At 39.8% G+C, this 72,089-nt stretch overlaps 1 long non-coding RNA gene across 1 annotated transcript; it reads left to right on the top strand.

Annotated features, from left to right (window-relative positions):
• Positions 1–63,509: 63,509 nt before the first annotated feature.
• LOC122824837 lies at positions 63,510–71,178 on the top strand. Its single transcript, XR_006369550.1, has 5 exons — positions 63,510–63,699; positions 64,007–64,125; positions 67,920–68,018; positions 69,271–69,428; positions 69,634–71,178. It is a non-coding gene; the product is annotated as an uncharacterized LOC122824837 (long non-coding RNA).
• Positions 71,179–72,089: the final 911 nt, after the last annotated feature.

The following is a 72,089-nucleotide window of genomic DNA, read 5'->3' as shown; positions in this document are numbered from 1 at the left end:
AGAGAAGTTTCCTTATTTCATGCAGATATGAGCAAATAATTATTTCTTATAATCACAATAATTATGAGCAATTCATAAATGTTCATTTAGGCGAACAGTTGCATTGCTTTGGTGTGGCATTGTATGAATGCAGGCAGCTGCTTATTACGTATTAATACAGGTCTACATGTTTTCAGTGTGACAGACTCAGCCTATTTAGCCTTTTCATATGACAAAAATGATAAGCATATGCAGACATTTAGTAGAAAAATTAGGCAGTGTGACCATTTTTTTCCCTCCTTTCTTCTGTAACGTTGACACCAAAACTGTACTGGAAAACATCTATTAAATCTCATGCAGTTATACCTGAGTTAGAATTAAGATTTGATCATTTTTGAAGTTGCTCATAATGTTCTGGTCATCACATGTTTAACAAAAACATGTGAGCAGCCTTTTCTATAAGACAGTGACTATCACTGCTAGCATAGTTTCTATCTGATTCCATGCAGCAGACTGGGACATCTGTACCGTGACCGTATCCCCCGCCCACTCCCCTCTTCGTCTCCACTGCACCTCTAAGCCTTTAATAAGTCCTGAATAACCAATTATAGCCCAGCTGTTGCATGTAAGCTCCATAATCGTCCACTGATGTGTAATCTGATATGAGCACAAGGCTAGGTGTCAAATAAACACACAGAAATCCCCAGGCTCTCTAAGACCTAGGTCTCTAACTCAACATTAAGCTGCTTGTGTGACAGTTGTGAGCGGTGTTGACCCGTCTGGTGCAGTTACCAAGGTAACGCTGTTTGTGCCCTGGAAATGTTGGAATCTTTCATCCTGTACTCTTTTTCCAATGGTGGGAGTCTCGGTTGACGTGACTCCCAGTAGCAGCCCTCCACTGCCAGATTCTCTTTGAAACGATCTTTTGAGTAACTTCAGGGCCCAGAGCTCTAAATTATCTAAAATGTCGCCTGAAGATTTGCTTAACCTCTTAATAACACTTTGCCATCTTTGCCAAGATATACGTTCCAAGAGGAACTCACTGTGTGGGTTGGGGTAAGATGACCTCTTCTCACATTTTTCAAACGATCTGGACCTAGTCAGAGATTGTTGCCTTGGATCTGAGCCCAGGAACATAAAAGTTTTTATTAAATTATTGAGCAGAGATATGTCTAGAGCAATTTGTAAGTTATTTCTGAAACTGCCCAATTTATTTCTTGTTACTATCTCAGAAAAAGTACTTTCTCACTGGCTAAACCCTAAACTCTCTCTTTGTCCATCCAACTACCTCACAGCCTCTGTGGAGAGAAATTTGAGAGGACGCTGAATGGATCTTGAATCACTTCAAGAACTTGCAGCCTTGATGTTTCTACCATTGTGTAGTTTTGGCTCAGACCCTCAGGTCCGTCAGTACGGCATGTGGCAGATGGCAACCTGTTTGTCACAACAGCAAAGGTCTTGGGGGATTTTCTGCCCCTGTTCTCCATTTGTATTTGTATGATCCCAGCCTTTTAATCAAAGTATCTGAACTGATATCTTTTCATCCATTCTGTGATCCAGGAACTGAATTTTTGTTGTAGGACTTTTCTGTTGAGAATTTGTAACAGAATATGGCTGAACTACAGTTACTGATTGTCACTCTGTAAAAAGCCTTAGAGTAAATGTATCTTTTTAATGGTGTTTGTGCCGCCATTGGTGTATCTAACCGCCAGCCCTCAGACATCTCCTACTACATTTTATCCCAAACCTTCCTGTTTGTGATGGTAGGACAGAAAAGGCTGTGACTGGAACTCTTCCCAAACAAGCAACTCACAGTTTAGATTGTTATTATGAAGGCTTGGTATCTCTAAGATGGCCTTTTCTTCCTGGATTTACATTAGCACTCTTCTTACATATTAATAACAAGTAATTATAACTAATCCTTTCAGTAATTATAATGAATATATTATAATTATTATTAAGGTAAATGAAACAATTCTTTTAAGATTTTAGTCAAAGTTCTTCATATTTAGGAATAATTTAATTCAAGGTAGATAAAAGTTCTTAAGTGTTTACTCACTCTGATATACGTGCATCAATACAGTATATGAAGTTTAAATAAGACAACTGAAAAGGAGAATTTTAAACCATCCGATCATTAAAAACCCAGAAGTCGTGGGCGACAGAAGCAGACTAGTTTCAGGCTTTACTTTCACTTCTTCTTGTTCTAGTATTGCTTTGCTCAGCAAGCTGCTGAGTTTAACTTCTGCTATTTGTTGCCCTTCTTCAGTCTTTAAAGTGAAGATGAAAGTCTGTCTGCCTCAGTCATGCAGGACTGCCTGCAAATGAAGCTGATTGTGTTTTTTGCTGATCTACCTGAAGTCAGTCAGCCGAGCCGTGAGGAGAGGCTGGATCTGTAATCAGTTGTCTGAACCATTTTATAAACCGCCAACACCATTTTGGGCAATCCATTAGACTCATCTCATTGCTGTCAGACAGAAACCTTACATATTCAAAAAGGAAACTTTCCAGGAAATGGAAGAAAAAAACCCCAACAACTTCTTTGTGGTCAAAAAGTTAGAATGTCATGTAAAACCTGCTACTGTGTAAGGCAACAACATACTAGTTTATAAATGTTCTGCTGGAACAGCATGACGCAGAAGTTCTAAAGAAACCAGAGGTGAGAAATAAAGTGTTTCAGTGAAAAGTATTTTAATTTTACAGATGTTTCAAAATGTGCTTTTTTTCTCTCACTTAACATGTCTAATTTTAGCATCAGAGAAAGATCTTGTGTAAAGAAAGCATATCTAAATCAAGTTGTAATTAACTAAATAATTTGGTTAAATCACAAGTGAACATCCTGTGGCTCAGCTCCACTGATCAGGCCTGATCAACATTCGACCTGAAGAATCAAGACATGGCTTGAACTACACTACAGCTAGTTCACCACAGCCCAGCCTGCAGGGAATGCTAAGGCTAGTTAGCATAGCCACCCATGACAGCAAGTGGAATTATAAGTTGTTTCTCCGCCATTAGCACAATGAGCAGCTTGTACATGAATTAATTGACATTGCTAAGCTCCTCCTCCTGGCTCTGATTGGTTGGTTGTGACCAAGCGATGCATTTCTGCACATGGCTGTGGCACAACAGGGAAGAGGCAGAGGAGTTCGATTTTTTCACAGATTGTCACCGTGTTGTACTTTCACAACAGTTTTAACAAATATGTGAAAGACTTTTTTATAAAAGTCTAATGAATGAAAGTGTTATTTGAAAACTACTGTCTATATTTACTCAGGTAATCTTTGACAATGAAACTGGTTTGATGAACTGCAGTAACTGTTAATTTAAAATGTCAAAACAATAGAAATCTATACAAGGAGAAGAAGTTTGAATGCTGCATGCAGACCGAGATATAATCACTGGATAAAGTTGATATATTTCAGTTTGCTTTCGACTCCCACATAGGGCTGACATATTTTTTTTTATCCAAACAAACTTCACTTTATTTATACCGAGCAACAAAAACAGAAGTGAAAGAAGAAGTGAATTTAAAGATCCTAATTCCTCAGCATAGAATGTATGCTTCTAAACTCAGCTGCATCATTTCACTTCTCAAAATAAACAAGTCTAAGATGGCCTATTGCAAGCAACTGTTAGTCGGTGACTTGATGGGATTTGCTGGTTATCCCTCGACAGAAAACTTTCATCAATTTGGACAATAGATCAAAACTGACTGAATTGACTTATTTTGTAAAGTCCCTTTAGTTTATATTTGTGAATAAAGTGAACTGAATTGAAACTGAACCTGACCAATGGCACAGTGCATTCATTTACTCATGGTGACGGAGCAGGAGTTTCTGGTTAGTGAAGTTCTCTTACTCTCCCATAGCTGAGGGTGAGTAATTAATTTCTTGATATCTGCTTTTTTTTCTTTACTATAGTTTCAAAGGTTTAACCCATGTTGTAAGGATCTGGGCTTTTGTGTGTTATTTCTAATTGATCTAGTTCCTGTGTTGTCTTGTCTACCCCACTATTGGTTCCAGCTGTTTTGTGTTTCCTTGATTATTTGCCCCTGTGTATTTATACTCACTTGTGTCTTCATTTCCCTGCTGGTTCCATGTCATAGTCGGTAGTTATTTGTGTCTGGCACTGGTACTTGTTGCTTATCTGAGCTTCCTGGCTTTTTTACTTGTCAGACATCATTAAACTCACTTATTTCCACTTCATCCTGGCTCTGATCGCTGCCTAAATCCTCATATAAAAACCACCTCATGACACATGTGACCTAATGACAAACACAGCACAAATAAAAAAAAAAACAGGCACAAACATGATGAATGCAAATCTAAGTTTAGATAATGCATTTCAAAAGTTGAATTTAAAAAAATTGAATTTAAAAATGCCCTGCTTCTGCCCAAACCGTCTTGTTTATGAATATGCCAGAATTTGCCTTTGCCCTGTTGGTGTCTGCTGTCGGCTCCAGCTCTGACTCACCTTGAAAGCAGCAAAGCTGGATTTTTACCTGCAACTTTATCTTACTTCAGTTTTCATCTGGAATTTGTTGTGTGTTTGAGGTTAAATGTATATGAGTTCTGAATCTGTCACAGACCAGATCAATCTCATTGTGTCCTCTTACATAAAACCTGAAACAGGAAGTACTTTCCATTTTCCATGACTGGTTTATTTAAAAAAACGTTCTGAAGGCAGTGGTGCTCCCAGACTTTTGGAGGGTTTTTCCAGACCAGTCTCAAAGAACCAAATATTTGATCTTTTACTAAGTCTAGATTCACACTTTAGCCTGAAGTGACATAAATCAGATTATTTTTTTTTTGGCTTTATGTGACCTGTGTATGATTATTTCATTACAGTCTGGACAACACAGACCGGACTTGGACATGTGTCCCTAAATCTGAAATGCATCTGATCTTTTCAAACGTGACCTGAGTCTGCACAGCCAGGTCGCATTCATCTGACCGGAACCTGACAAACGTCACTGTGTGTTCTGTGTGTTCTGTGTGTTCTGTGTCCCGATGTATGGAAATGGGAACCACAACAACAACGGTGATGATAATGTAACTTTAAAATCCCAAGATTCGCTGCACCACTAGAGTCCATGTTTACTTCCTCAAACACTGAGCTGCACTACGTGAGATGTTACTGCGTCCTGTGCTGTACATGTGGGACACTTTTAGGACATTTGCAGTTCATACAGAAGATCACATACAAGCTGGATATGAAAACGTGAATGACCACACACAAAAAAATGAGATTTCACAAATTCTTAATAGAGCCTTAAGGCCTGCTGTGTGACTGTAGACTAATGTAGTTACAGAGTTGCTGATACAACATCAGTGGCTGTGACTGACAACTGGCTTTCTCAAGGAGAAATGCCACAATGAAGCATTAGTAAAGTATTAATAGGAGCTGAATGAAACTTGCCACAGAAAACTTAAGAGTCTTTACACTGAACACCCTGGATCATCCTAGATGCAATCCTTTGTGCTAAAAACCAGCTCAGTGTAATCTAACAACTGGCGAGTAAGAACAAGAAAAACTCAAATCTACCAGGAGGATTTCCAGAGAGCATTTGGCCACGTTGTTCATGTTTTGAACTGTGCAGCTATATAAAGCCTAAAGGAAGGCCAATTACCAGATGACTAGTTGTTGCTGGCTGCTGCTGCTTTGAAGCATTTAAAACATGCAGCACAAAAAGGAAGTTCAAATGAGGGAAAGGACTTTCTAAATATTTTCCTTGTTTTGTTTCAGATTTTATTGCAATTAAAATAAGTTCAGTTTAGCTCCAGAACTGAATGTAAGCTGCTCCATTATGAAACGTCTTGTATATAATAGTTGCTTCTTAACATTATAAGTTTAAAAAAAAAAAAATCAATTTCTTGAACATTTGCGATCTTGTGTTTGACCTTCGGTTGTCTGGACTGAACAATGAAAATGGATAACACAATTGTTTCACAAAAATTAACATTTCAGAAAAGTTTTTAAAAAATATAAAATGTATGGAATGTCTCTCTGTCCTTCATTTGGCCACACAAAGAATATGTGAAGAATAATGTCATATTCTCTCTAGCATATTTTCAAATGTTAGAGACTTAAAGCAGAAATAAACATGTTGAGGATTTGAATTATTTTAAAACAAAATTGTGAGGAAATCACACATTTCTCAATATCTTATGATAATTCTAATCCGTCTACTCAGTTTGCTATCTCTCCCTAATGCTGTATGTGTTTTGACAAATCTACACGTTACAGGACATTGGCGCACTGTGGGGCAAAAAGTTAGAAAGGAAACAGAGTGATAAGGACTCAAGAGAATACAAGAAAACCCCCCAGAAGTCTGCAGTCTGCTTCTAGTCCTGCAAAAAGAGAGAAGCAAAAACAGAGAACTGAGAAAACCACAGCGACAGACAACATACATTACAATAACAACATCGCTAAAAAACAGACAGAACTTATTAATTCAAGAGGCATTTAGAGGCAACTGCAGCCCAAGATATAGTGGATCTGAGTCCAAACACGAGTGGCTAATTTTAATAAGTATTTGAATTTATTTTTTATTAGTATTTGATATAGTATTAGTACATTAAGTTTAATTAGTTTCTGCATTTATGAAGAAAACTTTTTGAATCAATGTTGAAAGTTAAATGTTGATTTTAAGATTCTACTTGTGACTTCTAGAATCTGACTCTTTTTTTCTTCACAGTGTTTTCAAGAACTGCCCTAGTTGCCTCACATTTTCTCAGTGGTAATGTGAAGTTGCAGAAAGACAGAGTGTGTAGGTGGTGAACATTATCCACAGATAGAGGCCTCCGGGTCGTGACTGTGAACTGTTGCGCTCCGTGTTGGGTCCACAGGCCCAGCTCCCCGTTCTCCCCAGTTTTGAAACAATTTAGAAGTAAGCTCCAATAAAGTCAAAGTGGAAAGTGTTTTATATTGTAATACCTTCAACTGGCAATTCTTGTTTTTCTGAGCTGGCACAAGAAGCTTGGCAGCAGTGAAAAGAAACAGCTGTGTCTCTGGTGCCTGGCATCTGTAATTACATCCCACAGTCTGATCTGAGGCACATCTGCACAAGGAGCCTTTAACAAGCTGTGCAAAACCGAGCAGCAACCACTGTTCACTGGATGTGCTTAGTTTGCAGGAAATGTCCTCCACAGCTCCTGGGTCGGTAACAAGGTTGAGCCTGGCTCTCTCTTTATGCACCACAACTTCACAACAGACGTATTCTGAAGGCACTACAGGACATCCACAATTCAAACCATCTCTTTCCAGTTGAATGGATTTGTTTCAATTCAACCTCGTGATGACATAAATGCAAATCGGTAGATTGCAGATGATCATTGAAAAAAAAACAAGGAAGCCACAAAATGGAGGAAACGTTTCGTTTGTAGCAGTAGAGAGAAGCTCTGCCGTGTTAAAAGTGGAATGTGTCAAGCCGTCCATACCGAGGCCGTCCATCAGCTCATGTTTACTGCCATCTTCACTGAATGGAGCACGTTTTTGTGTTCCCGTTTACCACTTTTAAACTTTTCATACACTTGGTGTTGAAAAGGAATGCTGGGAAGTCAGCGTTTCCACAGAGGAACCAACTCAGCCATCTGCGGTGGCACAGTAAGACTGGCTGCGTTGACTCCTTACTAAACCACAGCTATGCAGACATAGCTTTCATTTTCCCAGGCAGGCAGTGTGTCACTGACAGGCTGCAGAGAATCAACCAGAGAAGCTTTAACTCAAACGGGAAAAGAGCAGCTTTTACACAAAAAACACCCACAACACACATTGACACATAGTCAAATAAGAAATTGTGTAAATGATGGTATAAAGCACTTTCTGACCCTGACAGTCTAAATGTCTGGCTCTTCCCAGACATGTTGAACTCCTAACAGAAATCCAAAGTCACAAATCAACAGGATTACCTTTGAAAATCAGATTCCTTATGCATGTTTGATGTTTTGTTTGTCAGATAAAAAAAATGAAAAAACTTTAGATAATAACTACCTTTAATTGAACATACTTTTCATTAAACCCACATTCCTCTTATTTTAAAAACCCTTTATGTTATTGGTCTGAAGTAATACCTTTGTGCATACACCATCACCCACTGCATGAGGAAAAGTGTGTAACAAGGCAGGTGTTTCATGTAGGCCGTGAAACTTTCCCTCACCCCCCTCTGCCCCTCCAGAATGTGGAAAACTGGGACTTCTTCCACTGATAATCCCATGCCCAGCATGCCCTCAGCTGAACTGGTGAGAGGACTCCTTCCTCTCTGGCTCAGCATGGTGTCATGTTTCCCTCTGCTCAGCCTCCAAGGCGTTCTGCATGGAGACTGTGGTGGCACATTGGAATTCCATTTACGCTTACAAAAATGTTAACTTAAGGAGATGTTGGTGAAGAATCTCAGCTGTTTATCAACATTTTCCAAGAAGTACAACAAATCAAATTCACTGACATAAACGGTTGAACATCGTTAAGTGACATAAAGGTATTTAAAGTGACACCAACACGATAAATCCACTTACATGATTTAAAAAGATGAACACAAAAGCTTTTGATAATAAATATTTCTCACAGAATTCTGTAACTAGAGAGGCTCGCTGTTTTCATAGCGACTGGGTCAAATGTCAGCGCTATCCTGTGACCTAACCAGGGAAGTGAAACCGTGGACAACCATGGGCACACAACTACATAGCAGTGGGGGAAGTTGTGGGAAATTTCAGTGAAGATTTGAGCAATTTTATCTAGAGTTTTGAAGGAAGAAGCCTGATGGATAGATGAAGAGGAGGAAGCTGGTTCTGCTGAAAGACTGATATTTTTAGCCATGTAGTTTAGGAAGCGACGATGACTCCAACGTTTCTGGGGAGGAAGGGTCTGACGGTGAAGAGCTGGAGCTGGACGTCTGTCTCCTCCTGATCACTGAGTGGTTTTAAACAGATTTCTGAATATGATAGTTAATTCTTGTTTAATTCAAATAATTCTGCTTCAAGTTCTGTGTGTGCTCCGACACATGGATGTTCTGATCATGGCGTTCATTATTCAGCTTTTCCAATCTTCCTGTTTTCACATCCTGAGTTTGATTTTCTACCTCTGATTACTGCATAATATTTCTGTTGTCTTGTTCAGTATAGAGGGATTATCAGTCTCACAGCGGCTGCACACAGAGTGTACTGCTGCCTGCAGAAAGAAAGCAAGTGAATATTATTCTAACTGTTTTCAATTAGGCTACTAAAATCATTTACTGGCAGCCAGCACAGGTCTTCTGTCTTTCCCTTGTGCTAACTTTGTGTTAGCCAAATACCAAACCCCTGACAGAATGGAGTTCTGACTTATTTACAGATTCTCAGTCGTTTCAGCCTCCGAGCGATTCCTTTATGGTGAAAGGTCAAGCAGCCAAGCCTGACGGTTTTACTCTAATCAGGTAGTGAGTGTCTCCTTCACAGGCAGAGTCAGAGCCTGAGTCTGAGTCAGAGTCAGAGTCAGAGAGAAGGCAGCCCTTGAAGCACTCATCTGCCAAGTTCATTAGCTTAACGCCTCCGGACACGAGTGGTTGCTACGTTCTACCTAAGCAGAGCGCTCCTCTGGGAGCCAGAGATCATGCCCTGCTGTCTCCCAGCAGGTCACCTCATCTTTACTGGACTTAGAATCACACATAACAGAGCCACAGCTGACAGCTTTCTTTTTATTTTATTTTGTGAGTGGGTGGAAGACGGGACGTCAGTAACAGCTTTACTAATGTGATTTCTTCTTTGGCCAAAAGCTTGAAGATGTTTCTGGTTTTATACAAGCTACTTTAGGAGCTTTTTATTTATTTTAATTTTTTTTTACTTCACCTTCCTTTCTCACTTGGTTGCAATCTTTCTATGTTTTGTACAAATTTTTTTATGCATACACACACACACATATATATATATGAAGTGACTATGACTCACTGGGAAGAGATGTGGTCTTGAAATCGGAGGTTGTGAGATTTGACTGAAGTACACCACTTTTAATAATTGCACAGTATTTGCATAGTTTCTATTGGAGAGTTAAAGTGAACAGTCAGAAGCATCAAGCCATTGTTTAACCTGCAAAATACTGCAACATGTGTCATTTTAATGCAGTGTAATTATAAAACAGGGGCGCTGCCAGGAATTTTGGGCCCCCTGACAAAAAATCCAAATGGGCCCCCCTACTCGCCTGTGCAGCTGCTGTAACCACATCTCTAGAATCTGACCCTTTAAAAAGCTTCAAATAACCAACTTAAAGGTTTGCAGCCGTATCATTTCCATTGGCCTAACATTGGTTCTAGCACATAGTGAATACAGGCGATAAATGCAGACAAAAATTTTGCAACTTCAGGGCTTGTCTGTGAAGCATTCACACCTACCAAATTTAAGGTGTGGGAGGCACAGGGTGAAAATGTAGCAAGATGATTTCTTTTTAATATCTGGGCTTGTACTCCCTTAACCCGACCTGACATGTTTGCTCCATTGTCATAGCCTTGTCCTCTGCAGTCTCCAATGTCTATCCTTTTGTCCAGAAGCACTTTTTCAATCATGTCTGCTATCTCACTCCCTGTTTCTTTGTAAAAGTCCTTAAATTCTAACATCCGTTCCATGATCTCCCAGTCATCTGTTTCTTTGTTATACCTGACATATATGATGAGCACCACATTTTGCTCAGAGTGGAAAATGTCTGGTGTGGCATCACAGATGACTGAAAAACAAATAGCATCTTCCCTTTCCTTCAAAATTGTTCTGGAAACTCTTCTGCCACATATATCAATAAATTCATCCTGAATGTCAGAGCTCAGGTAATGTGTCAACCTGGGTCCTTGCTGTTTATCCCTAATTTTTTGCAAATGCTCATGAAGAAGTGGATGATAACAAGACAAAAGCTCAATTGTGTCTAAGAAATTTCCATTTTGAACATGATCTAGATTTTGGGTTTTACCCCAGAAAGGTAAATTCCTTGTTACCAAGTGAAGTGTTACATCCAGGATTCTCTTCAAGAGAGCTCTGTTTTTTTCTGTTTCTGTTTAGATCTGCTTTTGCAACTGAGAGTCAATGCCACTAACAGTTATTACTGATTGTTGTAAGTTCTTCCACTTACAGTAGCTGTCTTTGTGTGTTTATTGTACATTCAACGCCACTTTACATCAGACATTTTATATCCATTTTGACTGGTCAGTGCACTAAGAGAAGATCTTTTTTGCAAATGAGGAAAAAAAGCACACATGGGAAGCAGTACAGAGCATTAGTAGTTTTGCTATAAGTTACCCAATCTCTCTTCTCCTTTTCCCTCCCACTGGATGCCTCACTGTACAATAAATACTCTGGAAATGGTTTTCCCTCAGAATCCTGTGGCAGTACAGCATCATTATCTGTGGTGGCAAGTGACCTCACAATAGCCTCTCTGTCCTTATCTGTCAAATCTGCTGGCCACAAACCTGGGTTAACATCCTTTACATGACTTTTTCTCTCTTCTTTCACCTTGCACTTCTCATCCCCAACATCACTGCTCATTTCTTTCCCTTCCTCCACTTCCACACTTGTACATCCTCCTACCTGAGTGGGCCCAGGTTTTGTAAGATGTATACAATTCACATGATTTACACAATATGTTAAAATTTGTCATACCAATAAATTGCACTAATACTGTGGAACAGCAAATTGATCCAAATTACCTACAATTTTGTATCAAAACAAATTAATTCCATACTTGTTTGAATTTTTTGTGTGTGTCTGAATACTTCTCAAATTCATTGAAGTTGTTGATAGGAATAACAAAATCTGTATGTCAATTTATAGTCACAATTCAACGTAAAAAAATTATTTTACGTTGAATTGTCCAGTCCAGACAGGAGGCTTTTGAGATATACTTTTTCTAATGGCTGTTTTAATTTCTATCATTAATACATATTTCAGTTTTGTTGTGTAATGGTAAAAACAGCAAGAGAGAAAGAAATATCTCTGGTGTTCTTATTCTGTTAGGCTTTGGGGCCCAATTTTTCTAGTCCAAAGTGAACGGGGGCGGGGTCCATATTAATCATCTATTTGTTTACCAAAATGACCTCACTTTTATTCAAAATCAAATCTATATATATGTTGATGCTTTTGCTTACCAAGCAAAAGCATCAAATCAAAGTGGAATTGTGCTGGAAGCCCAACTCTAGGTTGCTGCACAATGATCAAAAATGACTGCATTGATTCTGTCATGTAAGATAAAAAAAACCCAACTGGAACGTGAATGAACAATTGCTCACTGTTTTCACAAGGGCAGGGAGGAGTTAGGAAAGGATGAGGGGTTGCTGCCGATGCTGACTCATGAGTTTTCAGGTGTGATAAAAGGAACAGACAATCCATTTGCTGATTAAATGCTAATAATGATACTACTCAACTCCACCTCCTTCAGTAATGTGTGTTCCTGGACCCAGTTCGACCTCCTGACTGGGAGATGAGTGGGGTGAGTTTTTGTGACGCAAGTTACTTCAGATAGAACGATGTTAAAATGTCTCAAATTATCGGATGCCCGAGGAAAAAAGAAGAGGTTAAACATGACAGAATCAGAGGTGCAGTAGAAGTAAAGCGATTTCTGATTGATTCTGATCCTGTGTTGCAGAGAACAGAACCGTTCTATGAATCTGGACTCTGAGCTGCTGCAGTACAACATTCACACAAGACACCTGTTGGAAAAAAAACAAACAGCTTTATTGGAGCCATGAATCCTGATATGATTTCATTCTCCTCGCCTGTGTTGCCTGGCTACAACTGCTCCTGGGCTTATTTTTATCACGGTTGCTGTGTCCTCCTTGGTGTTCACACTGTTTGTTGGAAGGTGGTCGGCCGCAGTAGATACAGCAGCACATTGTTGCCTTTTATTTGTCCTGCAGCCTTTATTTTCTTTGGTTCCTGGACGGCTGCCACCATCCACTGACTGCTGGGATGCCTCTTGTAGGCCCGATAAGCAGGTTCTGATGGGCCATTCTCTAGAGTATCTTAACAATGTCCATCCAGAAGTTATTAGCCGTTTCCCAGTCTTGTATTTACAGTAGTTACTTTATGAAAAAACCATACAAATGTCCATAATTCCTCTCTGCATCAGATGTACGTGACTCAAATGTCTTCGTGCCTCAACAAAATCCTGGTAGTGGAAGCAGATTAGTTCAAGCTAAATATTAATATTGCTGTCTTCTGTGTAAAACATGTCAACAAACCCTAACCATAACCCTTCACACAGAGCTTTGTCGAAATAGTGTGACCCAGACCTGGACCAGGACCATGCCTCTCTGCAAACAACAGGACATCATTTCCATCAGACATCAAGGAGAACAGATTTCTGGACTTTGGGTGAAGACAGTTTGAGCTTTAAGTCTGAACAACTCCCTATCAAGAAGACCCCCCAACACACACACACACACACACGCACACGCACACGCACACACGCACACTTTGACATAGTGCCCACTTACTATAAATGAGGAAATAACTTGATTTGAGCTCACTTCAGAACGTCTAAAGTATCTCTGTAAAGCCTTGCATGTTTAATCTGTGCATGACTCGGACTCCATTTGTTTGCTTTTATGTTGGAGACTTTCACTTGAAGTCCTTCAGGCTGTTACTGTTGAGGTCGCTTCCTCATAGGTTTCGGAGTCAAGCTGCTGTCACAGAACTTAGAGAGATTAATGATGCAGCCGCAGCCTCTGTTGACAGCAGCGATGGGCCGAGTCTCTCGCTTTACATGATTCCACATGAGCAGAGTTTACGCTACAAATCAACGAAAAGCTTTGTGTATTTTCGGCTGATGTCTGAAAAAACAAAATTTTGGAAGTGTTTCCATAAAATAAGAAATTAAATTAAAATCACATGTGAATAAGCTTGTCAGAGGAGACCTCAGGATTTCTCATAGGAGAAACAAGTTCCCTACACCTGGGAGCGACGGCAAATGCAGCGTTTTGGTGAAACTGTAGTATGTGATTTCACATTAGCTATGGATTCACTATGTTAGAATGACTCACAATGTTTTATGAGGTGTGAGAGCTCAGGTGGAGCCAGCTGCTCACTGTCTGAAAAAACAAAACAAACCACCATCCTCCTACCACTTCCTGTCGTCGTCTTCATCATTTCCACCAGTAGTAACAACTGGCTGTTGATCACGTGACTCCTGTGATGTGAAAAAAGTGTTTCCATTGCAGTTTTGCAAAACACATATATTTCCCAAAAAACCACCTCACCTGGCATGAGAAGTTTTTTATGGAAAAAAGTGAATTTTGTGTTTCCATTAAGCAAATTTATTTCTGTAATTTCAATTTCTATCTATATGATTAGGGGAAATGCAGCTATATACAAAATGGATAATTTTTCAGTGGGACATCTTGAACGTGTTCACATCAGGGTGTAACCTTTTTATCTTTTAATGTAGGTCACAAGATGAACAGGAGAAACGCAGAGGAAAACAGACTGGAGAAAAGTTTCCAGGCAGAACTCGCCCTCCTCAGCACATCCACTCCGACCCAAACCGTTTGGCTCACATTTATTGTTCCTTCTCCTAGTGAAGAGTCCGATCAGGACAGTCGAGGACTCTCCCTGCGGTAGCAGCACTCGTCTGTCGCCAGGCTGGCAGGAAAACTTGTCAGCTTCTTAATGAGAGTGCCGTCAGTGAAGACCAGAACATGCAAATCAAATGTAGTGACAGGTGGTGCACAGAGGCATCCTTTGTCCTCCACATGTGCTGGACACAACACTGGATGCTGCTGTGGGAAAATGGAGGCCTTCACTGTGGAAGCGTCCTGCTGTATGGCCTCATCTATGCTGCTGGAATGTGGAGGAAAACCTTTGGTCTCTTCCCAGAGCTCACAGGGTTCCCACCATGCCCTGCAGTCACATCTGGAAAAATGGGAATTTTGTGAAGATATTTAATATAGTCATAAAGTGAAAATCATATATTCAATACAGAGTGACGCATTTCAAGTAGCTTTTTCTTATCATTTAATGGTTGTGCCTTACAGAAAATTTAAATCTCGAAATTTAGTGTCTCAGAAAATGTTATTGTTATATTGCATAAATTCTTTTGGGTTTCTTTAAATAGCCTTTTTACTGTGCAAATGTTATGTAATGTTATACATGATCACGGAGATCATAGCTGCGTTTCCATTAACCATATAAATGCTCAGTTTGAGATTTCAAAAATAAATTTGCTTAATTTGGAAAATAGAACAATTTCTTTTTATTGCAAAGATGACATGAATGTTTTATGGTTGTTTCAGCATTAGTTTATTTCTCCAAACTGCAGTGGAAACCTTTTTTCACATTACAAGTCACATGATCCACAACTTGATGTCACTGCAAAAACAATACAGAAAATAAGAAGATAGGAATTTTGAGGCAGCATGTTTATTAATGGCTTATAACGTTTTGGGTTATAATTTTCGGTAAGCTCAGCTGTTTTAGACATTCCTGTACCGTGGCCAGAGTGTAGCGCAGCTGACCAGGACAGGAAAGGGCAAAGGGAAATGAGGTTCACTGGCAACAAATGCTTGGAGAAAACTTTTAAAAATAACTTACATTAATGTGGTAACACTCAAGAAAATGAATCACACAAAAAAGGTAACATTGATAACACTCTTAGTTTTATGCTAACGCTCATTCCAGCAGATTGTGTGTTTGGCATCTAAATCCCAGTGGAGACGGTTTAATGACCGTCTCCTCCTCCAGGGAGATCTTTTAATTGCATCCATAAGCAGGGCCGGATTATATTACTAATGTAGTTCTACAAACACCCACACAACTGAGAACAGCAACAAACTAATCTGATGTACACCAGCTCTGGGTAAAAGCTCCACTTCTGCTCCCTTTTCTTTTCTTGTTTTGTTTTAATTTCAATTATCTTCAGTGTTTGAACTTTAATCATTTCCAGGTTACATATTGACGTTGGCTTTCTGAGTCCATCCATCCATCCGTCCGTCCGTCCCAGGCACGTGGAGAGGGGGTGGGGGGGAGAAGGGGGCTTGAGCCCCTGCCCTTTTTATCCGTGATGCCCCTAGTGCCCTTTTTTTTCAAAAAAATTTTATTTTTAATTTTTTTTATTTTTAATCTGTATGTCAGAAGGCCTGTTTGTGCCCCTCAACAATAATATTTAGCTAAATATAACAACAAGACGCCATGGAAGTATTGACTCTGCAAGCTAGAAACTGTTAGGGTACGTCACAAACATGTAATAATTTATTTTAATTTATGAACACTTCAATACATAAAGGTTAACAATGTTGAAATGTTGAAATAAAAACCTATTGTGTTTAAATATGCCAAATTGTTATTTTTAATTCACTTTATTTTATTTTTTTCACATATCTCCTTTCCTGTTGTGCCTGCAAATGTATAAAATTCACTTATCAATAACTCTGATCAATATTTTCTTGATCAGAATCAACTTCGATTCGCCAAGTTTGTGCACACGATTTGATCTGCTACATGATCTGCTTGGTGAATCATCCTTTTCAATGAGTTCAAATGTAAAAAAATAATAACAATGTAATTATTAGATGTTGTTAGATGTTATCCTTATGAAAAGAGCAAGCAACTAAGTCTAAGAGGATCCTCCTCACTCACACTTCAAAATAGATCAAAATACATCAGTCACAGTTTCTAAATGTGAATGATGTGTGTCTAACTTCTGGAAAAAATACTTATTATCTCTATAAAACCTACCAAAAACATTAATTAACTAATATTAATTTATTTGTTTACAAGTATTCTCATAGGTAAAATCTCAGATTTTTACACGTACGTATGAGTTGAAAAACAGGACAAATACAAAACTTACATTTATGCACATTTATTAACTTAAATTCACAAATCTAGATGTATACACATGCATTTTTAATTGAGAGTAGTCTTATCTCATACATAACTCCTTATGTTGCCATAGCAACTAAAACAAACAAAAACCTGACGCTGGTTGTTTGACATCATCATGTCATCAATGTTCTCATCGATGATGTCATAAAGGTTCAAATGATTATTATTATCATTCCAAATACAAGAATTCTCAGTTTGCTTTTCAACTTGGTTGGAGGTACAACACTTTGAGAGAGAGTCGATTTCAAACAGGGATTTTAGAAACCATTTCAACTGCCGTCAAAATGTTTTTTTCTGTCGGTTGGGGCATTGGATATATTGTCACAAAAGGAATAGAGAAGTTGCTGGGACATCAGATTAAAGATGAAGACATTTCAGCAGAGCGCTCACTTGACAAAAATTCTAAACACTTTGATTCTGAAGACGATGAAAAACACAGTGGCATTTCAGCGAAGAGCTCAGATGAGCTCAAATGTAAGTATTTTGGATTCAACGTTTTCGTCGAAGACTGTATAAAACACAAGGAGGTTTCAGCAGAGACCTCACCTGACAAAAGCTCAAAACCCTTTGATTTTGACATCATCACCGAAGATAACGTAAAACATAATGCCATTTTAGAAGAAAGCTCAGCTGAAGACGAACAATTTAAGTACTTTGGATTTGACGTTTTTGTCGACAGTTATGTAAAACACAAGGATGTTTCAGGAGAGAGCTCATCTGATGAACAGTCCAAATACTTTGGTTTTGACATTGTGGCCAAAGATGGTGCAAAAGACAATGGAATTTCAGGAGAATTGAAAGAGGATTCTCCTGAAATTAAAGTTGAGGAAGTTACCGTTAATACCGATTTGATAGTTAAGACGTCTGGAGACACTGCTGCTTTGGAAAGCGTCTGTCTGTCTGATACCGAAATGGAGCTGGAATTTGAAGTTAACTCTGGGGATGATTTTGTTGATGTTCCTTATGAACAAATGGATCCAGCAGTGAAAGAAAGCTGTGAAAGCCAGGAAAATCTGATGAATTTTGTAAAAGTCTTTGAAAATTCATCAACAGAGGAAGCCTCTTCCCTTGACGAGAACTCAAAGGATGAAATTCAAAACCACACAGGCCATTTTGACAACCTGGACACTAAAGAGATGGATGCTTCATTTAAGGAAGTTGACTCTGGAAACAGAAATGCAGCAAATGTTGTGTCACATTTTGATGACGTCTCTGAGTATTCTTCATCAGAAGAATGGTCTTCAGAAGAAGAAAGCTCAAACAATAATTCTGAAATTGATCCTGACCATTTCAACAGCATTTATGCTAAAGACATTCACGCTTCCTCTGAGGATGAGGAAGTTTGTTCTGGAAGCCCAAATGCTGTGAATATATGGACACATTTCGGAGAAGTGTATGAGTATTCTTCATCACAGGACTCATCTTCTGAAGAAGAAAACTCAGAAGACGGAAATCAGAATGACACTGATCATTTAGACTGCCTGGATGTAAATATTTTCCCAGCCATGTACTTCTGTAAATTCTCCAACTCCTTTTTTAACTGTTGGATGAATGCCACAACACAAAGTATTATGAATTTGTCTGTTGTCAGAAGGTTTGTGGCTCAGTTTCCGGAGGAGATTTCTGATATTTTTGCTGAGACACCATTATTTGCGCAGTGTTTCTTCACAGCAATGTACCATCCAGGCAGAGATTTTCCACCACATGAAGTCTTTGCTGTTCAGAATGAACTGGTTGACACTCTAAAGATTAGGGATGTAAAACATCAGGACAAGCCAGGAGTCCTTTTGTTTTACATGTCACACTGTCTGGCCCAGTATGGCATCTACACAGTCTCTAAACTGTATACAGCGGACTACTGTCAACAATGTCAGACGTGTTCACAAATTATTCGTACCCTTGGTCCTGTCATTCCTCTACCAAAGGAACAACAAAATGACACGACATCAACTCTTTTGAAGTGCTATTGGAGTAGAATTCCGGAAAGTTGCGACACCTGCAAGTCCAACAAAAAGAGGGATTGCTTTTTCAATAATACTAATATGATGACCCTGATACTGCCATGGCCAGACAGTCCGGACGATGCAAGACATCCTGTGATACCTGACCGAGTCCTAGAAGTACCTGTAAAATGCGGAACTCAGACATATCATCTCTCCTCCATCATTTGCTGGAGACAGGCAACTACTTCTGACACCAGCAGCCTTTACACTTATCTGATGTGCGAAGAACTGGTGTTTAAGGCAGAGGATGAGCGGGTGTCACTGTCAAATATCGACTGTGGAGCTGACATTTGCAGCAATGGGTACATCTATATCTATGAAAAAACTACAGAAGGACAGGACGAATACAGTGTAGGGTGCAAAGTGACAACTGACCAACAACAAAGATAGTGCTTCAGACACATTTTGGAGGAAGTGTGTGGAACATGGCCCACACATGGACATGTGTCCCTGCCTCCATTGTTAAGGAGTTGTGGCCACAAAATCTTCAGTTAATTTTTTTTATGGGGAACTCTAGAATCAACTCGAGGGCACCAGAAGGGAGGGAAGCTGAAAGCGGGAACCACAGAGGAGGCCCCTGAATGGCCCCTACCAGCAGCTACTGAGCTTTCTTTGCCTTGATATCTCAGTCTGACAATTCTAGATCTCAGAGGTTTAACATCAAACTATTATATAGAGTTAACTCCTTTGAGTTTTTTGATCTATAAAGCAACCTGCTGCCAGGTTGTTCTAGAGGTTAAATAGATATTATTATTATATCATTGCCATCATGCATTTCCCTGCATGATGGCAATGATATAGTAGGATCTAATTAGATACTTGATTAATATGGGTTGTTACTATGTTGTTGTATGGAGTTTTTGTTCAATGTGCCCCTTTTTTAAATTTGAGCCCCTGCCCCTCCAAAGGTCTCTGCATGGCCCTGGTCCGTCTATTGTCTATCTGCATGTACTTTGGAAACTTTTTCACTAATATCTTTAAAAAAATAGATCACAATACATAAAAAAAACAGGCCAGTGATTGTGTTTTAAAACCTAAGCAGCTTGTGTTGGCTTCCCTCTATGTTTTGTTGATGCAGGTCTCCTAATGTTATCTTCTTAAAATACGAAAATGTCGGAAAATGCACAAAACTACAAAACCTTACAATTTTTCAGTTTATTTCCATTTTAAATCAGGATGTTGTAATTGCTAAACAATAGTCCAAAGCAAAATAGAAAAGAAAAGCACAAAGCTCCAGCAATCAGCAGCCCACATTTATATCACATCTATTTTTGCTTTCTGTGTTGCAGATTACACGTTGCCGTCTGACACTTCAATTTTCTTGCTTTATAAGCATCATTGGCGTTGACTTGGCCAAATACTTCAAGTGTCCTTGATTACTTTTCTACATTCTGTCCTATATCTCCTTGTTTTTGAAATAAGAAGCTGGGTTAGGGGTTGGAAGTTTTGATGTAGGAGTGTAGCAGTGTGGATTGGTCAGTAGAGATGCTGACCACGCTGACATCCTGCAAAGGTGAAAATCTCATCATGCCCTCACCAGACTGCTCTGCTCCAATCAAATCCTTATGATACCATACTCCTCAGATCTCTCCTTCATGGAAGCTGCTATTTGCTGGGTGTTTTGGTGAATTAGGATCCCAGCCTTGGAAAAATCACACCTGTAAAAGAAAAACAAAAAAAACTCCAAACCGCAAAAATACTTGGCTTTTCCAGTTGCTGGGAGACCAAAGGAAATGGTGAGTTCCACAGGCAGCAGTGAAAATGATAAATCAGTTTCTTTAGTTGTAAAAGAAGAAGTCTGACATTCTATTTACCAAAGAGGAAGGAAGAATATGAGTAGGAGGTGGAATAAAGGTTAAAAAATGTCATTTGACAACAGTTGGAGCACAATTCATTAAAAATATCAGACTGCAAAGTTTTCACATGAATCCATGATTTGTCCTAACTAGATTCTCTGAGGGTTGTACACAGTGATATTTTGTCACATTTGTATGTACAGAGAGATTTCCCACCTCCATCTTCTCGTGGATGGAAATTTCAACAGTCCTTTTTCCTCTATAGCAAAACTGGAATTGGTAGCAGAGACAGAGGAATCTATGCTGAGGGGAAATTCTGCAGATTTTGAAGTCGTCACCTATAGAGCAGATGTGATGCCTGTGATGGCGGTGGTGTTGTGGTCGGACAGCGAGGAAACCAGCAGGGGAAAACCAACATGGTGAGCTCAGAAGATCACAGAAACCTCATCAGCACCCTTAGAATGACGCTTTTATTGTTATGGTGCAGCAGCACAACATTTTGTTTCAGTACAGCCCATTCAAAGATGGATGATGAAATATGGCCCCATTTTTTGGTTGGTTTTGCTTTGTTTCAGTCTTTTGATCAGTGCCTCGGTGAACAAACACTGGCCTCACAGGCAGGTAGATTTGGTCCATAACTGCCTAAATGTATGTCTACTATAGTTAATGAGACACAATTGTGGAATTGTAAAAACATTTGGGTAATAAAATGAGATATATTACTGAAGATGACTTCTTTTTGGTCTTTGGACCCAACAGACTCCAATTAAAGCCTGGATCATGTGTGATGTCTGGATTCTTCCTGGACTTGAATGTGTCTTTCACAATAAAAGATTAGTAGTCTTAACTTGCTTTGCTCCAAATGGATGAACAATTGCATTCTTTCCATTTTTATAAACATGAAAGGAAGCGCCTGAAGCAGCCGTGTATGCCATCATGTTCAATCCCTTCTACAATCCATTCCTTCTTATCAGTTATAGGCCTTGTGTTCCCTGAGGAACACAAGGCCTATAACAAGGCCTATAGGCCTACTGTGCCACTGACTTTGACATGTTGTCACAGAAGGATTTCTGTTGCCAAATTGAGGGCACAAAGTTAATGACATGTCTTTTTACCAGCCTGTGTCTCTCTCTGGCCACTGCCAGAGACAATGACTCTGTTCTGTCCTCTTGCTTAAGACGAGACACAGGCGGTGGTGTCTGAGGTTTTACACTCTGTGAATGTACTTTTGTAATGGCTTCGCACAAAGGGCCTCACATCCTATCTAACAAGCCTATGGACAACGAAAGAGCATTATAGTGGGGCGTATGGACTTGTACCATCCGGATTCTTGGTCAGAAACAGAGAAATGCTGTGGAAGCAGAAACTCTGTTCTTTGTGTGAATTTTCTCAGAGTTCCACGAAGGATGAAGCCAGATTTATGTTCCTCGTACCCACCAGGGATGATGGCACTCACAGAAACATGTAGATGTAGGCACCGGCAGACATAGAGATGAATTGTCTCTTTTGTTCGCCAGGTGTTGTACTGTGCAGCCAAAGTAAAATGAGGTCAGCTTTCAACTTTCTCTGCAAAGCGGGAGACGGGTTTTGAAGGAAGAAGAGCAGCAGGAGAATAAAAGTAAGCAGCTGGAATGTTTGTAATGCAAGACAAGCTGGAGTGTCTCCTCTGCTGGAACACCTGCCATGTAACTGTGTCTCCTCTGAAGACGTCAGACTGCTCTGTCTGTTTTACTGCGGCGCTTCTTATCAGGCACAGATGTGACAGCACACTCTGAAAGTGTTCATCATTCTTTTTTCCAGAGAAGAAGCTGGAATAACAACAAACCCTCAGCTGTGTGACACAATCCCAGTAGATCAAGCTCTGCTGGTGCCGTCCAGCCCAGCAGGATCCCAGTCTCTACCCTGCAGAGCGGACCAATGTAAGCACAGAGATGGGAAGCCGGTCCGAATGTTGCCACAGGGACCAGGCACGTGCAGAGGGAGAGGGGGGTGCAGCTTGAGCCCCTGCCCCTTTTATCCGTGCCCTTTTATAGTGCCCTTTTTTCCATTTTTAAATTTTTTATTTTTTTAATTTGTATGTCAGAAGGCCTGTTTGTGCTCCTCAGCAATAATATTTAGCTAAATATAATAATTTAGCAAAATAAACTAGTCTGGCTGCCCTCAGTCTAATAATGACTCTCAGAGCCTCCATGTTGTTCAAACACTGGGTCCATGGTGAGGAGGAGGGGGCGGATCTGTGTCCTGTAACTATCAAATTATGGGCAAGAATATTTCTTTTATACACTGGTTTGTGAATAAAAACGTAGGTCTGATGTTGACGTTAGAAAAACTGTTTCTATTTATATTTTCGTAATTGTCTCGCAATAGTGGGAAAAAACCCGCCTCATCCCTAAACACAGAAATGCTTCGACTGTAGAGAAAAATTCTGACCTTAACTTTAGTCAGAATGTCCGGTTCGCTGCAGGCAGTCTGAGTCAGTCCACCGACAGATATAAAGAATATCTGTCTCTATATCAGACATCCTGATATAAGACACGGTACTGACTGTTACCGTGAGTCGCAACGCAGCTCAAAGCCCCGGTACCACCCGGTACACCCGGTACACCTGGTACCACCTGGTAACACCTGCTGACTGTTCGCTCTGCTTCACCTTAACGTTTCTACCAGGCGGGTGAAAGCCACTGCTGACGGGATCTGGGCTGGAGGTTCGCTGCTGTAAATAGAAGTTATTGCAGAACCTCAAGTGTTAAAGGAAGATTAAATAGATATTATTAGGGCTTAATTAGTAAAATGGCAGCAAATTTGTTTTTTTTTCATATCTTCATAACCTTTGACCTTCTCTCCTCTGGTCTGTTTAACAGCTACAGTCTCAGATCAACTCAGCCCTCCAGAACTGTCAGCAGCAGAAACAGAAACTTTATTCCTGTTGGGGAAAATACTTGATTTACTTTGCATTGTCCCCACATGATGGCAATGATATAATATGATCCAATTAGATTCTTGATTAATAGGGGTTGTTGCTATGTTGTTGTACGGTGTTTTAAGATCTTTTTCAATGTGCCCTTTTTTAACTTTGAGCCCCTGCCCCTCCAAAGGTCTCTGCGCGGCCCTGACGAGGACAATCAATCAAACTGGGTGTGTTCTGGGCTCTTATTATCATTCTTTTCACAGTAATGACTCCTGGGGGATTAGTGTGTAGTTGAAGGGGAGGACTCGTTCCATCCTTTTGATTTGAACATCAGATAATCTGATATATTTGGTGCCTTTCTGGGGTGTGAACAAATGTGTTCAAGATGATACATAAAACTGAATGTACCATCTGTTTTTGATGTTTTCTTTTTTCTTTTGTTATGCTAATATGTTAGTACTCCTGAAATAAGACAAAACTAACTGAAATGTAGCTTTTCATCAGATAAGTGATCCAGGTGATGTGCAAAATTCAGATGGGGGTCAGGAAGTGGATTTCTCTGGTTCAAAGCAGAGCAAAATGGATCCCAGCGAGTACACTTGTGCTCTAAATGGGCTGGAACAGACGAGGTATCTCGAAAAAATATGTGTATATTTAGGATATGATCCAAATTGTCTGGGTAAAATAATCTTTAGGATTTACCCAGCGTTGAGGGGATTAACATAACTAACTATCTGGTGCTGCAGACAATGAGCCAGATGAAAGCTTTCAAAATTCTGGAAGCTCACAGTTATTTTGTCAAATGAAGCATTAGGATTAAATGAAGCATTAAATGGCTGCCCATTGTTCTGCCCAGGTGAGTAGTGAGTTGTGCTATTTTAAGTAATTGGTCTACAATGACAATGCTATCACTAATGCTAACGACAAGCTAACCTATATTATTTCTATGCGCTTGTATGTACTTAGTTGCGCTTGGACAACCTAAAAAATAGTAAAGTAAGATGTAAAATGCCAATGGCAGATTATGTCACTTATAACTAACACAATTTTCCTCTGCTGTAAATAAAATTATCTGCCAGTGGAATTAGTACTATTAAAAATGTTGATTTCAGTATATTTGCTACGTGCTGTTACTGACAAACTTTTGTGGTCTGTCCTTTCAGACTTGATTTAACAGGTTTCTGTTGATCTTAAATACAATTTAAGCCACATATCCCTTTATTCTCTTCCCCTGCAAATTCCACCATTGTACACACACACACACACGCACACGCACGCATGCCCACGCACACACACACCCCTACAGCCAATCATCCCATTGTGTGTGTTTCCTCAGTGTTCCTGGGGATTGTGAGTTTACACTAACAAATGTATGTGTCCTTACTTGTCTGATGTAGAGGGCAGCATCTCAAACAGCATGATATTCACTCTCATCACTATGACAAGCTGATTAAGTGCAACTACATAATCTCCTGAGATCTCATTCTCAGCCATATAAAAGGAAGAGCATCCAGCACTCATGTGCATTTGAAGATGCCCGTTGGTAATATGCAACTTATTTACCCAGACACTTCGGGCTACTTCAAAATCAGTTTTTCAAGTCTTCCCCCAAATTTACATCTGGACTTTGACTGGGACATTCTAACTGTTCCATTGTTCTGGCTGGGCTTCCTATGTGATATGTCACATTTTCACATAAAATGTAATAAATCAAACTAAACCTCAGTACAATAACTGTGATGTGACATTTCCTCAGAGGTACTGTTTGATTTTGCAGCTATTAACTCATTATTCACAAATAGTGATATAGAATATGTTGTCTTTCCCTTTAAAAATTAAACAAATCACTGACAGAGAATTCTGCCAGCTGACTTCAAGTGAAAAACTTTTTACCACAGAAACATTCCTGACCTTCTCTGGTCATTGAGGAAATACCCCTAACTCAGGGCTTTTTTTTTTTTTTTTTTTGCCTCAATTTTCCCACTTTCATTTCTCTTTTTGTACTGGGTAAAAAGTTGAAAAATGGGCAGAACTTTGGCAAGCAGATCATTTTGACTTGAGAGCAAAAACAGGAACCCAATTCAGCAGTGCAACACCATTCCCATTCAAAGGAGCATGAGAGGAAGCCCTGATCCACAGGAAGTGAGCTGAACTCAGCTGGGCAGGGGGCATTGACATTCTGTTGGGATGCAGTCATAGTGTCATCCTGATGACTCGTCTCACAGGCCCCCCTTGTCAAACAGCTCTAACGAGACATGTCATCTGACTGGGTAACATTCATGGCCTACATTAGAGGGGGAGGAGGGAGACTGCTGTCTCGGGCCATGAGAACTTGCTGGTGAAGAATCACTCTTTGTGCAAGGTGGCTTACTGAGAGCCTAGAAACTGTGACCTTCCATCAGAGGTGATAGGTGGAGTAAAAAGAATTCCTCCAAGTCAGGACGGTAATCTGTGCTCAGGAAAACCCTGCAGATTAGCTACACACACTTCCTGTATTAAGTGATTCCATTCACTAAAATGAATTACACAAAATGGTTGGAACAATGAAGAGCTGTCTCCAAGAAAAGAAAGGACGTTTGTAGACAAAAACCTGAATCTGTGTTTAAACACTTATTTTTTGTCTTGTGTTTGAACACATGGTGATTAAGGCTAATGTGATTTCTGGCTGCTTTGGTAAAAACCAAAGGACCTAATCCTGCTCATGTACCACAGAGCAGGATTAGGGCTGTATTGGACTGATTTTCACAGGTTAGCTTTCTAGATTGCAAATCAAGATCATAGCCCTTTTTCACAAAACATTGTCATCATAACTCCATGAAGATGGACTGCCTTTGGTTTGTCTCTGGCCAAATATAAATCACAAGTGGATCCAGCAACATTCTGTACCGATGTGAGTTTTTAGAGATGATGATAATAATGATGATGATGATGATGATGATGGCTGTGAAGACAGGGAATGCGCTGTGGAATCTAGATCAGAACTCATCATACCTTTATACCTGTTGTTGATAATCTAAGTTTTTCTAATTAAAATGATATACTTCACCTTTTTAAACTTTAAGTCTTGGATAAAAACTTAAATGAAAGGTTGTTGTAACTGAGGTGTCAAACTCCAGTCCTCAGGGGTCTCTGTCCTGCAGTTTTTAGATGTGCCACAAATACAAAACTCTTGAATGAAATGGCTTAATTACCTCCTCTTTGTGTAGATCAGTTCTCCAGAGCCTTAATGACCTAATTATTCTATTCAGGTGGTGCAGCAGAGGCACATCTAAAAGTTGCAGGGCAGTGGCCCTCCAGGACTGGAGTTTCACACCTGTGATTTAGATTCTTCAAAGAGTTATTGAAGATGGTGACTGCCGATGGCAGGAAAGGTCTTCTGCAGCGGTCTGTGCTGCACTGAATCTGAAGAAGCCTCTGACTGAAGATGCTCTGCCTTCCCAAGACAGCCAATGTTCATGGATAACAGGTTTGATGAGCTAGCTGGGCGCCTTGCCCTGTTTATTCAAGACCAGAGCAGTCACGGCATAACTGTCAGTCTCACAACACATTTTTACGACTGGTCACACTGACTGTCCTCCTCATTAGTTCAGTATCGCATACAAAATAGTTTGACGTGATTGCTATTTCCTGCGTGAGTCAGTGTGTCATAGAAGTATACCTTTGTTCGGACGAGTTGGGTGGACGTCTGCTTTGAGTCTGCATTATAGATGGTGATAAATGAGAGGTTGCAGCTTTGATCAGCTGAAAAAGTCAAGTATGACTCCATTATTCAGGAAGCTCATCTGGCTACCAGTAGCTGCCAAAAATATACTAATGCATTCTTAATTTACTGGTAAATTTAGACAGTAAGAAGTGCATGCCTGTCCATTCTGCTTTGTGGTCCGGCTCATCCTTCCTGTAGTTGATGAACCTTGCCGGGGTGCTGACCTCTGACAGAGCCTCTCGGGGGAAGTCAGAACAGGACATCCTCCCATTCAGAGCTGCTGTCACAGTTGGAAAGGTGGTACAGCTGCAAAAACCTTCCTGAGCCTCAGGGTCACATCTGAGAGCAAGAACCAGAGGCTCTCTCTCTGAGTCTCCTGAATTTTTTATTTTTTTCCTTTGTCAAGTTTAAAAAGAAATGATCGAGATGGTCTAAATACTATATTCTATTAAAGAAGTAGAATTTAGCTATTTTATTAATTTAGTTGAGGGAAAATTAAGAAGAACAAATACAAACAAACTCATGTAGAGTCAAGATGGGTTGATAATGACAAGTAGGTCAGAATCAGCTGGGTCTTCTGCTGCAGGTCTCTCATTATTCACACTGGAGGTTCTTGACTCTTGTACAGCTGTTCTATTAGTTGATATCACAAATCATGAGTCAGACAATCACAAGGCAAGAACCCCTGTAAGCTGTAGTTGTGTTAATGTAAATAAATCTCTTGTTGATCTCAGAGGTCAGAGGGGAACTCAACCTTATCATCAGGTTATTAACTTTTCTGAACAGAAATGTTCAGAAATGCTGAACCTTGCATGATGGGTGTATATATATATATATATATATATATATATATATATATATATATATATATATATATATATATATATATATATATATATATATATATATATATATATATATATATATATATATATATATATATATATATCTTTGGACCTTGAGCATCAGAGTCTATTGCTGATCCTCCAGTGGGATAATGCATCATGTCAGAGAGTCAGCCAACACATCTCTGGGACTCTACCATGTCAATTCGGAGAAAAATCTCTCCCATCGTTTAAGAGATCTGAAAATATTAACAGTACATGTTTTCATCGATGCGTTCGGGTGATACAGTTTTCTATTTAAACTCCTCTTTTAAAAAGAATACCTCAAGTCAATATATAAAATCGGCTTGTGGCCTGTGGTTGGCCCTGTGTAACTTATTTGTGGCCTGGCTGTAAAATCAAATATGTCTGTAAAATTACAGCCATGATCATGGGAACAAAATCCTGCAGTCCACTTTTACTGAAGAGGCACAATCCTTTCTAGATGTTTCCTTGGGTTCTTAATTTTACCAAATTGAGATAAAAAATTTTGACTTTATTAGCGCTACCCTGACATTCAGCACTCGGACTTTGTAATCTGATGTAAACTTTCATTGAACCTCGTAGAACCACAAAGCAAGCTTTAGAAAAGCCCTTTCTGTGGCCACAAACCAATAGGAATGCTTGTTAAGTTGAGAGCATTCTCCAGAGACAAGCACATATCTGTAATTAATTTCACATTACATATCGGAGAATGTGTTGATTGGTTTCTTTCTGGCTGAGATTGTGCAGTGGTGGAGCTATCTTAAATTCCTTTAAAGCATTGTCACTTAGTATTCATGGCTGGTCTTGTCACCATAGCTGGAGAAAACTGTTTAATACAGGTTTTAATCTATGAAGGCTGCAGAGGGCGCATGTTAGCGATGTTATCAGCAGCAGAGAAATGGAGAAGAAGTATCTAAGCCTGTTTATAACATAAAACATCAAGACTTTTGCATTTTTTATAAGATATTTTTCCTCACGTGTCAACCTGCCTTCATATTGCAAAAGCATAATTGGGTTGTGTATAGTGGTTTGGTGTTTAACCAACTATAATAGGAGTTGTTGAAAAATGCTCAGAAACTCGTCTCACCCTGTGACTTTTCTCTAGTTGACATAGAAAATGATGATGTTCATGTTGTTGCCAAGCAGCAGTGGAGCAGCCAGACTGTGACTCCATTAACATCATCAGACTGATGTTTAGGTTCAGGTGTTTGTCAGATAGGTTGGGCTGCAGATGCTATTTAATACCTCTTGTGTTAACTTGTATAAATATGTTATATAATTGTTATAGTTTGATATGCTTATGTGTGTTACTATGGTTTCTCTTTTTTCTCTCTTTCTGCAGGTGTAGAAACAGACTTCTGTGGTATCTGCTTGTGTTTTCTCTGTTTCTCTAATTCTATCTCCTCGTTTGCCTTTAAACTTTCCCCCCACCTTTCTACCTTTCAATTTTCCTTTGTTTATCATCTCCCGGTCCTTTACATTTGAAATGAGTCCAAAGCAGTTTCTAATAAAGTTTTATGTAACAGGTAGTAAAAGCTGTCATGCTCTGTTGAGCCTCACTGACAGGTTTTGAATTTTTATACTTTCTGTTCTCTAATTAACGTAATTCAAAAATGCACTTTTTGCTTGTGTTTGGGGGAAGGTTTTACCTGGTGATTTCTCTTTGAGGTCACCTGGTCGTGTGTTGCCATGGAAGCGGTTCATGAGCCGTGCTGACAGGGACCTGGTGTTTTCTATCCACACTGACTGAGACAGAGAAGAGACGTTTAGGATTCTGTTTGGGTTTATATTGTTGCTTAACTTTAAACTAAAGCTGATAAAGTTAACTGTCAATTATGTAAATGTTATTTCTAGCTAAGTGTTTGTGTCTATTTTCATATAGAATATAAATGTTGTTTCCACCCCTCTTAATTAGAAGTGGTGCAGGCTAATTATTTAAAAGCTGGTTGTCTGAAAAGCTGATGCATCTTTTTCTCCTGATGGTGGTTGAGGAAAGTAAAAACAATGTTCATCAATAACATTAAACAGAGACAAATGATCAAATATTTAATTAATTAGGTTTTTTTTATTATTTAATACATGTAAAAATTCAATTATAGATTTTTTTACCTTCTTTCTCTCTCCAAAGCAGCAGAGTTGATGACAGAGTAAATTCTTGTAGTTAAAAGAATATTCAGCTAATCATTTACCTGCTTTCCTCATGGTGGTTAAAGAAAACAGACACACAACTTTATTTTTTAACTTTTAAAAAAATAAAATGTTATTATTGTAGAAAACCCATTAATAGATTGGCTCCAGCTCTGTGAAACATAGCAACGTGAAAACACTATGTCAACACTGACTGACTGTCTTGAGGTGTGTGTGAATAGAGAAAGCTGAAAAGGTGAAAGAGTGGCAGATCAGAGTTTGTGCTGAAATGTTTTATAAATCTAACACCTTCAAAATAAAAGGCTGAGTGACTCAATGTCTCCTTGAGAGATCCTGATTGGCTGGTGAGACAGTCCTCTAGCATTCCCTCCTCTGGTCTGTCATTACCAGCCATGCCCTGAGAGCCCAGTGACAGGCTAATGGTCAGTGTGACTCATCCTCCAGCTGTTACTCTGCGCTCTGGGCAGGAGGTTTGGTGGTCAGCCCTTCTGGTCTATCAGAAAACATCAAGCAAGTGATTTCCAGCTCTGAACGACCTGGACCTGCAGCTCCTGAGGTCTGTAGAAAGCTGACTCCCTGAATACTTTGTTATAGTTGCTTGCTGACCTTTGACCAATGGATTTAAGTCAACACAGTACAGTTGGGGCTTTTTGTAAAGTAGGGGATTAAAACATGGTGGTCCTGTTTTATTGAAGGGGGTCCCTTCCTTCTGCACTTAGAGAATTCAACCAGCTCTTGTCATTGATAGCTCTGTCATGACAGACAGATTCTAACAGACACGTTTTCTGCCGTTCTAAGTGTTATTCTAATTTTACATTTCACAAAGAAATACCCAATAACTGAGTTCTTTTTTTTAGAATGTATGTTCAGAGCAACTACATAACATTAAGATATTTCACCAACACATTCATTGTGCTAGCTTAAGTTGTGAATTTAGGATTTTTTTTGTGATATATTCAGTATGGATCAAGACCAGTAAGCCTGGTCTTAACATGGAGCACCTTTGATGATTTAGGGTTAGATTATTAGTTATTAGTTTAATATGGGCAGAAAAATCCACTCCGATTCCTCATGTTAGCAGGCTGAACGGCAGCCTGATCTACACAGACCACTGAACATCATCATAGCATAATCAATTGATCATCATATAATATATGACTAAGTAGAAGCATCAATGCAGAAGTAACATAGCAAATGTTTCTACTAGAATTAAAGCCATACATCTTTGTTGTGATTGAGGACAGGCACAAAAAAGTCAATGAGGAAATACAGAGACCTGTGTATTATGAGCTCAGCAGACGTGAATTTCCCCAAGTGTTTGCCAGTTGCTGCTGCCACTAGTCTGGAGGAGTTGAGCTGGGGAGGAGTGGGGGAGGGGTTCTCTGTGAGATGGAAGCTCGGCTGGAGACTGCTTCCTGAGAACAAGTGTACTGGCGACCTGAATGGTTGCCGGGGAGATTCAAGGATTCCTCAAACATGAGACAATCAAGGCAACACTCCAGGTGTGATTCTGATGAGGGGATAATATGATAACATGATGAAAAGCTCAAAAAAGGTGATCTTTACATAATATTGCTCCTTTAAATGTCTGCATAAAAGCTTACAGTGAGTTTGCACTGTACATCCAATTGAATAAGGGAATAACCTCAAGTCAGAAAAACTCATGTTTGGAATGGAATAATCATAAATAACAAATTAATGAATTTCTCATTTGGTTTCCCTTCAACCAGTCAAAGTACAGCAAATAGCGACAAAAAAAAAAGATGGAAAAAAAATCATTGAAAGACTTATTCTAGGTGCAACTGACAGAAAAGTTAGATTTGTGCACCTTCCAGTTCAAATGCCAACCTGAGCAGCTGCACATTTGGCCCAATCAAACACCAGCAGTGGGCCAAACCAGAGTCCAGAAATAAATGGCACTGAAAATCTGTGAAGGAACTAAAGGGGACATTAGACAAGAGAAGTCATCACAACCTCATGGATGTGGAGAACCAGTTGAAGGTGCATTCAGCAAATATTACCCAGACAAGATGTGGGCATCCGAGAGGGACTCAGAGTAGAGCTGCTGCTCCTTCACGTCGAGAGGAGCCATTTGAGGCTTTGGCATCTGGTCAGGATGCCTCCTGGACGTCTCCCTGGTGAGGTGTTCCGGGCACGTCCCACCTGGAGGAGGACCCGGGGAAGACACGCTGGAGGGACTATGTCTCTCGGCTGGCCTGGGAACGCCTTGGGATTTCTCCGGAGCAGCTGGAAGAAGTGGTTGGGGAGAGGGAAGTCTGGGCCTCCCTTCTGAAGCTGCTACCCCCGCGACCCGACCCCGGATAAAGGCGGAAGAAAATGGATGGATGGATGGATGGAAGGAAGATGTGGGCATATGACGGGTGTCTGCACATTCACACACACATAATCCAACCTTGCTCATTAGTTTTCTCTAACATTTTTGTTCATAAGTTAGATTTGAATGTTTTCATCATGGTCTCATTTTTTGCATAAGATGAAACTTTTCTCTAACTTTTCTCACTGCACTGTTGAGATCTGGAACTTTGAGAATTAAAGCATTATTGCCTTAGTAGCACCATACCATTGAGATCGTTGCAGTTCTATCAATTTTTTTTCTTTTTATTACTATTATTTTCAAATATTTTTGATGGGGCAAAAACATGCAGTGAAACACTGAATGCCTTAACTACATTATAGCTCCTGAATGTTATCATTGTCATCATTTTGCAGTCAGAGATCCAGAAGCAGGAAGTCAAAGTAACTGTTACAGTTTTATAGCCACATTTCTACCTATGTGTTTAAGAGTTAATTCACTAAAGCCGTTTTATATATTAGCCCTGTGGAGTGGAACAGGCCAGACTATTACTGCTAACAAGGACATTTTTTAAAAAGGATGAATGCCAAATTAGTCACTTTGGAGCTAGGAATGTAGTTGCCAATGTTCCCTAGAGACCATGAAGGGAGTTTTATGGAGAAAAATCTCTTTCCTACTAATACCTCCTACCAAGTGCATCTCCATGTCCTCAGATGACCATTTGAAGGTAAAGTACAGATTACAGTGAATATTTCCCCCCCTTTTTTAAAGCCTCTCCGCTCAAATGCTCTGCTTGGCATCAGCTGTCCTTCTGCTTTTCCAATTTGGCAACGTTGCTTGTAGACGTGGCTTCGGAAAACCATGACAGAGGCACATTTGTAAACTCTTGACACAAGAGAGCTTCCAGGAGTTCCATCTGATGATTTTACATTGCACACAGATGGCTTCAAAGACACGTTTCTCATGATGTATGTTACTCTGGGCTGCTGTGTCCTTATACGTCCCAAACTGTATTTCCATTTGGTTCAGTGGAGTGTTTTACAGCTTTAAGGAGCAACACTCTGTTCCTGCTAGACTATTATAAAATATACATGTGTTATTTCTAAATGATCCAAACTCACTTTAAGCTTGTTGTACCAGAGCTTACACAAGGATTTGGCCTGATGGCAAAATTCTGTTTTAATCTGATCTTTATAGAAGAACCATAAAACCAGTATTATGATTTAGGGTTCTATGTCCACAGAACCTTAATCTTTCTGTGTTAGTATGAGCATTTGAACTGGATTTCAAATTCTTAAGGGACTTTAGAATAAAGATAGTCTCTTGTTAATTTAGTTTAACTATTAGTTTTCCTCATGTTGACAGCATGATGCTGCCACCACCAAGCTTCACAGTGTGTTTGTGGTGAGGTGCATCGCGTCTTGTCTGATGGACTAAAGGTTCTTTCGTCCATGCAGTGTCCCACATGCCTTTTGGTAAACTCTAGTCCAGCCTTGATCAAACAAGTCATATTTTGTTGATTTATGTTAGATTCATAAAATCAATAAAGGGTTAAAACATCCAATAGGAGAAATGTTTTTCATAGTCAGGTCCAGCTTCCATTTTTATTTTTTGTTTCTTTTTAGTTGAGTGTGTGTGTAGGTGTGTGGGCGTGGACGTGGACATGTGGGGGTGGGGGTGTGTGTGTGTGTGTGTGTTTGCGTGTGTGTGTGTGTGCCATCATCCACATGGCCCAGTCCGTGTCACTTAAAGGGAACTCTGCGCCCCCAACAGAGAGGACGACAGATGAAGAACACTGGCAGCCCGGACTGGAGCCATTACTGTTAATAAATGAGAGTTACTCAGTGAAGCAAGGAGAGGGAAGAAAAGAAACCCTCATATTTAACTAAGAGGGGCAGCTCAGACTGACACTGATCGGCAGCACTAGGGGACTTCTTTTCTCTCACCAAAACAGATTTGACACCTGATTCTTCAGGAAGATGGGAGTATACACATTTAGGGAAGCATTTGTAGAATAGTTCATTAGTAATATCTGAGAGAAAGCAGGATAGTTTTGGTTAAAACAGGGTGAGGTTCAAACTCCCACCTCTAAATGAGGTTGCTTTGGCAGTAAAACGCTGACTCCCTTTAAACACGGCCCTCCTTCAAATATACCTGAATGTTTTGTGTGACATTAACTTGAAAAGCATGGCCATATGTCTGGGGTCAGAGGTGACTGAGGCAAGGGAGCCTGTTGATACAGTATTAGTTAGCACATGGACCTCTTAAAGAAGTCATTGGTTAAGTAACAGATGCTGGATGTCAGAAGGCCCCCACCCACACCTCCACCCCCTCCACTCAGACAGAAGGGAGATGAGGAGGGACAGACGGCCTCTGGGCCACTTTGAAGGCCGAAACAAAAACCTTTCTTTGAGGCTTTATCTGCCTGTAGACTCTTTTCCTGGATTACTAGTTGACTTTGTGTGGGGATACTGAAGGGAACGAGGCTAAAGTGTTTTCTGTAGATTCTCTGACTTTGTTACTTTTAATCATTTTTGTTCAGCCGGGTGGAGAGGTTCAAAGACAGTGGCTGCTTTTCCATTAACCACAGAATTAGCAGAAAAGGCGGGGCTAGGTCCAGGCAGGCGTTTTGACTGGTTGCCACGGGAGATTAAAAAATTTCTCAAACATGCATGAAAGAATCAAGGGTGATGAGAGAATAACATTATAATATGCAAAGTTAAAAAAAACGAGTTTACATTATACTGCCCCTTTAATGAACCTAGTAATTTAAATAGAATTGACCATGTCGGGGTCCAAGAGGAAGTTGGCCTGTCTGTCTTTTCTTACACTTTACTGAGTTCCTATGAAGCTGAAACTTTGTCTAACTTTGGCCATGTAGATTTTTACTATTTTCTAAGAAAAATTCTTGCTTGAATTTTTGTCGATATCTTAAAAACCCTCGGAAAATATTATTAAAATTTTTTCTTCACAAACACAATATTATTGATGAAGATCGTCCGGACGAACAACATTGTTGTTTTGCATTGTTCTGCTCTTGACTAAACTCCTAGTTTTCTGCTATGTGTGGTGCCTCACTTTGAGGATTTTATTCTCACCGTCGTCTTTTGTGTAAAAACTCAGCATAACTTTTATAATTTGGGTTAATGGAGACGTCAGGATGAACATTTGGATCATTAACCTGATCACTTCAGGAACCCAAACCTTCAGGACATTTTCCTGTTTTTATTAATTGGCACTTAAATTTCAGCTCCCACACGGCCTCTTATCTAAGCAGGTAAAACGAAGATCAAGATATACACAATTAACTCAACTAGCCAGATGAGAATACCTGCTTATTATTTACAACTAATAAAATGAACAGAACATGTAATCCGATTTGAGTATTGGCTTCAAGAACAATGTTGTGTTGCTGAAACAACGTCTCTTGTTTCCGCTCACATCAGGATATTTTAGTCTCTACAGCTTCTTTCTAGTTTGACACAATATAATTCTTTGTCATTTGAATTTCGCTATGACATTCAAACCAACTTTCATTTCCAGGCATGAGTCAGAGTCAGATTACAGTATACTCCCCATTCATCATAAAATTCAAAACAAGTGCTTCTGTTGTCAGCACAGTTACTGTTAATTACACCATCTGGTTACACAAAGTGTGATCTGGAAACTGTCTTTCAGGAAGTAAATGGAGAGGTGGTAAATTATTGGGAGAGAAAGTGCAGGGCTGAGCAGAAAAGTAAATTTTCACACTGCATAAAAGAATTTTGATTTAAAGAGTTAATAAAAATTTCTGTTAATCTACTGTTAAAAAAAGGAAAAAAAGTAGTTCCCTATGTGTTCTGCAAGGATGTCAAACAGTGAGATTGTTTGGAACGAAAGCACATCTGTAGACAGACAGAAAGAGAGGTGTGGTTCGGCTGAAAACAGCAGCTCCGATCATAACAACGATCTACCAGAATCTTGAGAATAACACCTGGTAAGATATTCAGCATAAACTTTGAGAACAAGATGCAACTTTTTCATATAAGATCCTAATCATTATAGAAAAACTCAGTTTGCTCATTTGAACAGCAAGTGTAGTTGAAAGATTAAAGTGGGGTATTAAGCATTCAGTCTTGGGCAAACAACTTTATTATAACTGCTCCATTCAATTCAAATATAAAAACAATTATTGAAATACATAAACTGTTTTAATTTAACTTGGACATGTGGACTGGGCTCTTGGATCAGCCATGGCTGAGTTCTTGGCTGAGTTTTTGGATCTTTTCCACCAAAATAAGAATCATGAACACATCTGTTACAGACTCCGTCTCGCATCTCCCATCAGCCTCTGACCGGCCGCCCCACATCCTCATAAGTCATATCGCAGCTGTCATAAGAAAAGAAACGTGTTTGGAGCGTAGATAAAACTGAACAACAATCCAGAAGATATTCAACATATGTTGTTTCTTTTTATCTTAAACTTCCAAGCAAGATGTATGAAGAAAGCACAGCCAGCTGGAGCTATTCAATTAGACACAACATGACAGGACATGAATATATTTCCTTATCTTACTCCACTTATCATAACTGTCCTATAACACAACGAAAAATCTGTTTGTATGTCTGCATGTGCCAGAAAGGCTTCATATTGTTTCAGGTAGTCTGAGGTTTACCCAGAGAAAAAGATTAAGAAAAGGACAAAAACATTGAAATAATGGCAGCAATCTTTAGAAATGTAAGAGCAGCTTTGTTTCATTTATTCTCATTAATTCTTTTTAAAAAAAATTTTCTTTTGGCAGAAATATGGCTTTAAAACAATTATTCCTTTCCTGTTTTGGATGCTGTGCAGCTGCATGAATATCTGACGTTTTGATTCAGTCAGAGCAGTAGGAATGGGGTCTTTGTGTTTTTCACGGGATCAGATCCCCAACTTCAGCATCTCGCTGTTGGGCTTTCTGATCAGAAGATCTAACATGGATTTAAAGAAGGGCAACAAAAGCTTATAATTCATCTGTTTCATTTCAGTGTGTTTGACCAAGAACACAACTAGAAGTTCCTCAGGGACTGGAGTTGCCCACCTCTGATGAACTGAGAAAATGGCTCACGATAAGGAGTAATTCCTGTTGCATGTGTATCTTTTTTGAAAAACTTTTTTTTTTTCTTTTACTTAACTTTCTAATAACATGCTTGCATACAGCTCTGGGTAAACTGGTTTCATGCTGCTTGTGGGGAATGTAAACTTTGTGCACTGATAAAAAGCCTGATCAGAGTCTGCATGAACAGAGGGAAGTGTAGCAGATTTAATCTCAGCGAGCAAAGACTGTGGAAAGCTTTCAGGGTTATGTCATCACACAGCATCTGAGCAGCAGAGGAAGAAAACATCAAGGTGAGAGGAGAACCAAGGAGAGCCTAGTGCCAGAGATGAAAAGAACACGACCCAAGAGGATGTTTTGTTGTCAAGTTCAGAGATATAAGAAGTGGCTGCTTGAGGCTGCACACAGAATCACATCCTCATTAGCACCGAGGCTGACAAAAGCCACCCTTTTAATTATTCTGTTCATTTCTGTAAATGCCAGAAGAGTGTGCAATGTGGGGATTCCCTTTACTTTGATGTGTGGAGAACGGCTGCTCTCTACCCATCTGCCTTGGCCTGACAATGGAAGTCCAACATCAAATCTCATTAGTGGTGACTAATATTCCTTTCATCTTCCACAAAAGGCTTCCATTGTGTTTGTGCTAAAGTGCATTCCTCAGCTCCTTCTTGTCTTCTCAGTGCTGCAGAGGGAGGAGTAGAGCGGGAGGTGAACTGAGGCAGGCAGGAAGAAATGATTACTGTCAGTTGAACTGCAACTCTATGTAGAAGGAGATCACATTCTGACTGTATACAAGGTTCAGTTCAGTTTATTTATGCAACCCCAATTCACAACATATCTTCTTAAGGCACTTTGCCAAAAAAAGTTGATTTGATCCAATCATGCAACATACACAGATTTGGATACGGCTGAAAAACCACTAAGACCTCATCCTAGCATTAAAACCTTTTAACAACATAAGTTTGTTTTTTTTTTTTTTATTTTTTTTTTGGGAAATTAACAGGTTTCCATTAAGTAAATTTATTTTCATAATTCCAATGACGCAATTTTATGGTCAATGTAATCGCAGCTATTCAGTCCTCCTGGATGATCATGTAGAATAGTGAATATTGACCTAAAAATAAGATAAGTATTAGATTATCTTATTAGTTATAAAAAAGACAAGCATGTTCATTGAAATATGTTACTCTATGAAACATATTTATTAATCCGTCCTGAGTAAATTCAAACCTCAAGAAGCTCGGAGTTGTAAAGACGGCTGCATGCAGGAATGTTGTCCTGGCGCTCTGGATGGAGCCATATGCTTGCATTGTGTTGTTGACTTGTTTACGATTGTGTGTGAATGCATATGGTGGCAGTGGAGAGGGAACAGAAAAAAACCTCCTGTAGAACCAAGCTGCCGTCTTCCATGACAGACTGGGGGTCTGAGCTTACCAACAAAAAAAGAAGAGAAGCGCTGACCCAGGAGTTCTTTCAATATTAGAGAAAAGTCAGAAGCAGCTGAGCTCAGTGACTGTTGGGTTTCCAGGCCTGGTACCATGGCAGGGTATGTGGGTGGTCTCTAGTGGGTGGTGTGTGTCTGAGGCTGATGGTTCTCGTTTTGTCCCTGCAGATGTACGGAGGAGAGGTGGTGTCGCTGTTTCTGTGGTATTACTTGGTTTGACTGTTGTTGCTGCTTGTTTGGCCTGGATGTTGGTGGGTCTGGGTCTGGAGGCGCTGCTGCAGGATCGTGATGTGTGCTGTGGCTTTATTCTGGCTCCTGTTGGCTTGGTGCGTCTGCCTCTTCCCTTCGGCGCTGTGGTGTCGTGTCGTGAGGCAGCAGGTTTTTATTTAAACTCTGGACAAGTCAAGGACCGGTGTTTCAGCTGCTGCCTTCACAACGTTCCCTGCAAAAGCAGGTGCCAGGCCTCTGTGAGCGGAGCACATGGTGAAACCCAGATAAGTTCAACCAACAAACGTATCTGGGACGGCCTGTTATTATTATTATTGGGAACACATTCAGTTTTAACTTGTAATCTGAACTTAAAAATAAACATTTATGACATCCGTGATTGCAGACCACTATTTTCTGAACAGATCCATGAAGGGACCACATTTCGGAACCAGAAAGACAACCTTCTTGTCTGCGTAGCATGCGAGTGTTGCACACTGTAAGCACATTGAAGCTGATCTGTTTTGTTTCCGGTTCCTTCCCGGGGTGGATCATAAATCTTCCATCTGAAATGTGCTGACCTGTAAAATCCCAGCTGTGGGTCCCGCAGCGCCCAACACAAACTGGGTCTTTCCCAGCGAAACTGAACACCCAGGGTAACGAGCCCCGTCTTGCTGCATCAAACCGAAGAATGTTGGACCACTGGGCCTGGCGTCTGGTGGCAGAGCGTGTTCGTTTGAAGTATTCCCATACTAAGGCTGCGGCCAAAGTAAATAGAAGCAGACCGCTCTCTCGACCTCCATCAAACACATCCCTCTGTAACAGCTGTTACCATTTAGCTGAAAAAAAAGAAACTCGCCAACATTCCTCCCCTCAGAATGTATATGGGACATGTGAGATAGATATCAACACACACATTCTTTGGCCGCAGCCACACTTGAAACTTCTTCCTCCTCCAAGTGTAAACAGAGCGAGCTGCTACGCTGACATTGTCAGTGTTATGACCTCTGAATATTGTTTTGCAGCTTTAAACATTTGCACACTGTGATTATGTTGTCGGAACTGTTTTGCTTATAACCAGGAATCTGGGAAATTCTTCGAATGGCAGTTTACAGTTTTAGCCCAGAGACAATGCTCGGTCATGACTATTTACAGTAAAGGCAGCCCCAGCACACACGCACACACACGCACACACACACACACGCACACTCACAGCTCTGTTAAGATTGACCATTTAAAAATGACAACAAGACTATAAACTCAGAAACAATAAAGGTTCATGGAATATTTCTAAACATGTTCAGGCTTTGAAAATGTTTTTGTGTTCATGTTTCATGTAAAGTCATTTTGATCCACCAGCAACAGAAACATAATGGCCTGGATTTTGGAGTGCGTGCTCTGATTACAACGACTGCTTCTTCTTTCTGCTCCTGTAAATGCTGCTTCAAACTGGTTTTGAATAATTCGGGATTTCATTGTAGTTCAACTTTTCTATTTCGAACTCTTCTTCAATTCAAAAAGTATAGTATTGTGATTATGTGTACATTGGGTGGGTAACAAATAATTAACAAAAGATACTATAAATTTTTTTATTAAATTATTGTTGATCCTGACTCTGTTGATCCATCCCAACGTTTGCTGTTGACATTTTACAGGTTAGCTTAAGGAGGACGAATGAGTGCCGTAATGTACTGACAGCTGACGTAAACTGAATGTGTGGAAAAATAAATCTATTTCACATTAGTTTCAAAAACTAGTAAATAGATTAATACATGCAAAAATTAAGGATATATATATTATATCTACAATTTCAGTATGCTTTCATAAGCTTTATATTTGCAGGAAACAGCTCTAGTTGATTACAGTTTTTCCCATTTAATTACTGTTTTTTTTCATTTCAGTTAAAAAGAAATGTTTTCTCAATTTCAATTTTCATTATTTTGGTAGCCTTAGTTAACCATAATAACCTTGGACTCACCTTTCAGCCCTCTTAGCTACAATAGCCCTGAAACTACCGGAGTGTAGTTTAATTTGTTTAGTGAAGGTATCAGAGGTTTATTAAAGAACATCAGAAAACAAATAGCATCATGAAGACTAAGGAGCCCAGCAGAAAGTTCAGGAAGTCGTAAAGAGGTTTCCTGTGTTAGCTTCTAAAAATTCCCACCACCTCAAAGAGCTCTGTTCAAACTATCCTCTAGAAATAGAAGAGAGCATGACAAATGCAAACCTAGGAGAGCTAAAATCAGAGAGAAATAATAATTATACTAAAAATCATGGTCCATATTATCAAACAATCGTAAGACGAAAAGTATCTTCTAGTGAAAAACTGTTTCAAATCAAAACAATGATGTCAATGTAAATAAGGTGTGATCCTAAACGTTAATATTGTGTGGTAATTAAATCAATGTTGTATTGTTTTATCATCATGACTCACATTTTTAATCAAGCCTGGACTGTATGATTGAATATTTTCTATAAACATATTGAAGGCATTGTATTAACTCTGTAGAGGATTTGCTGTTTATAACTGAGCACAATTTAGGCTCAATTTAAAAGGTCAAAGAAGGTTGACCTTGAACCTGTTTGTAATATGATTTAAATCAAATGGTGTTGTTATTACTGGTGTTATTAAAGAGAACACCAAGTTTCTTTATAAGACCAATGACTGACTGAATCCCATCCAGAGAAAGTGACTGACTAAGCAGTCTATTATAAAGATTCACAACCTTCGTCTCTTCAGTTTCATTCTCATAACAGTGAACATTTTTACTATGTCAGATGTCATGAAGAATATTTACCAAAACACAGAGAGCTTCATAACAACTCGTTATCATTAACATGAGCAACCTGTCAGACACGTCATCACATCTATCTATGAGGCCATGAGGATTTCTGCAGTGACTTTCAGTAGTGCTGTTTCAGTGCTAAGATGAACTCTGACACCTGACTGAAACTATTCCACCAGATCATTACTGTGTAAATGTTCACACACCTTATCAGCAGCTACAGGTTCAAGATTAAAGGATCATTGAAAATATGGTTTTAAAAGGGCAGTATTATGTAAAATCAACTTTTTTGAGCTTTGCATCATGTTATAATGGTTTTCACTCATCAAAAACAAACCAGGTGTGTTGCCTGGATTCTTTCATGCATGTTTGAGAAATCCTTTAATCTCCATTGCAACCATTCAATTGTGTAAAATGATCTGAGGACACTGAGGTGCAGCTCCTCTTTTCTAGAAAGAGAAGCTTTTAATCAGAGCTGAAGTTTCTAAGCTTTCGCCTCCCAGAGCGGTCCTCAATTGCAACTCCCCCACTCTGCTCCTTCAGACTAGCAGCAGCAATTAGCAAACACCTGGTGGAACTGCGCATCTCCTGAGCTCATTATAGGAACTATTTCTCAGAGCAACGCTGGTAAAAGAATTGTTAAAGGGTTAATAGAGGAGCCATGTTGTGATGACTTCCCAAAGAAGAAAAGAGCAGGAGTAAAAACTCTTGTCTCTTTAAAAAAAGAGACAGAGGCCCAATTTTAAGGCATTAAATTATGAAGTAAAAATTATTTTAAGTCATATTTTATATATGCAGCATTTTTACAACAAATTAAGGTAACATAGTTACTTGATTGAGCTGCAAAATCTCACTACATGGCTGAAAAATACATGGTATCGTCCCCTTAATTAGCAGTTAGAACGTCTCAATGTTTTCTCATTTCCTTACAAGTCGTAGTAACATCTGGGAAAGTGACACATTTCCATCAAGCAGCTGCATAAAACATAATAAATCTATTCAAATAGTTTCATTGTAGAAATAACTATGTGTAGGTGAGTGTTATTGGTCAGCCAGTCAGTGTGTGAGCTGTAGCGGTGGGACGTGTTGTGGACACAGCTCAGTTCTCACCAGCTGTATTGGCTGGAGTGTGTCAGCAGTAGTCGGCCCCAACCAGCCAAGTGGCCTGACAATGACCCGCAGCACATTCCCTTCCATGGTCCACTGCTCAGGGCATTGATGTTTTACAGGCCCGTCACACAGACACACACACACACACACACAAACCCACACACACCTGGACAACATGCTGCTCACACTCTTTGTCTTGGTTAGAATGGGAACCTGGATCCGTATTTAAAATCAGCTAGCTGTGACGGTGCTATTAATTCTTTCTCTGTTTATTGCATTACAATGAGACACATGGGTAGAAATCAGTCAGACTCTTCATGAAATAACAAAATTTTAAAAGTCAAACAGAGGATACAGTAGTAACTACTGTATTATGGTACTTTTCCATCCATACATACATCCATCCATCCATCCGCAAGATTCTCCTCCTTGTTCTGGGGAATCTCCTAATTTTCACCAATTTTCTTCCTCCAGTAAATTCCTGGTTTGTCCCAGAATTCCCTCCCAGTAGATCCTGGTTAGATCTGCTCTTTGTTCTACACTTTGCCTCCTACAGAGAGTCTGGATCCTGGGCTGTTGAGAAACGATAGCTTGCCGGCAGGCATGGACTCTGTTGAAGTTTGGAACGATTGAATCTGACTTCACCCAATCTGAAACGTTAGACCACATATGTCAGAGTCAAGGCCCGCGGGCCACATCCGGCCCGCGAGAAGATTTTCTACGGCCCCTGGGATGATATTAGAACCGGCCCGCAGCAAGCCGGCACCCCGTCTGTAAAATGCGAGATGCACCCCGTTCGATCCTCACAACGCACCCCCGTTCGATCCTCACAACGCACCCCGTTGTAGCTAAATTTTTTATTTGGCCCTCCGTCCATTTGACTTTGACACCCCTGCGTTAGACTGTGAAGTATCAAGCTTTTTCATAAATTACTTGTGTTGTAAAAAAAAAAAAAAAACATTGGGAAGTAAGGCCACATGCATCTTGGCTAGCAACAAAATCCCTTAAACATTTCCTTTAGTCGTTCACAACTCATCCTTCTGTTTGCTAATTGGCCAGGATGAAATGCATCATGAGAAATGGAGTTCAACGGGACAAAATGGAGTTCAACGGGACAAAATGGAGTTCAACGGGACAAAATGGAGTTAAACAGGACAAATTCCAGATGGAGTAATATATGGAGATGAGAACCAAGCAGATGGAAGGTCAATTCCAACAGGATCATCCTGAATAAAACACTAAAACTAAAGGAAGACTGAAATCCCTAATAGTGTTCAAAGACACTATTAGTAAAAGACACACAAGACACTTCACTGCAAACCATAGAGATATTAAGACTAGATGAGAATAAATTAAAAGACTTTAAAATACGTCCAAAACACAGAGCCCAAGAACAAAATCAGGTTATCAAATTAAATTAGAGACAGTGAGTATAAGTGAGCAGTTAGAAGGTTTTTGAAATGATCGGTGTCCTGAACAGATCTAATGTTGTTCCAGAGCTAAAGGTCAGCTACTAAACATGCACAATCACCTCAGCTTTTTAATTTGGATCTGGGAACAGTAAGGACATATGGTATTTTCAAGAAATGTCTGCTATCTGATTTTTTTCTTGTGAAGTCCAAACATAAACAGCACCAAAGACATTTAGAAGTCAATTGAATTGTGATGGACATCTAGTTTGAAAATGATCTAGAAACCTAAAAAACAAAATTACAGTTTGCCTTTTGGACCCAAAAATCCTGTGTCACTATTGTCCATAGTAATAATCTCTGAAATAACTCAAAAAATAGTTTTCACTGATAGAAAAGTAGCAAACAAAACTCCAGCATGGCAGCGTACAGTATTGTTTCACTCACTTCAAAACTGAGAAGAAGGCTTTTACTGAGTTTTAAGTATATTAAAGTGTTAGAAGACAGTTTAACAGGAGTTGGATTCTGCTCTCCCAACTGGCTGAGCCAGTATTTTATTCCTGCTGGGTTTTCTCACACGCTGCAGAAGATGCTGGGCTCTTTTGTCATGTAGTTCTGCTGAGACGTGTGAAAGCGTGGTGGTATGTGGTGGGAGGAGGCTGCAGAGCAATGAATTAACTCACAGCCTCCAAGAGGGATCCTTTGTGCACTTGTTACCAAGGACACCTGACTTATATTTGGCGAACAAATAGCCATCCTACTCCATAATGGGAAACAGATGAAGCTCCAGAGGATAAGAGAATGAGATTTCCCTTCAAGGGGTTCAGGGATACAAAGAGCAGGGAAATGAATGCAGCTTAGAACTTATTGAACCCCCAACTTTCAACGGAAAAGCAACAGTAATAACTCAACGATCACCAACAAACCTCCAGTTTGTAGAGGCTACGAAAACTAAAATGCCAGCTCCCCCTATGGGATTAACACCAAACTGTTGAACAGGTGTTCCAATATAAATAATATAATTAATAATTTGTTTTTCTGTGAATGTCATTGCAAAGCAGCTATTTTCATAAAATCCTGACCTTATAAACTACCATAATGACTCTAAAGTTGTTAACGACAACAATAAAATCTGTTTTGGTCTCAAACTAGCCGTTAGCTGTAGCCTCCTGAACCAACCAATCCAGATTTACTAAATGAGGCTAAAAAATCTAAAATCTAAACTTAAAAGTGAATGACGAAGGTTTTATCTAAACTCATAATTTTTTATTGTTTCAGGGTGTTATTTGAAGGCAAAGGGAAGAAAATCTGTATTTTCTGGATCTGTTTTGCTTGCAGAAAGATAAATTATTTACCGCTTTTATTCATGAAAAAACTTTTTTCATGTCTTCAAACATAAACTGAACAACATCTCATTTCTCTCTAAAGAGTTGGCTTTCATCAGAAATGATAAACTTGTTTATGTCAGGGTTAAGTTCAGTTTGAAGTTTCCATCTGAGACAGGAACACACAGCTGATGAAGAGAACAGAGGATGCTGCCGTGGCAACTGGTTCAACGACAGCTAGAAAGGAGCCGCTGGCTTTCCTGATACACAAACCTCATTCACAGAGAGTCGGCAAGCAGGAAGAAATGCCAAAGACTGTCATGTCATACAAGCTCAGCATGTTTTATTTATTTATTTTTTTTGCTCATACTTTGGAAAATAAAGATGCAACATGGAGGAAAATAATTCATTTATCTGTGGCAGCAGCAGAAAACTGAGATTCTGTCTGAGACACATTATGTGGAGAAGCAGCTGCCATTCAGGGAAATCAGAGCAAAAATGAACAGATGCAGCAGATTGTGGCGGTACTGAGTTTACACTGTTTATATTCATGTGTGAAAATACATCATGGAGCTCCTCTCACTCTGTCTGTAAGTTATTCAATGTTTCTGAGCAGCAGAGTAGGAAGTGGGTCTGTGACTAGAATATTCAACTATTCTGCAGCATGATCCTTTGATTAAGTAATCACACTTATTATAATATTAGATATCTTCAACCTGTTCTCAGGAGGTTCTGGGATCTGGACCAGGTCTGTAGAGAGAAAACCTGAAACATCAGAGTGGAACTGTGAACCCATCCAGAACCCAAAACCTTTTGTCTGCATCCCTGTTGAACCATTTCTTTGCTACCAAATCAACCTGAAGGCATGATGTTAACAAAGAACTTTATTTTATGTCTGAGATTGTTAAAGCACTGGTGAAGATTTGTGTAACAGTCACACAAATTATAAATATATCAGTCTCCAAAGTTAGAATGGAAGGTGTAATGCTAAGCTAACTGTAGCTTATGTTTGTCTTTTTAAGTGAATATACTGTCAAACCTTTATGGTTTGAGGTGATTTCCTCTAATTTTCCTTTCATTTTCTCCCCTCTTTGCTTATTTTGCTTCAAGGCGACAACTAGAAATACATGTTTCTGCACTAGAGTGTATTTGGGTTGTAGTTCAAGTTATGGAAATATTTATATTATTTACATTAATCTCACTTATTTGTTTTGGTTTAGTGATAACTTAATTTTTTTTATGTTGAATTCACTTTAAAGTTCTGAATCTTTAACTTATAAGATTCAAGTTAAAGATTGATTATTTAAACGATTAGTTAATGTTCAATGCAGAGTTCGTATCCTACGTCTAAGTAATCTAAATAATTTGAGTAAGACTGACTTAATTGTTTCAAGTTCAACCAGCTTAATAGATTAAGTTGGATAAACCTAATTGAATTACTAGTTACCAATTGAAGCAATTCATTTTCATTGGTTCAACTATTTTCTTTTATCAGTTTGTTTCTGTTATTTGCTGAAAGTTGTTTTGTTTTGTTTTTCTTGTTTTTTCTATTTTTATGAATGAATTTGGAAAAATGTCCAGACTTGAATAAATCAATAAACTTTGCCTTTCTCATTTGGACTCTATAACATAATCATAATAAAAATAAAAAATAAAGACGCATTGACTAAAAAAAGAACATTACAAACTTGACTTGACTTAGAAATGTTAAAAGTTACAAAAATATTTAAAAAATTTTTTAAAGAGTATGTTACAGCAACTAATAATGTAATAATGTAAAAACTTCATTAAATAATTTAGGGGCAAATTTTTAAAAATTTCTCTTAACTAATCAGTTTTAGTTTAATATAATTGCTAGAGTCAACTTAACTGAAGATAATAAACAATTGGATATTGCTCAATCTTACTTCACTCCTGCAAAACTAGTTTGTCTGTTACATCATCACAGGGTTATAAAAAATTAGAAGGTGTCCATGATTTAAATCTAAAATAAAAGAATTATTGACAGTTTGTTGGTACCAATCAGTACAAACTGATGTCAATTTCTATTTAAAATAAATGGAACACACACTCCATCCTCCTGAGGATGCCAGTTTCATGTTCTTTGTTCTATGGGTAGATCATTTATTATTAGTTGAACCAAAAAAACTCATGAGTCTTAAGTATGAGTATGATCTGATGACTCTTCTGATCCAGTCATCTGACGGCTTCCAGTCTGAATCTCGTTCATTGTGGAAACATGGCGGCTTCCTGACAGGGAGACGGGACGAGCCCTGAGGGGCCGACTGACGCAGAGACGGCGGGTGAGATTTCACCCCTCACTCGGCTCCCAAACATTGGTCCTGATTCACGAACAAAGACCCATTTTGACATTTGAAACAGAGCAGATCTGATATTACACAGGAAGTGGGCCCAGAACGAGTCCAGCTTTGCCCTGTGGTTTGAAGGAATCCTTCAGGATTCTGAGGATAAGGTCAAAGAAAGTTCAATAATGGCACAATTTGCCAATGCAGGTCTAGCGTTTTTCTGAGGAAGCCAGCAAATAAAGATCAATCCATGGTATGTGCATATGGGAGCTCCAGTGCGCATATTCCCTGATTCATTTCCAGTTTGCATTCTTGTTTCAGATCGCATCTATGCTGAGCAGATATGGAAGAACGGTGCAGATCTGTTAAATCCAAAAGAATCTAAAAGTATTTTAATCTTTTAAAATGTTGTTGAGGTTTACATCAGTTAGAGAATGTTATTTTAATGCAGCAGACCCATTTGTACATTTCTGTGCTAAACTCCAGTTTGGGAATCAACTGGAGCCTATACCATGAATGTTGCTCCTCATGTTACCCTAACCCTAATAAATTTTGGTTAGTCATGGCTTTTTATTCTAACCCTGTAGTCTAAATAAGGTTTAGAAGTTAAAACTATTGCATGTTTGTCTAAAACCATCTGACTGTTGGCTTCAGCGATCATTTCCTACACAAAGGAGGAAGACATCTTGTGACCGAGTTAGAATACTAGGTTAAACTATAAAGCATACTGCTTATGAGTTTTACACACTCAAACACACAAGCTTGTACTTCTACCCACTGTCAGACTTTGTATTGGCTTCCATTCATTTTAGTAACTGCATTTTCACCTTACTCAAACATTTTTCTTAACCATAGCCTTAACTAAGTTATAATTCACAGCCATCCATCCATCCATCCATCCATCCATCCATTTTCCGTTCACCCTTGTCCCTAATGGGGTCGGGAGGGTTGCTGGTGTCTATCTCCAGCTATGTTCAGCAAATGAATCAAAGTTAAGTTGAGTACTATAAGTATGAGCTGCAGTTAGAATCCTGTTAGGTTCTGACAAAAACTGTAATATTTATTGTTTTCATCCATCCATCCATTTTCTATTCACCCTTGTCCCTAATGGGGTCAGGAGGGTTGCTGGTGCCTATCTCCAGCTGCGTTCCGGGCGAGAGGCGGGGTTCACCCTGGACAGATCGCCAGTCTGTCGCAGGGCATTTATTCTTTTGGATATGGAATATTGAATATTTTCCCTTATGAGTTAAGATAATGTCACTCATTGTTGGTGGAATTGTAGTCTAGCTTGTCTGAAAGCTGATTTCTCTACATCAAAAGAGTGAAACCAGATCAGGAAACAGAACTTAGTTGAGGAAAGTCAAAGAACATTCATGTTTCCTGGGTGGAGAAACGTTTGCTGGTCAGGAATGCTTTGGATGAGTGGTGTAAGTTCAAAAACATAAATCATCAAATATCCCACAAGCTGTTCATGGTTGGAAGGTTTTCTGATAATACCATACCATACCATACCATACCAGCTTTATTTATAAAGCACTTTAAAACAACCACAGTTGATACAAAGTGCTGTACAATCCAAAAACAAAAACACAACAAAATTAGAATAATTATAATTAAAAGTAGTTTAAAAACAAAGACATACACTTAATAATGACAATTAACATATTGATATTATTGTTGTATTGTTTACAGTATTGATTCAGTGAGCCTTCTGAAATCGTTTCAGTTGTCTCTTATTCTATATGGTAACATGACCAACTTCACAATAAATGTTCTCTTATTCCCCAACAAGGCTTGTTCTGTGATTGGTCACTGAACTTAACCTGCAGCAATACTGGAAATGATAGAGCCTGCTGCCACCCACTGGCCACTTAGAGCATTAGTTATCAAGGAAACTGGATATAAGCTAGTGGAGAGACACTGCTGATTAAAAAAGTCCCACCAACTTAGTTGCTGCTTGGATGAGGAGAGATGAAGCAGACTCTGCTGTAGGACGATACTACTGGACCAGAGAAACTTGCTTTGTTCAATAAATTATTTTCAAAAATATAAAATAATATTTCTTTTACATTCAGGATGCCAGTTACTTTGCTCCTGACACAAAATAACTTAACAATTTTGAGATCTATCAATGCTTTGAATTATATGAGATGATTCAAAGCATTGATAATTTTTTGATAATCAGGTGAGTATCAAAAAATCACCTGACTATCTCTGGAAAGTCATCTGACTCAGAAGTAGAGAAAGTCCTTCTCTTTTTAGTTCATTAAAGTATCAAACTTCAGATTTGGCCTTTAGACTGAACGTGACAGACATAATAGAGGGAGTGAGGAAGGACAGGGTCACAGTGCCCACAACTATGAAGAGCAATTATCATTTAGTTTACACTTGCAAACTTTTACAATATATATGACTCCAGGTCAGTCAAAAACAGCCGAAGTTAGTTTATAAATTAGTAAGAATTACATTCGTTTAATGTTGGGTATTTTTAACTAGTGTTCTCCATCCAGCAGATGGAAGAAGGTCAGAAAGAGAAGAGGACGACATGCAGCAAACAGTCCTGGCTGGGAATCGAACCAGGGACAACAGTGTGGAGGATTGCACTCATGGGCAATACATACATCTACATGTTGACCCTGTTGACATAACTCCTAAACTGTGACCAACTTTTCTTTAAGTCTAGAGCATTTCAACACTCTAGAGGTCAGCAAGGGCCAGGAACTGTGATGCTGTGAGCTCTGGTGGAGCCAGCAGCACATCGTCTGAAAAAAAAAAAAAACACAAACAAACCATCATCCTCCTACCACTTCCTGTCGTGTTCTTTGTCATTTTCACCAGTAGTGACATCTGACTGTTGATCACGTGCCTCGTGTGATGCAAAAAAAATTGTTTCCATAAATGTTTTGTGAAATACATCAAACCACCTCACCTGGAAAAACGTCCTTACAACTTGCAAAGCAAATCAGTCTCATCTTGGCAGAGCTCTGCACACTCTGTCATCTGTAAATAGAAAGAGTTTGGACAAGACATCATTGTCCATCTAAGTTAACATGCTGGGCAAAGAGAGTCTCAGCCTGGGGAAACAGGAGAAGCTGCAGAGATCCACAGCTCAGGTGGGGGAATCTGTCAACAGAAACACATTTAGCTTCAACCTCCACAAATCTGACCTTTAAGGGAAACTGGCATGAAGAAAATCATTGTTAAAAAAAACCCTCAGTACTCTGTGCTTTGAGCAGTGCAGGGGAAGCTCAGTTATTACTGAAAAATAATCAGGAATTATAGCATAGGGTATAAGAGAGACGTCCAGGAACAACTGCAAATGCTTTTTCGAGGCTGGAGGCTTCATTTGGCTTTGAGCAAAAAAATCACAGTAAAGAACAGTGAAATTTGTGGTTATGCAGTAAAACTCAGTTGGTACGGATCCTTTTGTAAGGTACTGTATCTGTTAAGCAGATTATTTTACTCTATTTCTTTAGTCTTTTAGTGGAAAAAAAGTAATTTTTTTGTTGTTAGTGCATTTATGCAGGAGAGAGCATTAAACATGATATCATCATCAAAACCTAATTAAAATTGTTAAAAATGTTCTTTGTTCATATGATTGTCGCCTGATGTTTCCTTATAGATGTTGTTACAGATTGTTGCCTGTGTTTGATCCCATCAGACCTGCTGACTCTGATCACTGAACCTAAAAACTCAGATCCACATTCTCTGACCTGCTAGAAGCCAGAAAGTCTACTGAGTCACAACTTGTGCAGCTTTTGTCTTTTTCTACATTCCTTCAGTCTGAGCCATTAGTTTTGGTATCAAGCACAGAAAGCAGCTTCAGTGTGGCTTCAGCCACTGTAAATCATGGATCCCAGCTGCACGCATGAATCAGCTGCAGGACAAGCAGGCTTTTGTATCGTCTCTAACCTCTCATGAGTGATAAATAAACTGCTGAGCTTGTTTTCTGTTCCAACTGGAACCTGATTTCACTTTCTCCCATTTCTGAATGGGAACCTGAATGAGTTCATTTTAATGCAATTAATCTCGTTTTGTTTTTTTCATGCAAAAGTCCCGAGCCGCAGCTTTTGTGTTGTGTTTCTGCTATGCTTGTCAATCTGACATCTGCAAATAAGCCACTTCTCTTGTCCCATTGGGGATTCATTCCTGCTTCTAGAAACAATCTGATGAGGTGGACAAACAGAATGTTGATGTGTTCAAGTTTGCTAAAAGGAGTATCAGCGACACTATTAGAACCTAACATAACATCTTAATGTTAACCATGCTGTATTTGGACCAATGTGTTGGTTGAATAATCTAGAAAACAGATTAAAAATAATAAACATCTTTGTTGTTGAGATTGTACAATAATTAATTCAATAATTTTGCAGAAAAAAATACTTTTTGAATTAAAAATACTGGATGCTTTGTCAGTATGTGGTTTTTGATTAAAATGTTATTAATTGATTACAGACCCTGTAATTCATGTGATAAAAAAATTAATCAAGTCCCACCTTTAGTTTTTACACCTCCAATGCAAAACTGAAAGCACTTGGAGCAAAGCTTTGTCTAGATGTATTGATGCCGTCAGCTGGATTCCTGACTTTGTCTAAAATCTATGTTTAGTTTGTGATGTTTTTAATATTTTGAGGTTGGTTTGATTACAAATACTGACCAATTCTGATTGCTTTTAAGCTTAACCAATTCAACTCGTCCCGCTCTCCTAGATTCCACCAAACCTGGATGGAAATTCTGCTCAGGGCCCCACAGAGCCTAGGACCAGTCCTGTTTGGCATCTTCAATAGAATATCAGGTTGAATATCTCAGAATAAAATGTCTGGGAAGGAGATGAAATGAGAATTCAATTAATTAAGTTGCAGCAATGCTGACATCTCAGACAGCAAAAATCATTTTTTGTATTTTGCATTTGTTAAACATAAATCAGTCATTTCCTCTGTGGATTCAATCATGATTCATTGATTTGGAAGAGCTCCTGTTGTTCTGATTCCATGTTTTTTTTTATTAGCATCATGTTACTGAGAGCATGGTAGACCAGGAAGCAGCAGGAAACTCCCATAATGAAACTGCCTTCAGCTTATTAAAAAGTAAATAGAAACTGATGTATGTTGTTGTCAAACATATTCTGAATGGTGCTGAAACATTCTGAACCTTGAGAAGAACACAGAACTTCCCTCATCCTGTTGATCTGCGCAGCCTGGGGGAACTCTGCCTGTTCAGGGTTGGTTTTGTTTCTGTGAGCAGAATAAAGGAACAGAACCTCTTCTTTTCTCGACCTGGACCCCAAGGAGCACCTGGTACTGTAATCAAACAGGGCTCAGAGGGGTGCACCATGTTCCCGCCTCTTCATCACAAACAAATCAGCATCCTTACCTGTCTACCAGGCACAGAGGAGAGAAACACAAACACATCTCTGAGCGCTGCCCTAGAAAGTCTCCACTTCACCAGGTAGCATGGGGAATATTAAGATTTTTATAATAAAGGAATTATGAGTTTGGTGTAAAGCAGCAACTGTATGTACCTTATTGGTGTTAAAAAAAAACGTTGACAACGCTTTTATTGGCTCTTCTTTCCATCGCTGCTGCAGCTGCATGAGAAGATGAAGTATTGCATCAAACTCATCAAGATGTACGCTGGATGTAGTTAAAGCTGCACTATATAACTTTTATACAAATATGTTTTTTTTTTTACATATTTCTTAAAACTATCACTTTGTGGTGACAGTATAACATAAGAGCTCATTTGTCAAAAAAATTGACCTCTACCCTCCTTCTATTGCTGTCAGTAGAAAAGCAAAGCGCTGTCAAAAACAACCAATCAGAGCCAGGAGGAGGGTCTCAGCGCTGTCAATCAATATTGTGTACGTGCTCCTCACAGAAACAACTTACCTTTACTGCAAAGTCCCAACCCATCCATCCATCTGTCCTTTGAAACACAGTCAGTCATGACCAAGAAACCAACACACACACAGACCCCTCCAGCTGGAGAAACTAATCAAAACTAAAATCTTTAAAATCTAACATTTTTCTATTACAAAAAGAATTACTTTTTTTGTAATAATTCATTCAGCACTGCTTCAGCAGAACAGAATAAATACCTTCCTGTTTGTAGCAGTGGTGTGACTTTGAGCCAGAGGTCTGTGTCGGGAAACAAGAAACCCATTTTGTAACGCAGACAGACAGACGTGTCTGCTGTGATGAAGTACGTTCTTGTAATCCCACTTCTTAATTACAGCCCATCATGAAAGAGGCATGTAGCTGTGTGTGAGCAACAGACCCAGCATTCTCACCCGTAACCACAGTCGTACAGTTGGTGAAGTGCGGGGCAGTGTGAGTCAGCACCACGCTGTCAACAGGGCCAAGCAGAGCAGAGTTATGATGGCTGTTATCTGATCCGATGCATAAAGCCGCTAAACACTCTGAAAACAGGAACAACTTTCCCAATTACATTAATAAATTGTTTGGTTTTGTTCAGTGCGCTGATTTTTACTGCATTATTATTAACTGTGCTATAAAAAGTATAATAATTAGTTACAATGTTCAGTTATTTGGGAGTCAAGAGTTAATAGTTTTCTCTAGCTAAGTATAAGGCTGGGTAAAGGTAAGGCAATTTTGCTGTAAACAATAAAGGACAACCAAAAAAATGTCTGCATGGTGGTGCAGTTGATAGCAGTCAGAATTATGAGCAACTTGAGTTAGTTTTTCACTTAAAATCTTCTCTAAAATAAATACATTTCGTCAGCCTGACAGCATAATTGGCTGAGTCCCAACATAGAACTTAAGCAATCATGCTATAAGGTTGACGATTTTATGGCTATAGCCTCGAGAAAATCATGGAAAAGGTCAAAGGTTACAAATATATTTGGATGGCAGTATAACTCAGACTTTAAGCGTCTGTTCAGCTGGCAGGCCGTTAGAAATGAAATGGATGTTCATTAAACATTTTATGGAGTTGATATCAGCAGGATTGGACCTGGAATCATAGAGTTCTGATCCCATGTTAGTCATAAAACAACTAACTGCTATGAATATGTTCCCACATGCTACCAAACTGGTGTGTTCTGGTTCCTCTGAAGCAGAGCTGTGTGTGCTGTGCTGCAGCCTGCAGGTTTCATCTCTCTGTGCAGAGCCGAAGTCAGAGGCAGCGGGTCGTTCTCCAGACAGCAGCTCTGGACCGGATGGTCGGAGACTCTGGAGCCGAGTCCGTCATCTGGACCGGAGCGCCACAACCAGCCTGGTGATCACACAGTGCTGAACACAGGGAGAGAGGTTGTGTGTATGTGTGTGTGTGGCTAGGAAGTAGTAGTGGTGGAGTAATAGAGGGTTACCAAGGCAACGGGTTACTCAGCGACAAGCTCTACATAGAAACATTAGTGTTACATCAGTCTCATATCCCAACCTCTCCCCTCCCCCAACGTTTTGTACCGAGGAAAATATTCCAACAGGTCGTTAAGAAGCTCATCGCCTCCAGATCCGGCGGAACATAAACATTTCAACCTGCAGTCGCGACTCGGCTATTAGAGCTAAAGATGCAGCTTTTCAGATATTCATATCAACTATTAATCAGCTGGAAGAAACTAGCATCTGAGGCAGAGGAGGTCGAAGAAAAAGCCCTGATTATTTTCAGGAAGTCACATTCATAGCATTCGTTACTCTTAAAAACAACCACCTGCTATACTATTTTTTGAGAAGGGTAAATAGTATTCTGGTAACCATGGAAACATTAGGAGGAAAAACTGATAGAGAAAACAGAGAAAAAGTGCAAAGGCTTGCCAGGTGACAGAAAATTGATGGATTTTTTTTTATTTAAAAAATAGAATATAAGACGCTTCCTGTCCTGTGTTACGGCACATTGTCCACCTGAGCTTTGACCGTTAGCTCAGGACAGTGTATAGTCACTACATAAAGTGTTACAGATGCAAACACGTTCACTTTAAACCAGTAGCCACCAGAGAGGTTCACAAGTCCTTTATTCAAGTCCAGGTCAGGCGCCAAATCTTTCACCCCAGATCAGAGTCCAGTCTCAATCTCTAATGACTTAAACAGATATTTTTCAAATCAGACTTATATCATCTATTGCTGCTATAATCTTGCACTTTTGCAAGTCAGGATTCCAGAATAAGCCAAACTGTTACATGAACATTTGACAGTTGTCTTTCTTTTTTTATATATATATATAATTATTACATTTATCTTTTGATTATTTCACAATCATTTAACATTTTATTCACATCAAAAGAGTGAAAAAGACTGATCTGTAACCATTTGAAAACTCTAAAAAAAAAAAGTAAGAAGCCTTAAATAAAATCTGTCAATGTTGAATTTCTGATTAATTCAAAGTGCTTTACTGTCTTTTTTTGTGACCATTAGGACTTTATCTGGCATTGTTTCAGGGACGGCTTTCTTTTTCCCCTGAGTTTGTTGTGGACCCAAATGTAGAGTGTTTACATCACGCTGAACAACACAATGCAATAAAATTAAGAAGGTTGCTGAATAAAACCAAGTGGAAGAAATCATGGGTAATAGACAGTGTACTAAGGATTGGAAGAAACAGACTGGCTTCAAAACGCTGTAGAGGTGATTAATGGAAACCAGGTCCAGGTGAGCCTAATAGACAGAACCAATGGCAGCTGAGAGGAACCTGAAAAGGCAAAAAAGTATAGGAATGACAAAAATACAAGAGACAGGGGAACAACTGCTGAGCATGAAATATAATACAACTAGGACACATACCAAGAGGATGAAATATTAGCAGTAAATAAACAACTCTAAGCACCAGAACCTGAGCAAAGATTCCAGATGCAACCAAATCCTCAGGACTGTCTTTAAGGTTCTTCAGCTCAAATAGATGACTCCATTTAATGACCAGCTTTTCCTGTTATATTTTCTTGCAGAGATTCGTGACAAGATACCAAATTGTCTCTATCATCAAAGCACCAAAATCCGAGTACTAAACGTTTGAACTTTGGAAGTTTGTCATCTCACTACGCTCTGTCAGATTTCCTCCTCCCAGCTTGCTGCTAATGAGCACAAGTCTGTGTTTCTTCCAGAAATAACACAAGAAGAGAAGCACAGAATCGTGTGGATCCAAATCAAACACACACAAAACAATCAGAAATGAATTGGAGTTAAGGTTTTGCTTCCTTATGCAGAAGCCAACAGACATTGACTCAGTGAAGAAGCCAGTGAACTCAAAGAGGAACCTCTATCAGATAGATGCCTTGGATTCCAAATATTTTCAGTGGCTCATACTGAGCAACTGCTTTGACGTCAGGGGTCCATGCGAACCCGCCTCTCCTGAAGGCTGAAGGACCCCGTCAGGAGCCCCGCCCCTTCCTTGACGTTGCTCCGGCTCTGCCAGCTACTCTCGTCTCTGTCCCAGCTCGTGGTTGACCTGTGGGGGGTAAACTGGTGACCCCTCCACTTTCTCTGGACACAATAGGCTTTGGTAAGCAGCGGTGGGAACAAGAGAAAAGAAGAGAGAAAAGAAGGGGGCTCCCTGCACATTCAGCAGGACCCGGGCAGCCAGGGAGCCAGCACATCGGGAGCCTTAAAGGGCCACGACCATTGACTGTTGAATCAATTTGGGATGGTGACAGCGTAGCAAGGTCCCAGACTGTAACAATCACAGAATACAACCTCACTGTGTCCCTCCCCCAGGTTACAACACATACACACACACACACACACGCACACACACTGTGTGATGCTTTTCTAGATGAAGTGTGGGGACTTCAGAGGGGTTTAACTGGGTGGGGTTGAGGAGAGACTTTAAAAAGGAGGGGAGGGTTTAGGGTGACAAAGAGAGGGATGGCCAGAGAAAGAGAAGAGGGCAGAAGGAGAACAGACACATATGGAGCAGCTGAACGAACAATGGTGCTCCACTCTTTTCTGAAAGTGGAAAAAAAGAGAAAGAAAAAAGAAAAAAGCCAGCGCCAAACATTGCTCAGTGATGAGAGAGAGCTGCTCCCTGGCCTCCTCCTCTTTCACCTTCCTTCCCTTTCTGGCTGCTCCACACATTCATGCGTACATACCAGAAAACACACACAAATACACACCTATGCACACCCACATACAGAGATGTTTTTCCTCTGGGGTGAGGGTCAGCGAGGTTTAGAACCTAACCAGGACCTTTAATGGTGGATGGGTGGTCCAGCATTCATACTGCTGGTTGTGACACAGCAGGTTTGTGTAGATTTCTCTCTGGAGCTGTGAGAAAAGACTCAACACTGCCCTCTTCAGGTAAACCTTGGCAGGATGGATCAAAATATTAAGATCCGTTCACATTGTAGGACAGATTTACAAAATAAATAAATAAATAAATAAACTCCAGAGGAGTTTTTCTACAACCACTTACTAAAGAATCAAAAACGACAGTCTGTTTTGTTTGGAGGGTGTGGGGGGTGTTTTAGGGGCTACTGCCCTTCAGACACAATGGAAGCCCGAGATGGTACGTGGTTGCCGTGGCAACAGAGTGAGTTGAAGGAGCTGTGAGCTCACTGATGTGGAAACGGGTTCCGTGACTAGTAGAAGTTTAAGATGGCTGTCAGACAGAGATCTGCGTGGATGTGGCGCTGAAGGCAGGATTACGTGACTTCATCGATTCTCATGAAACTGACTGAGGGATAGAGAGGCAGCTCTGCCTCAATGCCTTTAGCAGTTCTGGTGAAAGATGAGTTCTCAAAAGCCTTTGTTTCCATGGTCACAGAAGCTACATGAAGAGCCACAGGAAGTAATTATGTATTTTATTCCTCGTTTCTGAGGTTTTAATATACAGGAAATAAAAACATGGCATTGTGAGTGTTGGTCAATAATTTACACATTTAGAGTGTTGGTCAACGTTTAGTTGGCCAACACTCACAATGCCATGCAAATTCAGGATAAATAGAAAAGTACGCCAAAATCTCAGACATGGTTGAATTATGTGAAGCGTAGTCCAAGTAAATGTTTTGTGACTGTGATCTGCAGAAGAAGCATGATTTGAAACAGTCCAGAGGAGGAACATGAAAGTATAAAATGATGTTTGAACTCAGATGGATGCAGATTAAATGTCTTCCTGCTGATAAACTTTGCTGCCACTGAAAGCAGCTAAATGAATTCCAAGTTCATTTCAAACTTTCAAACTTTCAACTTTCAAACTTCCCCCAGTCTTTACGTGCTCTGGTCTGACTCCAGCAGGAACAAACGTAAGCCTCGCTGTGTTCTTACAGACTGGGAACAGATGTGGCTCAGACTGAAATTTCAGCCAGGATGCTGTCGTTGCAGTGTCTGTGCTTTTGAGACGATTGTGTTCTGCAGGACCAGAACTGCGTGGCTGAATCGAAGACCCATCATCAGACTGTCCTAAATGAGCTCCTGTGTGTGGCCTGACTCGTCTGGAAGCGATCCGCTTTGAACTGGAGAGACGTGGAGTGCAGCAGCGCTGCAGCGTGACAGCACAGCGCCGCCTCCTCTGGCAGAGCCCCCTGTCTTATTTTGCTACAAACACTTGAAACCACATGTGAGAAAATATTCTTCAGGAAATGTGTTTGAGACTCCTCTAAGCTCGTTTTTACTCTAGCCAAGCGTCTTGCACGTTTGAGTGATTCACCGCTTTGTTGAGATTTTGGGAGTCCACCTGAATGCACCTCCCCTGACTTCCAGACTGAAAGGAACCTTTAATCTGTTGGACCAGCCGTTTAAAAGGAAAAGCTTGTTGCATTCACACTGGTGCATTTCTAAAACAGCTGTTAAGTTTAGCTTTTGTGTAAAGCCTCTCTTTTTCCTCTCAAAGTCTTCAGCCACAAAACCACAACGGCTTTCATGTTGGACTTGAAAGAAACTTACTGAGCCAAGAACCTAGAAACCTTTCCTTCCCTCCTTTTGCTCTCCTCTATTCAGAGGTGAACTGGATCAAAGCAGGGGATGCAGTCTGATAGCTTCATGTCAATACCTAACAGTATTTTCATTCATTCATTTGTGTTAATTTGTCATGACCTGTCAGTTTTTCTTTTTGGGAGTTAAATGAAAGATTAGTGTCTGTCTTTGGTATTTTTCTTCCAGGATGAACAACTTAACCATCTTTCCACGAACCAACTGTAGAAGTAATTCCTTCTTGGAAGGAGTATTCTCTGTGATAAAGACATAACAGTCTTTCACTGAAAACCTTAATTGAAGGAAAATATTTTTCATTTCCTGGACCCATTCATGGTCTTCATCTAATACCTAAGACCCCGACTTTCATGACCGTCAATAATTAGATTTTATTTTTGAGTTTTGGGTTAGTCGTAGTTGATACTCCAGATCTTATTTGGTTCTTTATGTACTGATTTAGATTTGGGATTGTCTTTTGATTTTTATTGAGTTGACCCTTTTTGTATCTTCATGTCATCTTCCCTCAGGGCTTCAGTTCAAACTACTACTCTTTTGTAGTTTATTTGGACTTATCTTTTCCTTTTATAAATGTGTTTGTATGCAACAGAGTCTGGCCTTGCTGGATGTTCTGTTGCATGGTTTCTAGAGTTTTAGGAGTTTTTCCTCTTTATGTCTCTGATTTTAGAAGTTTTGGAGTGAGTGCATGTGAGCAGGGCCGTGCAGAGACCTTTGGAGGGGCAGGGGCTCAAATTTAAAAAAGGGGCACATTGAACAAAAACTCCGTACAACAACATAGCAACAACCCTTATTAATCTAGTATCTAATTAGATCCTACTATATCTATTTAACCTCTAGAACAACCTGGCAGCAGTCTGCTTTATAGATCAAAAATCTCAAAGGAGTTAACTCTATATAATAGTTTAATGTTAAACCTCTGAGATCTAGAATTATAAGACTGAGATATCAAGGCAAAGAAAGCTCAATAGCTGCTGGTAGGGGCCATTCAGGGACCTCCAGACATTCAGGGGCCTCCTCTGTGGTTCCCGCTTTCAGCTTCCCTCCCTTCTGGTGCCCTCGAGTTGATTCTAGAGTTCTCCATAAAAACATTAACTGAAGATTTTGTGGCCACAACTCCTTAACAATGAAGGCAGGGACACATGTCCATGTGTGGGCCATGTTCCACACACTTCCTCCAAAATGTGTCTGAAGCACTATCTTTGTTGTTGGTCAGTTGTCACTTTGCGCCCTACATTGTATTCATCCTGTCCTTCTGTAGTTTTTTCGTAGATATAGATGTACCCATTGCTGCACATGTCAGCTCCACAGTCGATATTTGACAGTGACACCCGCTCATCCTCTGCCTTAAACACCAGTTCTCCGCACATCAGATAAGTGTAAAGGCTGCTGGTGTCAGAAGTAGTTGCCTGTCTCCAGCAAATGACGGAGGAGAGATGATATGTCTGAGTTCCGCATTTTACAGGTACTTCTAGGACTCGGTCAGGTATCACAGGATGTCTTACATCGTCCGGACTGTCTGGCCATGGCAGTATCAGGGTCATCACATCAGTATTATTGAAAAAGCAATCCGTCTTTTTGTTGGACTTGCAGGTGTCACAACTTTCCGAAATTCTACTCCAATAACACTTCAAAAGAGTTGATGTCGTGTCATTTTGTTGTTCCTTTGGTAGAGGAATGACAGGACCAAGGGTACGAATAATTTGTGAACACGTCTGACATTGTTCACAGTAGTCAGCTGTATACAGCTTAGAGACTGTGTAGATGCCATACTGGGCCAGACAGTGTGACATGTAAAACAAAAGGACTCCTGGCTTGTCCTGATGTTTTACATCCCTAATCTTTAGAGTGTCAACCAGTTCATTCTGAACAGCAAAGACTTCATGTGGTGGAAAATCTCTGCCTGGATGGTACATTGCGGTGAAGAAACACTGCGCAAATAATGGTGTCTCTGCAAAAATATCAGAAATCTCCTCCGGAAACTGAGCCACCAACCTTCTGACAACAGACAAATTCATAATACTTTGTGTTGTGGCATTCATCCAACAGTTAAAAAATGAGTTGGAGAATTTGCAGAAGTACATGGCTGGGAAAATATTTACACCCATGCAGTCTAAATGATCAGTGTCATTCTGATTTCCATCTTCTGAGTTTTCTTCTTCAGAAGATGAGTCCTGTGATGAAGAATACTCATACACTTCTCCGAAATGTGTCCACATATTCACAGCATTTGGGCTTCCAGAACAAACTTCCTCATCCTCAGAGGAAGCATGAATGTCTTTAGCATAAATGCTGTCGAAATGGTCAGGATCAATTTCAGAATCATTGTTTGAGCTTTCTTCTTCTAAAGACCATTCTTCTGATGAAGAATACTCAGAGACGTCATCAAAATGTGACACATTTGCTGCATTTCTGTTTCCAGAGTCAACTTCCTTAAATGAAGCATCCATCTCTTTAGTGTCCAGGTTGTCAAAATGGCCTGTGTGGTTTTGAATTTCATCCTTTGAGTTCTCGTCAAGGCAAGAGACTTCCTCTGTTGATGAATTTTCAAAGACTTTTACAAAATTCATCAGATTTTCCTGGCTTTCACAGCTTTCTTTCACTGCTGGATCCATTTGTTCATAAGAAACATCAACAAAATCATCCCCAGAGTTAACTTCAAATTCCAGCTCCATTTCGGTATCAGACAGACAGACGCTTTCCAAAGCAGCAGTGTCTCCAGACGTCTTAACTATCAAATCGGTATTAACGGTAACTTCCTCAACTTTAATTTCAGGAGAATCCTCTTTCAATTCTCCTGAAATTCCATTGTCTTTTCCATCATCTTCGGCCACAATGTCAAAACCAAAGTATTTGGACTGTTCATCAGACGAGCTCTCTCCTGAAACATCCTTGTGTTTTACATAACTGTCAACAAAAACGTCAAATCCAAAGTACTTAAATTGTTCGTCTTCAGCTGAGCTTTCTTCTGAAATGGCATTATGTTTTACGTTATCTTCGGTGACGATGTCAAAATCAAAGGGTTTTGAGCTTTTGTCAGGTGAGGTCTCTGCTGAAACCTCCTTGTGTTTTATACAGTCTTCGACGAAAACGTTGAATCCAAAATATTTACATTTGAGTTCATCTGAATTCTTCGCTGAAATGCCACTGTGTTTTTCATCGTCTTCAGAATCAAAGTGTTTTGAATTTTTGTCAAGTGAGCGCTTTGCTGAAATGTCTTCATCTTTAATCTGATGTCCCAGCAACTTCTCTATTCCTTTTGTGACAATATATCCAATGCCCCAACCGATAGAAAAAAACATTTTGACGGCAGTTGAAATGGTTTCTAAAATCCCTGTTTGAAATCGACTCTATCTCAAAGTGTTGTACCTCCAACCAAGTTGAAAAGCAAACTGAGAATTCTTGTATTTGGAATGATAATAATAATCATTTGAACCTTTATGACATCATCGATGAGAACATTGATGACATGATGATGTCAAACAACCTGTGTCAGGTTTTTGTTTGTTTTAGTTGCTATGGCAACACAAGGAGTTATGTATGAGATAAGACTACTCTCAATTAAAAATGCATGTGTATACATCTAGATTTGTGAATTTAAGTTAATAAATGTGCATAAATGTAAGTTTTGTATTTGTCCTGTTTTTCAACTCATACGTACGTGTAAAAATCTGAGATTTTACCTATGAGAATACTTGTAAACAAATAAATTAATATTAGTTAATTAATGTTCTTGGTAGGTTTTATAGAGAGAGTAAGTATTTTTTCCAGAAGTTAGACACACATCAGTCACATTTAGAAACTGTGACTGATGTATTTTGATCTATTTTGAAGTGTGAGTGAGGAGGATCCTCTTAAACTTAACGTCTTGACTTAATTGCTTGCTCTTTTCATAAGGAAAACATTTAATAACATCTAATATTTATAGTTTTTAGCAGCACAGAGGAGCGGGGAAGGACAGGTGGCTACAACAGCCCAGGCAGACACCCAGAGGCAGGTCACCAGCGCCGCAAAGGAGCAGCCACCATCAGGCCAAGCAGACTCAGGGTAAAGGCTCCAACATACCGCTGTTCAAAATGTTAGCAGATGGATGAAGATTTCATAGTGGAGCATACTGACCACCAAATGGATACTAGTAAGGGTGATGAGCTATTTGTGCACCGTAGCAGTCACCATGTTAGTGCTGCACAGAGTGGCAGTCTGACTGATGTGACACTGAGTACGCTGTTATAGAAATGTGTTTTTGCAAGGATGTGTAGGCAGGCGTCCACATGAACCTCCGCAGAGTGAAATATGGCCGACTGTCGAGGCCTAAAGACGTCTGCCACCCTACACAGCTGCACCCAGGCCTACAAGGCCATCGTCCCACACTCCAAACCCCTCCTGAGGTGTGGTGCTGTATAGGTTAGGGAGGAGAAGGTGGGACATTCTCTCATACTGGTCCCCACCTGTTCCCTCCACCTTCACATCCGTGTAGTGTCAAAGGAGGAGGGCTCAGTCCACAGTTCACTACGTTTAGATCTTTAAACAAATTCAGCTAACCGGTATTGACAGTTCAGTGGTTGAGGACAAGAAACCACAACACAGAGGCATTTGGCTGAAGTAAAGAAAGAAAGCAGTAGAGTAGGTAGGTGACCACTCATCTGAATCCTCACATGGCTGAGAGAATACCTGCAGACATGTTGACATGAAATGTGACACGCACTGGAGCATTGAGAGCTGCATGCTTTTCTTTGTCATTGTTCATAAGTAAATCTGCAAGTGCGAATGAAGAACTACTCACAATTACACCTGAAGAAGTTTTACTGTTTTAAGTCCAAGAGTTAGTCATGAAATTTGGAGATGTATCTGCACAACTATCCAAAGTTACAAACAAAGATGCTTACACGAGTTACAAACCCAGTATTACACACTCACAGATACTTTTACACAAGCACAAATATTTTGATACTATTTTCACTCCATAATATGGACCAAACCCAACAACACTGGTCTGATTTATAAAGGCTGTTGACAGTATAATGTTTCTAGCTGATCTTTACAATCCAACCAGCATTCTCAACATTTGATCTGTTTTTAATTTTAATTTGATCAACTGATAACATTAAGATGTCTGACAGCATTAATAAATGAGTTTTCAAGCAACATTTAAAAATTAGACAAACAGCCCTTACACTGGGTATGTTAAAGGCAGAACTGACCAGAAGGTTTTAAACATGGCACATTTTAATTAGTTATTGGTCTCCATGGGAACACACTCCTCTCCTGATGACTAGTTCTTACATCTAATCTAGCAAGATCTTCACTGAGGCAACAAATGTAATTGCTTAAAATAATAAATGAATATAAAACCTCTTCATCAGCGACCAGGGTGATAAGGCTGCTAACCTCAACACAAACTACATTTCATCCAAATTTGATGAGACAGCATCAAAGCTAAAGTGAAGGCTATGCACATTTTTGAACATGAATACGAGTGCTCACATGATATTTTCTATTTCCTTCAGACATGAAGCGATCTGATGGAACGAGACCAATGACATTTATTGAGAGCATTGATGGCCCAAAGCAGACTAACCTTTTCTCCTGAGAATTCTCCATGAACTTTACTGCAGACAGGATTCATCATAAATTCAGACTGACAGGAAAACCTGCAATACTGTCATCCTCAAAGCATTTCATAAGTGGTTCATTTCCAGCACTTTTGTTAAAATTGTATGAGTATCATGGATATTGGTGTCATGACAAAATGTGCAAAAGTTTATGGGATGTGAATAAATTTCCAGAGCGCTGCAGGCTGTGGAAGCTGCTGCTGATTCTATACTCCAACAGGGCTTTTTTGGAGTATTGCATTTTTTTATCAAAATGCAATACTCTGCAGGTAATAATATCATTTCTTATGAACAGTGAGAAACTCTGTGTTTTTCTTCTTCCCTGGATATCACGTTAAGCAGACGCTGCTGTGCTACCTGCAGCATCTCCTTTCAGCAGCAGCAGATTGGGCTGTGCTGCTGCTGAAAGGAGAACTTCACAGTTTTCTTCCTGTTACACCACATGCACACAATGAAAAAAAAACAGACATCAAAGCTGCATACAGGCTCATACATGCACACTTTAACATGTGGAAGCCTGCTACATACAATGCAGACAGCCTCATAGAAAGCACTTGCATGCCTTTCCCACACTTTTATTAGATCTGTTTTGGCAGCTGTTGAAGTAAACTACAGGTATGTTCTGTCTTCTGATGGAGGAGCCTGATATATTCATGTGAATAAAAGTTAATAAGGAAGTTTTGTTCTTTGGAAAGTTTGAGTGCAGTTTCTTTTTTTTCCGCTGTGGGTCAAAGGGGCAGCATTATAGTAATATAGCACAATCACCTTCAGTTATTGTAAAAATGCTGTACATATCAACCGTGAGTTAAGAAACTGAACTTTGCAATTTGACGCCATGACATTGGTCTCTGTCTCTTTAAGGAGCTCCCGCTCTTTCAGGACTTCTTTACAACATTGCTTCTCATTGTGCCACTTACAAACTATCCTTAGGTATGTTGGATTGAGAAGTAGTTCATATGAGGAGCTCAGCAGACTCACAGTTTGACCAGGTGTTTGTTCATGTTTGCTGCCGCTAGTCTGAAGGATCTGAGTGTGGAAAGAGCTGTGTGCAGCTCCAAGGAGGAGCTTTGTGGAAATAGGCGGTGCTCTGTGTGATTCTGACTGGTGTCCATGGGAGAATAAAGAATTCCTCAAACATTCATGGAAGACTCCAAGCAACACTCCAGGCACGTTTTTGATGACTGAATAACATTATTACATCATGCAACTTGAGTCAGACTGAAAGTTTAAAGTGGAATCCACGGCAGGGACTAATTCAAGTAAGAGCCAGTTTGCCACAGGCTCAGATGGGGGTTTTCTCTCTGCTCCAAAAACTAAGTCTGGAACACAAACCCTCTATGAATGGAGTAAGAATTGAGACAGTTGGAAATTAATACAAAGAGCAACGTTGCTGCTCTCCCCACTCCATTCTACACAATGATGGCAGTGTACAATGGGATGATGTGTTCTTTTAACCCACACCGGATGTGTCATCTTGCACCTCAGTGCAGAACTTCCCAGCATTGTGTGCCATTGTGGTTGAGCAATACTAATACTTTGTAGATATTTCACAGTGGGTGAGTGCTTTCTTTTCACCCTGGTGGTGGCGTTCCCTTCTTGGAACGGACGTCCCATAGAGGAGCAGCTCCAGCTTTGGTGGGTCTGGTGGCTGAAATCTGTGGATAATTTAGCTTTAAATCCTTATTAACCAAAAATGTCAGCAGGACTCTTCTTTTTTAATCAAATAAAAGCATGTTAGCAGTTTAAGGGCTTTTCATTGTCACTAGCTGACTGTTACTGTACAACAGTTTCTCTAAAAGACTCAGTTTGGGTTTTAATCTTCAAATTCATACCTTCCAGCTTTAAAAACACAAAAGACTAAGTAAAGGGTTCAGTCTGAGGCAATTCGGTAAAGTCATTCTAGTTCGGTCATCTATAAGTGCAGCCTTGTTATAAAGTGCTACAATAATGAGCACTTTGAGAATCCTGCTCTTAGTTTCCTAAGTTCCATCCTCAAATTTCTGCTTCCTGTCATTCAAACAGATCTTCAGTTCACATTAACTATTTTCTGTCTGTTGGTTTCCTTCATTGCTCGTTGTTCCTCTTACACTATCATCATGTTCACTGTTATCAGAGGAAGGTCATACTGGAGCCACTAGAGGCTGTTTCTCCATCATTAATCATTACGCCCTTCAGCTCACATTCCACTCCCAGTTAGAGAGTAACTGATAGATGTGTTATCCTCCACAGATTAAACTAGAGAAGAGTTGTAGATGTTGCGGAGGAGGAATGTCACTGAGCATCGGGGGAACTTCAGCACATCAGAAATGCTCATGTAGAAATCATCAAGTGAGCTCTTTTAATTTCTCCACCTTGTGTGTAACACATCGTAAAACTTACGACACCACAGCCCCCCTCTTCAGCTGTGAAAATAGTCTCCCTGTCAAACATCTGTTAGAGGAATGTGGGGATGGAGACGGGGTCTGTTTCCTGTCAGTGAACCCTCCATTGCCCCCACTCCCCTCACAAACATATACATCCAGCCACTTTCCCCTCAGCTTAACGCTTTCCCATGGAAGCTTCCATCCCTCCAAAGGTAGGAAGAGGTTACAGAACGATTCTCCAGTCCCTCGGAGCATCTGAGTGTGTTTTAGAGAACTCCATGAGGTTCAAATATAATAATTCATACTATTTTCAAAAAGCTATATGTGCTGTCACAATAATACATTTTTTTGGAGAATTTATACATAAATTAATTGTCCCAGAAATGATTGTGATAAACAATAACATTGTTGCTTTGAGGCAATATTTAAGTAATGTGTGGTAATGGATTAATAATGTCCACAGATCAATAAACTGTAATTCTGTAAAGAAAACTTTACACTGGAACTAGAAGATATTCTTAACATCCTCAATATTAGAAATAAATAAAGGCTGCATAGTGGCACAGTTGGTAGAGCTGTTGCCTTGCAGCAAGAAGGTCCTGGGTTCGATTCTCGGCTCAGGGTCTTTCTGCATGGAGTTTGCATGTCCTCCCTGTGCATGGTGGTGGGTTCTCTGATTTCCTTCCACAGTCCTAAAACATGACTGTCAGGTTAACTGGTCTCTCTAAATTCTCCCTAGGTGTGAGTGTGTGTGTGCATGGTTGTTTGTCCTGTATGTCTCTGTGTTGCCCTGCGACAGACTGGTGACCTGTCCAGGGTGAACCCGCCTCTCGCCCGGAACATTAGCTGGAGATAGACACCAGCAACTCTCCTGACCCCATTAGGGACAAGGGAGTTAGAAAATGGATGGATGGAAAGATAGATTATTTATTAATAAATAATCAATTTGACCATAAATTAATGGATTGTGATCCTCTTCGAAAACTATTAACCATCTCAACGTCAGTTAAGCTCATCTTAATGTACCACACAATTAATTGTTTGATTAATTGACTCATTGGTTATTGCAACAAGATCATACCTATTAACCAGGAAGTAGGTGAACGGAGGAACTTATGGAGAATGTTAACATAAAAGCACTTCTGAATTATTTTCTTTAGTTGTTCTGTAAATAAAAGCTCAGCTGTTTGAAAGCAGCAACTTGTTCTGGTTATCAGGAAGCTGACAGCATGAAGGTGACCAGCAGACAGAGGAGAGGGGGACGGCACAGCCTGGCCATGGCTGCTGCATGGTGGTTGGAGAAGGGGAGCGGCTCTGCCCTGAGAGTGAGAGCTGAGCGACGCAGCAGAAACACAAAAACACTGAAACACACCAGGTCTGTGTGTGTCACCTGATATAAGATCACAATCATCCACACTGATCAATAGCTATTAATTGATCATGTATATATATAATCTCATATATGGGAATGTATGATAATGTGTTACATATTTTCCAACTTGTTGCAATATACCAATATACTTTGCTTTTGTGAAGGGTAACTGTTGTCTCTTCTAAACCCTTTCCTGTCCTATCAGCAGAGGTCAGACAGGCTCCAGGAGAGGTCATCCTCACCAGCCTCTCCTTCGTTGTCATAGCGACCTCCAAGGTCAGGAAGCAGATGGGCAGGTCTGCGTTCTCAACACAGGCTGGGTTCGGTTGTGATTGGCCCAGTTCCTGTGTAGCTGGATGTGAGAGTGTTATCAGAGCTGAAGGGCAGCGGTGGGGCGGGGGGTCTGACTTTGACTTCTTCAGGGTCCGACTAGAGCAGCTGGGCTGCTGCACAGGGTTCCTATTATTCATGCATTGTGCTGGCATTGGCATTACTGGACACCGCTGTGCTGAGAGTGCTGCACCAACTGCCACTTACTGTACAATGAGGTCTGGAGGAGAACACAGCAGAGGAGGGTTCCTGCCAGGGCCCCTGGATGACAGCTGCAGGACTGAATGAAGAGGATCACAGGAAGGCTTTTACAGAATATCATGGAAGCATTTCCTACCAGTACTTTACTTCCTGCAACACATTCCATCCATTAGCCTGTGGAGGTTTTGATCTGCTTTTGTTTTCACTGGCTGTTGAACTCGGTTCAGTTCAAATCCACAGAATCACAACAGCAAAGAGTTCATGTATCTATCCTCTGCCTGAACTTTTGGTGACTGCCAGGTCCTGTTCCATTTCTCCTGCTACCCCTAGACACACGAGTGTATATGCAGTGCTCATATTTTGCATTATAGATTAGCAATGCTGCCTGGTTGCGTGTCGAAGCACACAGTTCAGAGTCTGGGCTGGATTTACTGCAACATTGATTCCCAGGAAGATTAGAGGCTATCTTTCTATTTCATTGTTTGAATAATTTTTCTCACCGCTGGATAAGGTTTTTAAACTTGTTTTAAAATTCTTTTAGAAACAATTGCTTCTCAGGTGATTTCTGAAGTCTTTCCTGGTAATACACACCTGTGTGTTCCAGACCTGCAGACTGTGTTTTACATGGGTGATCAAACTGAGGATGATTACTGCATCAGGTGCTTTAGTTTTAGATCTGCGCCTGGATGCCTCCTTATCTTCTACATTTTGTGAAAATGGCAAAGACATGCTCAGTTTTTAACACTGAGGTTCCCCATTTTTGCCTAGCTGACTGTATTAATTTTTTTTCTTTTTTTTTCTTTTTTTACTGGAAATATTTTACAATCTGGTGAGGAACAGAAAATGTGGATGACGCACTGGAGGCGAGGAACAGATCTGTTTTCTCCTGAACTCAGCGGTGCAGCCTGCTCTCTGCCCAGCTCCTCCACATTACAGCTGCCTGATTACAGTTGTCGTCCTCTGCTCATCCTGCGGTGAAGCTCCAGCACCTTCCAGGCTCATCTTGTGGAGAAGACTGTCCTCCCCTCTGCCCTCCTCCTGAGCTCTTGATTAGTAGCCAGACTGAGCAGCAACATGTGGCTAATCGCTGCTGTCTGCCTCCTCTGCTCTCTACACCAGGATAATAACCTGACATTTCACCACAGGAGTTCTGTAAGGATCCATTTTATATGAGAACTCCTCAGATTAACTGCATTACACGACCATTATGAGTATAATTGACACTGAGGTCCTGAATATCTGATAAATGTGGCTATTGCATGACTTCACCATCGCTATCCAATTTGGTTGTTGTTATTTAAGCAGGTTTGTGCTCACGTTGAGCAGAGAGAATTTCATTTGAAACTCAAGGACGCAGCAAATCTTTATTTTCCAGTTCAGTTTCTGCCATTGAAACATGTAATTTAAATGTTAAGAGTAAAAGTTAAAACTTCAATTTTTGCAGACATAGTTAGGTATTTTTTGTGCTTTGAGATGCAAATCAGTTGCTCCCAACTGTAAACATAATACCTTGTTGTTGTTGCTATGGTTATGCGTCAAAACTACAAATAAAAAAGAAGAGCAAAAATCCTTCCAGCAGCACAGCATCCAAACCTTAAGGAAAAACCTTCAACAAAACAAAAGTAATCTGAACAGTGAACAACTGAATCAATAAATGAAGCTTACAGAGTAAAACTGGAGCTGTTTTCCTATTGTCTGCTAAAAGCCAATAGGATGTAATTAGTTTTGGAAGGAAACTTTTCAAATGTTTTTATGGAGTTTGGAAATTGATGTAGCATTAGCTCAGAAGGTTAAAGATCATGGTAGCAATGAGGAGTTGAATCTCAGTGTGTGTGAAAGCAGCTGAAACACCAAAACATCAGTGAGGACGTGATCAGACCAGCAAAGCAAAGCAGAGAACTTTGATAGAGGAGATGCTGCTGAGGTGTTGTTGGTTTGAAATGAACAAACTGTCATGAAGGAGAATTCATTAAATCTCAGCTGGATTTCTCTTCCAGCTGAGGTATTCATAAATCACCACATTTTTCTCTTTAGAAAGACATTAATGCTCTCTGTGAAAAATATTCAATCCCTGGGATGTTTTACTGTTTTTTTGCTTTTCCAATTTTGACGAAAACAAATTTAGAAAACAAA

The sequence above is a fragment of the Gambusia affinis genome, linkage group LG22, assembly GCF_019740435.1.
Source record: "Gambusia affinis linkage group LG22, SWU_Gaff_1.0, whole genome shotgun sequence".
In the NCBI taxonomy this organism is placed as follows: domain Eukaryota; kingdom Metazoa; phylum Chordata; class Actinopteri; order Cyprinodontiformes; family Poeciliidae; genus Gambusia; species Gambusia affinis.
The sequence above is the reverse complement of the archived record's forward strand: the minus strand, read 5'-3'. Positions and strand labels throughout refer to the sequence as shown.